General features: G+C 42.7%; 3 protein-coding genes across 7 annotated transcripts; all 3 read right to left on the reverse strand.

Moving 5' to 3' along the window:
* Positions 1-2,867: 2,867 nt before the first annotated feature.
* On the reverse strand, positions 2,868-17,313 carry Tmem14a (transmembrane protein 14A). Of its 3 annotated transcripts, none has more exons than XM_028868068.2 (5): positions 17,207-17,313; positions 10,158-10,243; positions 7,325-7,426; positions 6,691-6,778; positions 2,868-3,431 (listed from the first exon to the last, which is right to left on the reverse strand). In XM_028868068.2, exons 2-5 carry the CDS (start codon positions 10,225-10,227, stop codon positions 3,392-3,394), a joined length of 300 nt encoding a protein of 99 aa, XP_028723901.1. In that variant the 5' UTR covers positions 10,228-10,243; positions 17,207-17,313; the 3' UTR covers positions 2,868-3,391. The 3 variants fall into 3 exon arrangements, with proteins under 3 accessions (XP_028723901.1, XP_037055610.1, XP_028723900.1); XM_037199715.1 differs by having other exon boundaries at positions 17,161-17,247; XM_028868067.2 differs by lacking the exon at positions 17,207-17,313 and adding an exon at positions 17,095-17,183.
* A 6,905-nt stretch (positions 17,314-24,218) lies between these two features.
* Positions 24,219-49,580, reverse strand: LOC114692342 (glutathione S-transferase-like). 3 transcript variants are annotated; one of them, XM_028868069.2, is made up of 7 exons: positions 46,830-46,890; positions 46,417-46,515; positions 41,942-41,993; positions 33,434-33,566; positions 29,103-29,244; positions 26,430-26,561; positions 24,219-24,593 (listed from the first exon to the last, which is right to left on the reverse strand). In XM_028868069.2, exons 2-7 carry the CDS (start codon positions 46,501-46,503, stop codon positions 24,423-24,425), a joined length of 717 nt encoding a protein of 238 aa, XP_028723902.1. In that variant the 5' UTR covers positions 46,504-46,515; positions 46,830-46,890; the 3' UTR covers positions 24,219-24,422. The 3 variants fall into 3 exon arrangements, with proteins under 3 accessions (XP_028723902.1, XP_037055808.1, XP_037055807.1); XM_037199913.1 differs by lacking the exon at positions 46,830-46,890 and adding an exon at positions 49,560-49,580 and having other exon boundaries at positions 24,220-24,593; positions 46,417-46,556; XM_037199912.1 differs by having other exon boundaries at positions 24,220-24,593; positions 46,417-46,556; positions 46,830-46,856.
* Positions 49,581-53,688: 4,108 nt separating this feature from the next.
* LOC114692386 (spermidine synthase-like) lies at positions 53,689-54,920 on the reverse strand. Its single transcript, XM_037199884.1, has one exon. The coding sequence runs from the start codon at positions 54,898-54,900 to the stop codon at positions 53,992-53,994; it is 909 nt and encodes a 302-aa protein (XP_037055779.1). The 5' UTR covers positions 54,901-54,920; the 3' UTR covers positions 53,689-53,991.
* Between the last annotated feature and the right edge of the window lie 16,556 nt (positions 54,921-71,476).

Here is a 71,476-nt window from a genome sequence, read left to right on the forward strand (position 1 = left end):
ATGGAAACAGATGTAGAGACTCAAAGCCAAACATTAGACCAAGCTCAGGGAATCCTGCTGAAGAGAGGGAAGGATTGTATAAACCAGAGGGGTCAAGGACATTACAAGAAAAGCCACAAAATCAATTAACCTAGGCTCACAGGAGCTCAGAGTCTGAACCGACACCAATGGAGCCTGCATGAGACTGACCTAGGCCCTCTACATATGTGTTACAGTTATACTTATAGGAACCCTAACAATGGGAGCAGGGGGGGCTAGAGAGATGGGTCAGATGTTAAGAGCACTGCTTGCTCTTCCAAAGGTCCTGAGTTCAATTCCCAGCAACCACATGGTGGCTCACAACCATCTGTAAGGAGATCTGGCACCCTCTTCTGGCCTGCAGGGATATGTGCAGACAGAACATTGTGTTCATAATAAATAAATAATTCAAAAACAAACAAACAAACAAAAAAACAATGGGAGCAGGGGATCTCCCCAGTGTTTTGGATGGCTTCTGGGAACCTATTCCTCATAACCCTCATACCAGGTCACCTTACTCAAGCATTAATACAAGGGGAGATGCTTAGTCTTACCGAAACTTAAAATGCCATGCTTTGTTAGTATCCATGGGATGCTGGCCCTGTTCTGAACAGAAGCAGAGGAGGAATGGATTGGGGGTGTGGGGATGGGATAAAGGGGAGGTTGGAGGACAGAATGGGAAAAGAGGAAAGAGAAATATAAAATAAATCCGGAAACTGCAATCAGGATGTAAAATAAATAAATAAATAAATTTAAATAATTGTAAAAAATGAGATCAATTGGTTACAGTTTATGAATACTTTATTACTCATAAAAATGTTGGAACTTGCATTGTACAAGTGTAGTATCATTTGGCAATAACAGACAATGTAGGAAAATTCTATTATCCTTACCCTTTCTCACAGTGCAGAAAACAAATTTTGTTTCTTTTATAATTTGCACACTCACACACACTCACATATATACTTACATTCTCACACGATCTCACACAGATACATGCACACATACACACATAAACTTACATACTCTCATATACACATGTGTGCATGTGTGCAGGTCCTGAAGGAGGTCAGGAGAGGGTGGCAGATCCCCTGAGCAGAAGTTACAGGTGATTGTGAGCCAACTGATTGTGGTAACAGAGCCCAGCTCCTCTGGAAGAGTGGAAGCTTCCTTAACCACTAAACTATCTCCAGGATACAAATTTCACACATTTTTCTCATTTGTAAGGCCATACCTCCTTTGTATTTATTTTGCTACATTATTTTCTCATGGATTGGAGCCTTTTACGTTGTAGGACTTCAAGGTCAGAATCAGCCAAAACCCTACAGTTAACAGATTTCCCCACCCTGGAAGCCAGAGGAAGCCTCCATTGGATGATGAATCCATTGGGACTGTGAAGAACATATTCGAATTTGAACAAGGCATGTTTCTTAAAAACATGAGCACTACAGTAGCTGAATACTAACAGACACAGAGGCCCAAGTGACTCAGTAAACACTTCACACTGTGTTTGTATCAATAACCAGGAAAACATCCTTGAAGCCATGTCGGTAAAGAAATAATAAATGTACAAGGAAATAAACTACTGGAAACTTACCAATAAGTCAGAAAAGCTAATTCCTGTTTGAAATAAGATATGCTACCAAGAATGAGTCCAGGAAACCAAGTAGGGGTTCTCTGCATTCTGTAAGTGCTAGAACAGACTTGCATGTAGTGAGTGGAAGTCAAAGTGTCTTCATTACATTTATGTGTGTGTGTGTTTGTGTTTGTGTGTGTGTTTGTGTGTGTGTGTGTGTGTGTGTGTGTGTGTGTGTGTGTGTGTGTACATATGTACACCTGTGTTTGCCTTGGCACATGTGTGGAGGTCAGAGAGCAACTCTCTTTATACGCTGTAGGCTCTGGGGATTGAACTCAAATTATCAGTTTAGCTTTAAGCTACCTTGCTGACCCTCACAGATTTAATAATAATAATAATAATAATAATAATAATAATAATAGTAATAATAATAACAAAAACACACATCACCATCATTAACTTTCACTGCTTTTTGTCAATAATTCAGAATGTAGCATAGCATCAACTACCTTCTAAAACTTTCCATCATTTACTCTATCTTACACATGCAGTAAATATTTCTACAATCAGTCACACGTTTTGCCTTTATTTCAGTGTCAATCACAGGGTGAATAGAAGCCATTGTCCACTTTGGCTGTTGGCAAGGAAGCACCACCTGCCATTTCCAGCCCAGCATGTGGTAGCGATCTCTTTGGCATTACTGGGTCAGAGGGGATTCCTTTTTTCTATTTTAAAGGAAATCCTTTAAAGAGTACCAAAGAAGTATGTACAGGTTTTCTCTGTGGTTCACCTAGTGGGTTTGCTTTCTCCATCTCTCAATTCCTGATGGCTGAGAGTTTAACAACCTGCTTGTGAGTTCCCCTGCCTTCCAGCCTGGCAGCCAGAGCTCTCCACCCCTTCCCATTCCACCAAAGGCTACAGTCTGAAGGACTGAAACTTGGTGCCCTGGAGGGCATGCTACCATGCCTTATCCCTTAGGGATGAAACACTGAGTCCTCAGGGCATGACTGACTTCCCAGAGGCCACAGGAGCCAGTAGAAATGAGCAGGTGGTCCATCTGGTCCTTAAACTGCCTTGGACACTACCAGCTACAAATGTTCTTAAAATGGAGTGGTGATCTGACATGGAGGGGGGAAGAGAGGGAGATGCCCTGAGAAGGATGGAGAGAGGGTGTAAACAACATTCCCTTGACATCCTTTTTACTAATACTGAAACATGTAAATGTCAAAGATGATTGAGTTTCTAGAAAAGACACAAAAATGAATGAGGAGGCTTAAAATAAAATGCATTTTATTTGAATACTGAATACATTCTGTTAGGACACTGATGAGCTGAGAATGGAATTCCTTCAGTGCAAAAAAACTCCTGGCAACAATACAAACAAAATCCCTAATGTACCAAACTGACATACAACAACATTTCAACAGCCTGTGATTCACTCCGGGAATCCCATTACCTGATGAGTTGTAGTTTATTTTACTTGAGTCATAAGTGTTTGGAATTGTCAGAAGTAGAAAACAGCAAGCCCTCAAATTCCACATACAAAATGACACACAAATGAGTATATAACAACTCATTAAAGACCAGGATTAACAAATAGAAACAGCTAAAATTTGTGCTTTAAATAAAGGGGGCAAACAAATATTGCCAACTAGTTTTGAATATTAGGGTGACAACATCATTTTCATTTCAGTGTAAGACATTTACCACCTATTGAAATCGATCTTTTAAACACAAGAACCTGTTCTGCCAGGTCCAGTAGAATGATGGGAGTTTGGCTCTTGGCTCCTCTAGGTGCTAAAGCCATAGCAGGACCAGTCTCAGGATCATCATGAGGCTGAATAAACAGAAGAGAAAGAGAGGGTCACTCTAATGGACAGGAAGGTCATGTGCTCCCTGTCATGTTCCTGTGCTGTGGACTCTAAGGGTTCTATTAGCCCTCCTTAGAGCAGGGGGCAGGGCATTAAGTTTTCTTGTGTTCTGACTTCTCAGATGCAACTTACAAACATTCCCTGAACACATAAGAGAAATACAACCCAGCTGTTCTGAAAACCTTGGATAACAGATTAAGGGAGAAAGGTCAGGTGTGGTGATATATTGTGTTCCCCAAAATATTGTGCAGCCTAATAAATTTATCTGGGGTCAGAGAGCAGAACAGCCACTAGATATAGAGGCCAGAAAATGGTGGCACTCACACCTTTAATCTTAGCATTCCAGAGGCAGAGATTCGCCTGGATCTCTGTGAGTTCAAAGCTAGACTGGAAACAGCTAGGCATGGTAACAAGAGCCTTTAATCCCAGGAAGTGATGGCAGGAAGCAGAAAGGTATATAAGGCGTGAGGACCAGGAACTAGAGCCTGGTTAAGCTTTTGGCTGGTTAAGCTTTTAGGCTTTTGAGCAGCAGTTCAGCTGAGACCCATTCGGATGAGGATTCAGAGGCTTCCAGTCTAAGGAAACAAGATCGGCTGAGGAACTGGCAAGGTGAGGAAGCTGTAGCTTGTCCTGCTTCTCTGATCTTCCAGCATTCACCCTAATGCCTGGCCCTGGGTTTGATTTTATTAATAAGTCCTTTGAAGATTCATGCTACAGTCAGGAGAAATGTAAACTTCCAAAAGCTACCCAAGAAAAGCAACTGGAAAAAATAATCAAGGGTGCTGGAGCGATGGTTCAGCAGTTAAGAGCACTTGCTGCTCTTCCAGAGGACCAGAGTTCAGTTCCTGCATCCATGGCAGGTGCTCATAACAATAAATATGGATATGGATATGGAACTCCAGCTCCAAGGGCTCTGATGACCTCTTCTGGCCTCTGTAGGCACCTGCGCACTCAAGGCATATACACTCGTGTGTGTGCGCGTGTGTGTACACACACACACACACACACACACACACACAGAGAGAGAGAGAGAGAGAGAGAGAGAGAGAGAGAGAGAGAGAGAGAGAGAGAAATCTTTTTACAAAAGAAAAAGGTTCAAGGAATAATTCAGTGGGGCATTTTTTTAAGAGTACCAGGAACATTCCATCACTTGGGGTCCTTTCTTCATCACTGACCCCCACTTTTGATCTTTCCCAGCATCAAACACCATCTTCAGGTCAGGGGCACTAATTGGAAAGTTGTCTTTGGCACCTCCTCACCACAAATAAAAAACACCACACTAGATAAATCCAGAGCCACTCTAGAAAACTCTACAGCAACAAAAGACCCTCAAACTATTCAGGAGGCTTTAACTCAAGGCAAAATACTACTGATACACTGAAGTAGTTCCTTCTTATCTTGGTTCTTGCCACAGACATCTTTAAACACTGGGTCAAACTGTATCTGGTGTGTTTTCATCCTGTTTTTATATTTTATTATGACACTATTCATTTCCAATGATGCCAACTGGTTTTTCAAGGATGATGTGCAAATGCCTGTTTAATATTCCTTAAATGGATAAAATGTTTACATTTATTTTCCGGTGAATTTCTAGGCAGCTGTAATTTTTCTGGCTTATGTATTTTTTATTAGAAATACAGCCACAGTGAACATTAGGTCTTGCATACTTCTTTTTTGAAATAATTTCTAAAAAATGAAAATGTGTTCCAAAGGAAGGCAATATTTATGGCTTTCAACACTCAAGGGCAGCTTCCAGGAGAAATCAGAAACATTTTCTCTATATTTTACTTGGTAATATATTTAATTTCGTGACAATATATTTAATTTACAAGAGAATATATTTAATCGCAGGATCAGGGCTGGGGTGTAGCTCAGTGGTAGAGTGCTCACCTGGCATGTGCTAGGCCCTGGGTTCAGTCCTCAGCATTGCAAGATAACAGCTACTAAGTAACAACTAGCTGTGGGAATGAGAATTGTTCTCCAGGCTCGAGTGTGTGAACACTTAGTCTCCAGCTGGTGGCGCTGTTTGGGGAGGTGATGGCATCTTTAGGAGGTGGAGCCTGGATGGAGGAAGTGTGTCATAAAGCGGCGGGCTTTGAGGGTTTGTAGCCTGGCCCTCTTCCCTTTCTCTTGGTGTGGATAGAATGGGATCATTTGACTTCCAGTTTCCCAGGCTGTCTCACACAGTGCTGCTGTCCCTGACCTGACAGGATGGACAGCATCACCCCTGGAACATCCCCCTGGAATAAGCCCTCTCCTCCTCTGTTTATCAGGATAATCTGATACTGTAACAGAAAAGCAACTAATATATTAATCACCCAACCAAAAAAAAATGAGATGAAATGAATATACTTGATCAAATTAAGAGAAATTTAAGGTTATTTACTAAAAAAAAAATGATCTCTCTTTGAAATTCAATGACTCAGACTGCCACTAAACCAATTTACTGCTACAAGTGGAGGAATCTTGAGGAAAATGGAGGGGGACCTTGACTCTTTAGTCTGATCAAGATAAGCGTGTCCATCTGGTGGGACACTACAAAGTGGGTCAGAGAGGAATGTGGTCACTCCAAAGACCGACTGAATCATTCTGTCTGTTACAGTTAGACTTATCAGATAATTATTTGACCTTTCCAACAAAAATTAATTCTTCTAAAAATGTTTTTAAAGACTTATTCCATAGTGTGTGTGTGTGCGTGTGTGTGTGTGTGTCTGTCTGTCTGTCTGTCTGTGTCTATGTGTATGTGTGATTGCCTGCAAAGTCCAGAAGACATTGCCTGATCCCCTGGACCTAAAGTTTCAGGTGGTTGTAAGACACCTGATGTGCTTCCTGGAAACCAAATTCAGTTCCTGTGGGAAATCAGCAAGTGCTCATAACGACTGAGTCACTTCTCCAGCATGAAAATTAATTTGTTTTTTAAAACATTTATTTTTATTTTATGTGCAATAATGTTTTGCCTGCATGCACATGTATATGTGTGTGCTTGGTGAACATGGAGGCCAGAGAGTGTTGGATCCCTTGGAACTGGAGTTACAGATGGTCATCAACCAAACCTGGTCCTCTGCACCAGCAGTAAGTGAGCCACCTCCCCATCCCCATGAAAATTAATTCTTCACAAAAATTACCAGCACTTCAGCGAGACTGGGCATATTCAGGGTGGTATTGCTGTAGACTTTCACCACTCTGAAACACTGCCAGGAAAGCACAGATCAGAATGGTTCTTACCTTAAGCCTGCAATTAGACCAGCAGGCATTATTTTCTTGGACCTCTTGAATCTCACACCCATTATGGTGGCCAGGAAGAAAGCTGTAACTGAAACCCAAATACAATGAATTAGAATTTTAAGCATCAGCCATGTTTGCTAGTAAAAAGACTAAAACCAGATACCCTGGTGGTTAAACAATAGGCACTCTCTTGCTCAGCCCAGGCAAAAAGGATGCTATGAGAATGAGTAAAAGTACTGTTTTTTTAGATAGTCCTAAGGCACAGCTGTACATAAGGGCTATCTGTGCCCTAAACAGAATGACATAAGGTAGCACAAAGGCGTCTTCACAGCAACTTAAAAATCACATTAAATGTACACCTAAGAAAGCTAAAAGAAAATCTAGTCATAACTCCATGCTTTTTCTGATTCAACTTCCTGTAACATGTGTTATGGAAATGAGGTGGAAGGCTGTCAGTACTGTTATTTTTGATCAGTTCTCTCTGGAAAGCAGTAAGAACGATATTCAAGCTTGCCATGGACTCATAGACACTTAACTTTGATAGTTCATTTTCTAGTAAGCCTGGTACAAAGTGTCAAGGTGGGGGGAATCTTTCAGGTTGATCCTCTGTAGCTGGGGAAAACACGTCACTTACACAATGACACTTTGACATCCCGCTTGTCATTGGAGACGCGGTAGGCTCCGTAGCCAGCCAAAAGTCCAACAGAAAGACCAGCAATCAGAGACGGGACTCCACCTGTGGGAGGAGAGAGAGAAACAGAGAGGGGGATTTCATCAGCTAGATAGAGGGCTCGGCAGTTAATCGTGAGGCTGCTCTTGCAGGGCCTCCTTGGGCGCTTGCCCTCATGTGTACATACCCACACATATGCACAGTTAAAAATAATGAAAATAAGTATTCTTAAAATGAAGACGGGGAAAAGAGACCTGCAGCCAGGTGTGGTGACGCACGCCTTTAATCCCAGCACTCAGGAGGCAGAAGCAGGTGGATCTCTGGGAGGTTGGGGTCAGCCTGGTCTATGCAGTGTTCCAGGACAGCCAGGGCTATATAGAGAGACCCTGACTAAAAAAGAAAGAAAAAAAAGGCAAATACTAAAGAGAGAGAAAGTTGAAAAATGAAAGGAACTCATTCCATCATTTTAAGTCTAACTCATAAGTCTAACTTTCTTCTGTGGGCATTATACAGGGATTGTCTTAGTTAGGGTTTCTATTGATTTAAAGAGACACCGTGACCATGGTAACTTTTATAAAGGAAAACATTTCACTGGGGCTGGCTTACAGTTCAGAGATTCAGTCCATTATCATCATGGTGGGACATGGTGGTATAGAGTCAGACATGACGCTGGAGAAGTGGCTGACAGTTCTACATCTTGCAGTCAACAGGAAGTGGTCTGAGACACTGAGTGGTATCTTGAGCATATATGAGACCTTAAAACCCATCTCCACGGTGACACACTTCCTCCCACAAGGCCACACCCCACTCTGACAAAGCCACACCTCCTAACAGTGCCACTCCCTTTGGGGGCCATTTTCTTTTAAACCACTACAGGGAAGAAGGCAAACTAAGTATGGACCTCTTCACAGGTAGTTTCCTGCGAAATACTAAATGCAAGGCGGGAGAGCATGAACACGGCACTGCAGAGGTAGACATCCCGTGTAAGAGTAAGATAGCCTTCCTCAGTGGCTCCTCCTCTTCCATCACACCCCGCCCCCCACCCCAGTCTCCTTTTTACTAAAAAGTTGTGATAACAGGAAATGGGTTTCATAAATATTTTTATCTTACAAGGGTGAGGAGAGAAGTGCTGTGTAGGTTAAGCAATGGCTCTATCTTGAATAATCATCTTCTAGCCTCAAGGTACCAGCATTTAAACACAAAAGGAGACTACGTCCAGAGAGAAGAAGACACAGCCATCTGTGTCTAGTCAAGCCACCCACCTCAATGCACCATATAATTGCTAAGCACTTCCTACGCTCTGGACAGAGAGTTGCACACTGGAGACATTGCGAATAATTTGCTTGTAATCCTTGCTTTAGAGAATTCAACTAATTGGAAATCTTCTAGATTAGAACTCCTGGGTGGAAGTTGAAGCATCTCTCTGTTTTAAACACCCATAGGGAATTCAGCTATGCAGCTGGGTTCATAAACTGCAGCTGTCCATGCATGCATGTAGGCATAGACAGATAGATATAGGTAGGCTCCCAGACCTTAGCACAACTGACTCCATGATGGAAGTGCCATTCTAGCTGTAAAACTCAGCACACAGGCAGCACCACCTGCCAAAATGAAAACAAAGCCCTAACCCGTCAAAGTCCACAGTTCTAGGAAAGTCTCCAAATATAACTAATTTTGCTTTTTGGCTTCAGTAGTTCTGCTTCTGGCTAATTGTTCTTGTTAAGTGAGGTTGTCAACTCAGAACATAGTTTTTGTGCTTAAAAGCCCATCCTGAGAAAGGTTTGGAGCTGCACTGGGATCCTGAACACCCAGTGTAGTAGCTGGCCAGCTAATAAAGGCTTTCTATTGGTTTAAACCCATGTCCAAGCAGTCTTCTCTGGGGAATACCCTACAAAACAGACAGACAGACAGACAGACAGACAGACACACACACACACACACACACACACAGAGAGAGAGAGAGAGAGAGAGAGAGAGAGAGAGATTATATAAGAAAAAAAAATCTTATCTCAAAATAAGTAAATTCTGGGTGAGACAACAGGCTAGAAGCAGCCTCTGTGTTACTCACTGAAGGAGAGTTGGAACAGAAAATAAAAATAGTCTCTTTTCTAAAGAGAACCAAAGGAAGAACATTGCAAATTTGTAAAGATGGTGACAAGACACCAAAAAAAGTGCAGAGGAAAAGACCAGCACACTGAAGTAAGCCAGGCCCACACTGCTCTAGACACACGGTCCCAGGATGGCTGAAGGGAAACAGGACCTCATCCAGATCTAAGTCCCCACCCACCAACACACACACACACACACACACACACACACATACACACACACACACACACAATGTAGTCGAAAGTTTTCTCTGGTCCCGCCTGGCCCTGCGGTCCCACAGCTGCTTATAAAATAATCACTCAGAGGCTTAATATTATTTACAAACTGTATGGCCTATGGCAGGCCTCTTGCTAGCTAGCTCTTATATCTTAAATTAACCTATTTCTATTAATCTATGTTTTCCCACATATACAGCCACCAACTCCCACTACAGCCACCAACTCCCACTACAGCCACCAACTCCCACTACGGCCACCAACTCCTACCACAGTCACCAGCTCCCCACTAAGTTCCTTTGTTGAATTTGTGCAGGGCATGTGGTACCCACCTATCATCCCACCACTTGGCAGATCCGTAGTGAGTTTGAAGCCAGCCTGAGCTACATGAGACACTGTATTAGGAAGGGAGGCAGAGAGGGAGGAAGAGAGAGAGAAAAAGAAGGAGGGAAAGGAGGGAAGTTTTGGCTTACCTCTTCGCTTATATCCCAAAACACTTCCAATTGTCACCAGGGCTGCGTAACCAAAACCAACCAGGTCCATTGGTGAGGATGCAAGTCTAAAGAAAGGGTGAGGGGCATATTATATAGAGTTTTGGAGAACAAATGTATATACAAATGATAGGTATCCCACAAAACTATGGAATTTCTCTGGACCACCAGAGAATGGCAGTTGAATCCTTGACTCTTGCACCACCAGCTACTATCCTCCATCTTGTCACTCCAAACACACATGTGGGGTGGGAGACACCTCAGCTAATTCTGCATTGCCTGTCTTCAAGATCTGCTATACCCTCAGCTGTTTCATTTCTAAATGAGACTCCTGCTCCTGCTCAGGCTGACTAGACATTACAACTCATCCTCGATTCCAGGCCTGCAAGGCCCTCTTTCCCTCAACCTACGACACAGGCAACACCTTCCCCCCAGCCTCTGCTCTCAGTGACTTCTTCATCAACTCTAGATTTTGTCTATAGAGGGCTCTGCAGTGGGTGGCTTCTGTCTCCTCTAAATGAGGATTCACTTGGGACCATTTGCTTTGTTACTAACATCCCAGTGGTCAAGACATCCACTTGTAATCAACAGTTAATCACTGTGCATTATAATTGCCCTTCCCTAAAACTAATTGATTGTCCTGTGAGTCATAGGATGGGTAAATCATCTCCAGTGATGAGGACAGGAGCCATTGAAACCCTGCCTTCAATCACCCAAAATGCAACAGAAATAAAATACCCTCAGGGGATAAGGAACCAGCCTCTAACTAAGCGGTTCCCAATCTGTGGGTCATGACCCTTTTGCAGGTTGGATGATCCTTTCACAGAGTCCCCGAAACCATCTGCATATCAGATATATATATATATATATATATATATATATATATATATATGATTCATAACAGTAGCAACATTACAGTTATGGAATAGCAATGAAAATAATGTTATGGTTGGGGTCACCACAAGATAAGGAACTGTATTAAAGGGTCACAGCATTAGGAAGGTTGAGAACCACTGCACTAGCCTGTTGTGGATTCATAGGTCATGCCCCTTCATCTCCCCATGTCCCCCAAAGTGAGGGATGTAAACGAGATGTGATGTAGATCTTTAGCCTGCTAAATTCTATATTGACTATTGATTTTTTTTAACTCTCTCCTTTTCTTTTGTTTTTTTAGTTCTTTTTTTAAAGTTTATTTTATTTTATGTGCATTGGTGTGAAGGTGTCAGATCCCCTGAAACTAGAGTTACAAACAGTTGTGAGCTGCCATGTGGGTGCTGGCGATTGAACCAGGGTCCTCTTGAAGAGCAGCCAGAGCTCTTAACCACTGAGCCATCTCTCTAGCCCCAGACTACTAATTTTTTAAATAATATTTCATTAATTCTTTGAGAATTCCATAATGTATTTTTAATATACTCTCTCCTCCCCCGACTCCTCCCAGATCTACCCCCACTTCCCTACCCACCCAACTTTGTGTGCTTCCTCTCTTTCTCATTCCCATAAAGTCCAACTTGTGTGGCTAAAATACTCTACCAGGGTTATATCCTTAAAGAAAACAGACCCTCCCTCTCCCAGCACCAATCAAATGCTAATAGCTCCCCAGGTAGGGGTGGGACTTTGTGTCCATCTCCCCATCTCCACCCTGGGATTTTGTCTGGCTTGAGTTTGCACAGCACTTGTGTATGCTGTAAGGATCGAGGTGAGTTCACTGCGCCTAGTCATTTACAACCTCCTGCTCTTATAGTCTCTCCACCCCTTCTTCCTAGGTGATCCCTGAGCCTTGCAGGGAGGGGTATGACAGACATACCAGTTAGTGTTTATTTAGCATAAGTTGTGAGTCTGTGTTAATTACTGACCACTGCAAGAAGAGGTTTCTCTGATGAGGACTGATAAATGCAATAATCTATGGGTATAGCAATAAGGTATTAGGAGTCACTTTAATACTAGTTCCATTTGGGAGAATAATAGCAGTAGATTCTCCCCTAAGGCCTATGACCTATATAGCCACAGCATCTTGACATTTTTATATTTTACTGTTTTTTAATCTATTTTCCATAGGAAAAAATAAGTATGTTAGTAAACATGAAAAGAGTAATGGTATGTGAGGTTTCCTGTGCATCTGCCTGTGTGTGTGCATGTGTAAGAGCATGTGTGTGCAAGCAAGGGGTTTAATCCAGGTCTTGCACACACTCTGCAAGAGCTCTACCACTGAGCTGTATCCCTGGCTCTCCTGTGCATTCCTTTAATTTCCCCACTGCTCCTTCTTTAGACTCACCAGTCTCACGAGGCTGACTCAGAAGAGCATCGGTGCTCAACTTACCTCAGAGTCACTTAACGCTTACTGTAAACCCGGGGTGGTGGCTCATGCCTGTAATCTCAGCATGAAGGAGGCTGGGGCAGGAGGATTTCTGGGAGTTCAAGGCCAACCTCACTTCATAGTGAACTCCTGGCCAGTCAGGCTACAGTGTGAGACTCTGTCTGAAACACACACACACACACACACACACACACATACACACACACACCAGAGGGGCTGTCACAGAAAAAGAGACAACACTGAAGGGACCCTCACATTTGAAGTGGCACAAGGGGCATAACATGTAGGGAGGCGCTGAGTTCCAGAGCATTTGTTGACTGAAGTATAGACAAAGAAATAATAACAGGGGAGCTGGAGAGACAGCTCAGTGATGAAGAGCACAGGCTACTCTTTCAGAACACTGGGGTTCGATTCCCAGAACCTACAGGCAGCTCATGACTATCTGTAACTCCAGTCCCTGGGCATCGGGCGCCCTCTTCTGGTCTTGAAGGGCACCAGGATTCCCTTGGAGTGCAGACATGCATACAGGCAAAATACCCAAAAACATTAAAAAAACAAACCAAAAAAAAAAAAAACCAGAAAACTAGAGAAGAATCATGACGTGTGGGTGGGTGGGTGGGGGGAACACCCAAGAAATGTGTAAGCACAGTGCTGAAGCGCGCGCGCGCGCACACACACACACACACACACACACACACACACGGTACTGGCTGGGGCATAATGGTCCCTGCCTTAAATCCCAGGCAGGGTTGATGTGTGTTTGAAGCTAGCCTGGACTACGCCATGAGTTCCAGGCCACCCAGTGCTGCACAATGAGACCGCCACCGGTGGGTTAGGGAGTAAAGAACTAACTAAAATAAAACTTAAAAACTAAACAAATAAACAAATGGAAAAAGTTTAAGAAGAAACTGTCATGGGGTGATGAGAAAGACAGTTCTGAGACACCAGCACATGATTCTATCCCACCCGTCAATCACTGGGAAACTTTGCAGGGAAGTGCTATCAGGTACGTAATTCCCAGATGTGAAAACAGGAGCACAGAGAGGGCAAGCAACGTCCGAACCACACACAGCTAAGATTTCAGAATCAGGGAAGGCTCACTGCTGGAAACCAGGCAATTCCATCCCTGAGAACTGAGTTATTGGGCTGAACAAGGTGAATAGGCAGTGGGAAGGATGCTCTTCAGAGTTCTCCATCGTGGATTCTTCCCCTGCATGGCCCCATACCTTGTGACCACAGTGTATCATCCACCTGGTGACTCACACTCTTCTGCCCTATGGGCATCTCAGAGTAAGTCCTACATTATTACTACAAAGGGATAAATCATGTATCACCACAGACCTTGGCTTCAAGCTGATATCACGGCTTACTAGTTGTATAAAATCAGGTGCATTCCTCAACTGTCCTGCTATTACATTTCTCCATTTTTCACAAAAGGAAACTAGAAAATTCTAGCTCACATTGTTACTGTAAAATTCAATTAAAGCTCCAGAAGAGTACCTGGCACACACTGAGCATTCAACAAACATTAATTGCTCTAAGCACAGAAAGACAAATTCCATGTGTTCTCACTTACACATGGAAGCTAAAGAGTTACCAGCACCTGGAAATGGTGTGGGGAAGCAGAGGTTAAGGGGTACACAGTGTCCCTGTAAAGGAGGAACAATGTCTAATGTCCTTCAGCACAGCGGGATAGCTGAGGTTGGCAAAAACCAGATTCCTCAATAGCTAGTATATAGGATTATGGATGGTCCCAGCATAAAGAAATAATAAATGTCTGGGGTAATGGCTATGCCAATTGCCCTAATCTGTTGATTACACGTTAAATACATGATATTAAAATGCCACAGTCTATCACATAATTATATATAATTACTGTGTCAATTATATAAAAGTATATTTTAAAACAAGTATCTGTGCAGTAATAATATAGTAATGATATTATTTTATTGTTACTCCTATTTTAAGGCTATTACTGTTTCCCTACCAAGGGACCAACTGACAGAGAGTAAATCCATCATTTGGACATCCAATAAAGCATACTTAAACTCCCTTCCTCTCAACAAGTATTTATTGAGCATTATCTTTTTACAAGGCAGTAGGAAGCAGTTTCAGAAAGGTTGTGGACACAGGCTTGTCTACAGTACAACAGAGCAGGGAGAAGCAGATGGTGGAGAACCCCGAGAGGACAGGCATCTGATGGACACTGGAACCTAAGGGAGGATGTCCAGGGGAGGGAAGGTCCCAGCTGGGATCTTGGGAAAAGCAGGAATAAGTGCATGAGCAAGTGTTCCAGGCAAGTGAATGAACACGTGCAAAGGCTTCCAGGAGTTAGATAGAATGCAAGGCATATTTGCAAATAAAATGAAACGCAAAAGGGTAGAGGGAGGCTGGGGATCGCTTGGCAAAGAACCTGAGCTCTGTTTCCAGCACCCAAGTTGGGCAGCTTACAACTGCCTGTAACTCTAGGTCCAGGGGATCTGATGACCTCCTTTGAACTCCGAGGGCAAGTACACTCATGTGCACAAACCCACACAGAGACACACATAATTAACAAATAATAAGGACAAATCTTAAAACTGAAACAAATGGGCTGTGAAAAGAGCACCTGGTCAGAAATATCACCCTGCACTCAGCAGCCCCGCAAAGGGAGTGTGTGGCTCCTGTCCCAAGGCCAGTGAAGGGTTAAATAGCAAGCCTTACAATCTGACTTCAAGTCTACTCAATGTTCCCTAGCTGTGGTAGGGGAACATCAGGAAGGCAGGGCATAAACTGGGGGCTGACTGCAGGAACCTCATTGGTTGAGGAGCGTAATCCACCCCAGAGAAAGGACAATGAAGGAGAAGGAGGTGGATGAATTTGAGGGATTCAGTGTTTAGAATCCACAGCCTGGAGCTGGGCACAGAAAGGCAGGGAACTTGCCAGCATGACTCTTACAGGTCTCTGGCTTGGACCTCTAGGAGATGTGGGGGAGGGTAGTGGTGATGCTTTTCCCTGAGTCAGAGCCCTGGGGCAGTCAGGAGCAAGTATGTGTGTGTGTGTGGGGGGGGGTGTTAATATTCTGACCCTCCCTTGGTAAAAGTCTCATTTTAAGGAAAACTCCTCCCCTTCTTCTCTCTCTTCTGCTTTTCCTCCCAGGAGCTAGCGCTCTCTCTCTCTCTCTCTCTCTCTCTCTCTCTCTCTCTCTCTCTCTCTCTCTCTCTCTCTCTCTCCTTCTCTTCTCCCTCTCCTTCCTATCTTTCTTTTCATCTCTCTATTACAATAAACTCTCCTGGTGAATGCAACGCCTGGGTGTGAATGACTTTCCACGCCCCCTCCCATCTGTCCATCAGGTTTTCCCTCAGGCATGGGATAGCCTGGCTTGGCCAGCTGGGGGTTTTCCACTCGTGCAAATTCATAACAGGAGGGGCATTTGGAATATAGACTGAACAGCCAGGAAGATACTCTTACTAGGAATCCAAAGCTAGAAAGACAGATCATTCATCATTGGATAGTAATTTGGGGCCTTATATTTTCTTCTAAGCTAACCCAAAGTGTGAAAAGTAGATTGACCTTCTTCCCAAAACCCCCAAACGGCTTCTGTGACCCTTTCTTAGAAATAAATTCCTTCAATTTGGCGTAAAACTGCTTGTGGTGTGTTGCCTGTCTGAATCTCTTTTCTTGGCCAGTCAAGCTCATTGAGGGCAAAGCCACAGTTGCGTCCATTGCTGATCTGCACACAGCACCAAGCTCACTGCCCTGAGTGACTGGGTGACGGTGGTTCACATAAACAACCTGCTGAAATTATCCCCTCCAATGCCCCACCACCCCTGCCTATAATGTCGGGAACCCAACAGTTCCTTCATCTCCACAGAGAACTGAGTGTTGTTCTAAAGAAGGCGAAAGGAAATCCATTTCCAACCCTTGCACGCTGAGAAAATCCACACAAGTCAATCGTATTTCTTGCTTCTCCATGGCAGAGGCCAGTTTCCAGACCACAACCAAGCATTAAGGGAAGAGGCTGTAAGAACATGAAAGGAATGGGGTGTGGCTGGAAGAGAGGGGAACATTCATTGAATGTTCCTGCAAAAGACAGAAAGCTTGATACACACACAAGGCCAGAAAGCATCCTGGACGCAATGCAGCAAAAATGATTTACTGCTCGGCACACAAAACTGAAGGGCAAATCCCTGCCTTCTCCTTTCCCAAAACCTCGAAGGTCTGGTCCACTCACTAAGAGATCTATAGACAAATATACACAGAGCGTTTTTCACACAAAAATGAAACAACTGCCTACGTCTGAGCTAAGCAGGGATGAAAGCCATTTTTTAAGGAAGCCGGGTTGAACCTTACCGATCACCACACCCCCCTTATGGCAAGGTAGAAGGTAAAATATGTGCGATATTTAGGGCCCCGGGAAGGCAGAAATTCAGGAAATTCCCAGCATCAGGACAGGAAAGAGCTCTGGGAGGGCAGCCTCCATCCCTCCTTCCCCAGGTCCTCTGAATTTTTTTCTTGATGTGGAGATTGAGAGATTGAAGGAGAGGGCGCATGCTCAGCAAAGACCCGTTTATTTTCATGCCATTGCAAGGAAAGTTTCCTTGATGGGATGGGTGCACAGCTCACCTGCAGCCCTGAGCCCTTGCTGCAGCTGAAGAGGAAAAGTGGGGATGCGCAAGCGCAGTACCTCACCCCGGAAGCAGTTTCCGAGCCAGCGCTCTGCCGCACCGGGTCCCACCTTAGCAGGGAGGACAGCGTCCTCTTCGGAGCCGCTTCGTGGGACGCGGCGTCCCTGATCCCACGTCCTTCTGCTTTCGGAGGACCGGAAGCGGGGTGCAGCTCTGGATCTGCGGGAGACTTGCTGGTCCGTGCGGGCTTCCTCGGTCCCGGGAGCGCAGGGCTGGAGTCGGCTGCCCCCTTCCGGCCGGACCGACGCGTGCAGCAACTCCTTCCTTTAGCTAGGATCTCCAAATGAAGGAAGTTTTGGGTTTTTGTTGTTGTTTTTTAGGAAGCCAAGCAATGTACATACAGGCTGTCTACAAATTGTTTATGTTTTCAATGGAGGGAACTGACGTTCTAAAAGATAAAGTAGGATCTCCAAAGAATTCATGTTGATCTGGTTTACAGCCCGACTTCTCTTACAGCTTACTGTCTCTAGGATCAGACAGATGTAGGTAGGTGTGACATCAAGATACGGCTTTCATGCTGTTGAGACCAGGGCTACTAGCCTTAGACATCTGGGAGGAATGGTACAGAATGCCAGAGTTGGAAAGCGTTTTGAATCTTGCGAATCCAGGGAAATCAGTTCCCAGAAAAGAACTGTAAGTTGGCATGAAGTCGTGCCTCTTGGTAAATTCTCACGCCGCTCCAGTTTTGCTCTCCAGACTAAAAATAGTAACCAGGACGAACCCTCTGCTCTCTGTTACACAGCAGCAGCCCAGGTATTGAGGAAGGCTCCAGGATGCTGTGGTGTGGGGAATAACAGAATTCCCCAGAATACACAAACTAATCTAACATCATGTACGTCAAATCTTGTAACATTCATTTGCTGGACCTATTCCTTCCACAGTGAAGGTATTTGGGAAGTAATGTCAATGTATCTTGAGAATTGGGAAGTCTAAACTGGTCCTAGGGGATTCACCAATCCCTGGAAGAGTCACAGGAGCACCGGCAGCGCGTCACAGGGATTAGAGGCAGTGGCATCCAGATGTTTGCCTCTGAGTTCTCCTGGCTCTCCTTCCCACCCTGCCATGTCCACTCTCACCCCAGCCTTCTCTCTCCCCTCAGACTCACAGAACACTTTCCCTACCCCAAATAAAATGAGAACCTTCTTAGAATCCCTCAACAACATGATCTGAATAAATACCTTCCCCTCTGGGAGAGTAATTTTCCGGTGTTACTGCTCACTCTCTTCAGCTGGGTCAGCTAACCAGATGCTTCGGATGCATGCCCCATTGCCTGAACCCCTTCCCGTCTCTAACATCCCAGCCTTCCTGGGCCCTGACAACGACATTCTAGTTCCAGCAGGAAGTATTTACAGAAGAGTGTGTCATCCCTTGTCCTCAACGAAAGGCTGGAATGTTGGGTCCAAGGAAACTCCCCGGTAAAGGGGACAAAATGGCTACCTCCAGTGCCTACTGGCGTACCAGGAAAGGTACCTGTTAAAACCAAATAGACCCAACCCCACAAAACAATAAGGATATAAAATACTTAATTAGTTTTTCAGTTATGCATATTTAAACTTTCTGGACTTCATAGTCAAACTTTCGTTGTGTTACAGGCAGATTATTTTTTTTATATTTATTTTGTTGTATTTGCTTTTTAGAAATGGTCTCACTATGTAGCCCTGAATGGCCTGAAATTTACTATGTAGAACAGGCTGACCTTGAACTCATATTGATCTGCCTGTCTGTGCCTCCTGAGACATGGGATTAAAAGAGTATGCCACCATACCCAGTCTAAAAAATAAGAGCATTAAAAAGATTAATTATAGGCAGGTATAGTTAGCTTATGGAGTATTTTGGAGATGGCACTGTAAGCTATAACGAAGAATGTGTGTTTTGCAGTGTAGGACAGGATATTCTGAGTTTCTTTGTAAATCCATTTGATCTGTGGTGAGGTTTAAATCTGAAGTGTCTTGGTTCAATTTGGAGCTGGATGACGCATCTAAAGATGAGATTGGGCTGTTAAAGGCAACCACAGCTATTGTATCCAGATCTGCCTGCTCTTCTATGCTCACTAATATTTGCTTTATGCAGTTGCTAACTCAAATTTTGGTATGTATAATATTTATAATTGCTATGTCTTCTTCATGAATTGTTCTCTTATTATTATTAGTGACCTTCTTTATATTTTCTAATTTTTGTTTAAGGTCAATTTTGTTCACTATCAAAATAATACACCAGCTTATTTTGGGCTTTTGTTTGCTTAATTTAATTTTGATATTTGACTCTCCTTTTGTGAGTGTCTTCACCAGTGAGATGTGTTTCTTTCTTTTTCGGCATGGTCTCTCTTTGTAGCCTTAGCTGTCCCAGAGCTCACTATATTGACCAGGCTGACCTCAAACTCACAGAGATCCTCCTACCTCTGTCTCCTGATTGCTGGGATTAAAGGTATGCACCATCGCACCTGACCTAATTCTTATAAATTTGTGGTTGTTTTCTGATGGTTGTCTATTCTCTTCTGTCCCCCTGATAGTACCAGGGAGCTTGCTGTGTGCTGTTGGACATGATAGACTCCTTCCTGGTTCTCCTCTGTTCCCGTCTTCCCATCATGAAGCTGGTCCTTTGCTGTCCTTGTGACCAGGTCACCCTCTTCCTCCTCTGTCCTGTAACTGGCAGACCCTGTCTCTAGACTGCCTCTGAAGACAGCACCTGCTCACTGGCCTCCAGGTCACAGAAGGACGGACTCGGGTTCCTCTCTACGGCTGCCTGTGGTGTCTTCAGCTGTGACAGAAGAATCAGTGTCCACCAGGACCTACACCTGGGTTTGAGACTTGTGAGGACACTGGGCTTTTCCCAGGGCTGCAGGGCTTAGGTCTGGAAGAGGTTCTGTTTTCTTTCAGCTGTCCTGGGACCGTGCGTCTAGAGCAGTGTGGGCCTGGCTTACTTCAGTGTATGCTGGTCTTTTCCTCTGCACTTTTTGGGTGTCTTGTCACCATCTTTACAAATTTATAATGTTCTTCCTCTGGTTCTCTTTAGAAAAGAGACTATTTTTATTTTCTGTTCCAATTCTTCTCCTTCAATGAGTCATACAGAGGAGGCTTCTAGTCTGTTATCTTACCCAGAATTTACTTACTTTGAGATAATATTTTTTTGCTTATAGAAAATTATGTATAAAACTCAATTATGATGATATTATGTGTTTCAAAGGTAACATTCTCATTCATATTCTCCCTCCCTCCCTCCCTCTGTCTCTCTCTGTCTCTGTCTCTCTGTCTCTCTCTCTGTCTCTCTCTCTGTCTCTCTCTCTCTCTCTCTCTCTCTCTCTCTCTCTCTCTCTCTCTCTCTCTCCTTCTTGACTACTACCAGCTAAGAAGCCTTCTAGCTCACATGATCCCATTCCTAACACCCTGTCTCAGCTCATGCCCAAAGCAATACAGCTACCCAACCTGGAGTTGAAATATATGAAAACAAACCAAAGTAAATCTTCTTTCCTTTAGATGGATTTTTAAGTAATTAAGCTCACACCTTAGTCACATACTTCCTCCATCCAGGCTCCACCTCCTAAAGATGCCATCATCTCCCCAAACAGCGTCACCAGCTGGAGACTAAGTGTTCACACACTCGAGCCTGGAGGAACAAGTCTCATTCCCACAGCTAGTTACTAGTTAGTAACTGTTGTCTTGCAATGCTGAGGACTGAACCCAGGGCCTTGCACATGCCAGGCAAGCACTCTGACACTGAGCTACACCCCCAGCCCTGATCCTACGATTAAATATATTCTATTGTAAAGTAAATATATTATCACGAAATTAAATATATTACCAAGTAAAATATAGAGAAAATGTTTCTGATTTCTCCTGGAAGCTGCCCTTGAGTGTTAAAAGCCATAAACATTGCCTTCCTTTGGGACACATTTTGATTTTTCAGAAATTATTTCAAAGAAGTACACAAGGCCTAATGCTCACAGTGGCTGTATTTCTAGTAGAAAATACATAAGGCAGAAAATTAAAGGTGCCCAGAAAATAAATGTAAATATTTTATCTATTTAAAAGATATTAAACAGGCATTTGCATATCATGCTGGAAAAACCAGCTGGTGTCATTGGAAATTAATAATTTCATAATAAAATTTGAAAACACATCAAATACAGTTTGACCCAATGTTTAAAGATGTCTGTGGCAAAAACCAAGATAAGAAGGAACTACTTCAAGGTATCAGTAGTATGTTTGCCATGAGTTAAAGCCTCCTCAATAGTTTGGTGGTTTTTTTGTTGCTGTAGAATTTCTGTTGCACCCACATTTGTGTACATGCCTCGAGTGTGCAGGTGCCTACAGATGGCAGAAGACATCATCAGACCACTTGGAGCTGGAGTTCCATATCATTTATTGTTATGAGCACCTGCCATGGATTCAGGAACTGAGCTCTGGTCCCCTGAAAGAGCAGCAAGTGCTCTTAACTGCTGAACCATCTCTCCAGCACCCTTGATTATTTTTTCCAGTTGCTTTTCTTGGGTAGCTTATGGAAGTTTATATTTCTCCTGATCTGTCTCCCTTAATCCATTATCCAAGGTTTTCAGAACAGCTGGGTTGTATTTCTCTTATCTGTTCAGGGAATGTTTGTAAGTTGCATCTGAGAAGTCAGAACACAAGAAAACTTAATGCCCTGCCCCCTGCTCTATGGAGGGCTAAAAGAGCCCTCAGAGGCCACAGCACAGGAACATGACAGGGAGCACATGACCTTCCTGTCCATCAGAGTGATCCCCCCTTTCTCTTCTGTTTATTCAGCCTCATGATGATCCTGAGACTGGTCCTGCTGTGGCTTTAGCACCTAGAGGAGCCAAGAGCCAAACTCCCATCATTCTACTGGACCTGGCAGAACAGGTTCTTGTGTTTAAAAGATCGATTTCAATAGGTGGTAAATGTCGTACACTGAAATGAAAATGATGTTGTCACCCTAATATTCAAAACTAGTTGGCAATATTTGTTTGCCCCCTTTATTTAAAGCACAAATTTTAGCTGTTTCTATTTGTTAATCCTGGTCTTTAATGAGTAGTTATATACTCATTTGTGTGTCATTTTGTGTGTGGAATTTGGGGGCTTGCTGTTTTCTGCTTTTGACAATTCCAAACACTTATGGCTCAAGTAAGTTAAACTACAACCCGTCAGGTAATGGGATTCCCGGAGTGAACCACAGGCTGTTGAAATGTTGTTGTATGTCAGTTTAGTACATTAGGAATTTTGTTTGTATTATTGCCAGGAGTTTTTTCATTGAAAGACTTTCATTCTGAGCTCATCAGTGTCCTAACAGAATGTATTCAGTATTCAAATAAAATGCATTTTATTTTAAGCCTCCTCATTCATTTTTGTGTCTTTTCTAGAAACTCAATCAATCATCTTTGACATTTACATGTTTCAGTATTAGTAAAAAGGATGTCAAGGGAATGTTGTTTACACCCTCTCTCCATCCTTCTCAGGGCATGTCCCTCTCTTCCCCCCTCCATGTCAGATCACCACTCCATTTTAAGAACATTTGTAGCTGGTAGTGTCCAAGGCAGTTTAAGGACCAGATGGACCACCTGCTCATTTCCACTGGCTCCTGTGGCCTCTGGGAAGTCAGTCATGCCCTGAGGACTCAGAGTCTTATCCCTAAGGGATAAGGCATGGTAGCATGCCCTCCAGGGCACCAAGACTCACAGTTTCAGTCCTTCAGACTGTGGCCTTTGGTGAAATGGGAAGGGGTGGAGAGCTCTGGCTGCCAGGCTGGAAGGCAGGGGAACTCACAAGCAGGTTGTTAAACTCTCAGCCATCAGGAATTGAGAGATGGAGAAAGCAAACCCACTAGGTGAACCACAGAGGAAACCTGTACATACTTCTTTGGTACACTTTAAAGGATCTCCTTTAAAACAGAAAAAAGCGCCGGGCGGTGGTGGCGCACGCCTTTAATCCCAGCACTCAGGAGGCAGAGCCAGGAGGATCTCTGTGAGTTCGAGGCCAGCCTGGGCTACCAAGTGAGCTCCAGGAAAGGCGCAAAGCTACGCAGAGAAACCCTGCTTCGAAAAACCAAAATAAATAAATAAATAAATAAATAAATAAATAAATAAATAATAAAACAGAAAAAAGGAATCCCCTCTGACTCAGTAATGCCAAAGAGATTGCTACCACACACTTGGCTGGGAATGGCAGGTGGTGCTTCCTTGCCAACAGCCTAAGTGGACAATGGCTTCTAAGCACACTGTGATTGACACTGAAATAAAGGCAAATCATGTGACTGATTGTAGAAATACTTACTGTATGTGTAAGATAGAGTAAATGATGGAAAGTTTTAGAAGGTAGTTGAAGCTATGCTGCATTCTGAATTATTGACAAAAAGCAGTGAAAATGGATGATGGTGATGTGTGTGTTTTTGTTATTATTGTGTTTTGTTTTTTAATCTTTTAGCGTCAGCAAGGTTGCTTGCAAATAAACTTAATAATCTGATGTCTTAGGATTTCTGTTGCTGTGAAGAGACACCATGACCACAGCAACTCTTATAAAGAAATACATTTCACTGGGGTGGCTTACGGTTCAGAGGTTTAGTCCATTATCATCATGGCGGGGCATGCTAGTGTGCAGGCAGATATGGTGTTGGAGAAGGAGCTGAGAGTCCCATATCTTGATCCATGGGAAATAGGAAATGAACTGTCTCACTGGGTGTAGCTTAAGCATATATGAGACCTCAAAGTCCACCCCCACAGTGACATACTTTTTCCAACAAGGCCATACTCCAACAAAATCACACCTCCTAATAGTGCTTATTAGGAGCACCCATGAGCTTATGGGAGCCAATTTCAAACTACCATACCTGGGTCCAATCCCCAGAGCCTACAGGGTATAAAGAGAGTTGTTCTCTAACCTCCACACATGTGCCAGGGCAAACACAGGTGTACGTATGTACACACACAGACACAGACACAGACACAGACACAGACACACACACACACACACACACACACACACACACACACACACATAAATGTAATGAGGACACTCTGACTTCCACTCACTACATACAAGTCTGTTCTAGCACTTACAGAATGCAGAAAACCTATACTTGGTTTCCTGGACTCATTCTTGGTAGCATGTCTTATTTCAAACAGGAGTTAGCTTTTCTGACTTATTGGTAAGTTTCCAGTAGTTTATTTCCTTGTACATTTATTATTTCTTTACCAACATGGCTTCAAGGATGTTTTCCTGGTTATTGATACAAACACAGTGTGAAGTGTTTACTGAGTCACTTGGGCCTCTGTGTCTGTTAGTATTCAGCTACTATAGTGCTCATGTTTTTAAGAAACATGCCTTGTTCAAATTTGAATATGTTCTTCGCAGTCTCAATAGATTCATCATCCAACGGAGGCTTCCTCTGGCTTCCAGGTTGAAGAAATCTATTAATTGTAGGGAGTTGGCTGGTTCTAACCTTGAATTCCTAGAATGTAAAAAGGCCACAATCCATGAGAAAAAAATGTGTGAAATTTGTATTCCCTAGAGAGATGGTTTAGTGGTTAAGAGCTTCCCACTCTCCCAGAGGAGCGGTGCTCTGTTACCACCACCAGGTGGCTCAAAGTCACCTGTAACTCCTGCTCCAGGGGATCTGACACTCTCTCCTGACATCCTCCAGCATTTGCTGTGTGTGTGTGTGTGTGTGTGTGTGTGTGTGTGTGTGTGTGAGAGAGAGAGAGAGAGAGAGAGAGAGAGAGAGAGAGAGAGAGAGAGAGAGAGAGTATATAGGTGTGTGTGAGTGTGTGCAAATTTTAAAAGAAGCAAATAAAATTTGTGTTCTGCACTGTGGGAAAGGATAAGGATAATGGAATTTTTCTACATTGTCTATCATTGCCAAATGACACTGCCCTTGTACAATGCAAGTTGCAATATTTTTATGAGTAACAAAAATATTCATAAGCTGTAACCAACTGATCTCATTTTAAGAATTCTATCCTAATGTCTTAAATGTGAAAATGCCCATACGTGTAATGATACTATTGACATATTACCCATAAGAGCAACATCAGAGCATCACAGTGAGGCCCACAGTTAGGGGAGTCCTCACTTTCTTAGGCCATCAGTGGTTTTCATGCTGTTATATGATCTTTTCAACAACTTTGGTGGCTTCATAAACTTCTACAATGGATGCTTTCTTATTTGTGTAGCTCTCTCTCACATAGTAGGTGCTTCTGACTTTCACTAATTAAGATAATGAATGGAGCTGTATATGATCAGGAAATGTTCAGAAATATAAAATAGGCAACATTGAAAAGATAGGAAGTGAACCAGATAGCTATTCCAAATAAGTTTTCACTAATATGAAGTGGGAAAAAATGAGGCTTCAGAATTGTAGTAAGTCTCAAATATTTCAAGTTTAGTTTTAAAATGACAAACTGGGATTTATCTATCTGATAATTGTGTAATCAGATTAAAATTTGAGTCCCAGTCCTTTTACCAACTCACAATGTAGAGGTTTCCTAACCTCTAAGTCCTGTCTCTTTACGCTGAGGATGCACTAAATGAGTGAGTGAAAGTGTGTTTGGTTCTTGGGACAGTGGAGGAAAGATGAGCTTCCTCTGTGGTCACTGTTGCTGTTAAGAAATGACTGCATTACATGACATCGTCTTACCTGCCCCGCCCCCTGTCCCCAGAGGAAGGGACTGTTTGTTCTTGAGAAAGGGATCTTGCTTAGCATCCCAGGCTGACTTGGAGCTTGAGATTCCCCTGCCTCAGCCTCTGCAGTGCTACAGCCCCAAGTGTGAACCACTGCACCAGCTTAGGAAGCACCTTTATTAAGGTTCTACCACATGCCAGGAAAGACACGGAGATTCACTTCCTGCAGAAGCCTCCCCCAGGTCCCTGAGATGGTCGAGCTGGCCTTACCTGCTTCCCCGTGTTTTTAACTGAGCACATTGGGTGGAAGGTACCTGACTGTGTGCTTGTTTTCTGGACCAGATGTGTCTAATGATGGCATCTTTATATTTCTAGCACAGGATGTAGCATCAAGATGAAAGTGAATTTTTTTTTTTCCCCGAGACAGGGTTTCTCTGTGTAGCTTTGCGCCTTTCCTGGAACTCACTTGGTAGCCCAGGCTGGCCTCGAACTCACAGAGATCCACCTGCCTCTGCCTCCTGAGTGCTGGGATTAAAGGCGTGCACCACCACCGCCCGGCTAAAAGTGAATTCTTCAAGGATAATGGATGAGTGAGTGAAGGAACAAAGCAATAACCCCCACCCGTTCATTCTCTCTGGAGTCCTTAGGAACTGTTAGATAGCGTTACCTGCAGCAGAGGGAAGCCTGCCAGAGCATTGGCTTTGCACTCTTCAACCATTAAGATGACTTCCAGGAGCTGCACATCCGCCCAGCTCAGCCGATTGCCCACAAGAAAATCTTGCCGGTGGTCTCTGAGGGCCTGCAGGGTGGTTGGGGTGGAGGAGGCAGAAGAGGAAGGCCACTCTCAAAAATTTAAGTGCTCTTAGTATGGCAGAAGAGTTTTGAGAAGTTAGACCTATCTGTTGATCTGTTTTTGTCCCCGGCTAACAACGAGAGCTTAAGCCTCATCCCAAACTTAAGCCTTATCCCAGATCTCTTTGGGTTCATCTTAGTTTAAACCCTCCGGTCAATTGAACCCAGGAAACACTTTATATTCATCCCTCTTTGCTCCCTTCTCATCCCATCTCCCTGCGACTACCCTGTGAGTTATCCAGCACCCTACTCTGGTGGCTTTTCTGGGTATGTGGCAACAGTCTATCCTCACCCCATCTCTAAGTAGTTTCCTTGAATGTGCTGCTCTTTAGAAGGTTCCCTGTGTACAGGGAAAATGTCTCCCTCTAGGGACATAAACCTAAATCTTGTTAGTAAGTGCTCTTCCAACATATCTATACATTTCGTGTCATGTTGGTTTAAAATTGATTGAATATAAAAATGAAAAAATGGAATCAGTGTCACTAAAATATCTTCTAGCCCAAAAGTTTATGTTCTTATTATAGACTTGGACGTGTGATACTTATTTATAGAGTTGTGAATGTAAGTATTGACTTTTATCAGTTGTATGACATTGGTCAAGTTATTCTAAGTTCTGACTTCCTCGTCTATAAGGGAAGTGATAATAATGCCTCTTTCTTGAAAATAATTCGAGTATTAAAAGGCAGCGCTTGCAAAATGTGTATGGCCCCATCCTTGGCCTTCAGAAGACGTGAATAATCATTGCTACTAGCTTTGTTGTTAGAAATGTTTATACTTTTACCACTTTTATCCACGAGTGTTACCTCTGTGCTTCATGGTATTATAGAGGGAAAGAAATTGAAATAGCAGTGTTTGTGGATAAAGCCTTGCATGCATGAAGGTTTTTATCGTAGGTCTTATCTCTAGCAGAACCACAAAATGAAAAATAAGAAGGAGAAATAGTGGTGTTGACTATCTGTGCTTTTGACACTATTTTTAAAATATCTTATTAAATAGAAGACAAAATGTCTTAAATTATGTGCTAATTGCAGATGGATATACTTTAAATACCTTGGAAAGAAATTTGTATTGAGAAAGTCTGAAGTATATAGTATTTATAGTTTGATACATTTTGGATCAAAAGGACTGAAAATTTACTAAATATATTAAGAGAAAATTATAACTTAGGAAGGTAGGGTACCTGCAATTTGTGGCAAAGGAACAGTAATAAATAATATGCATGACATGATATGTTCATGATCAATACATGTAAATGTATGTGCTAATCATTCAGTTCTAAGCATGTCACGCAACTCAGAAAAGATAATGAAATCAGTATTGCAAGTAAGTTCAGAACATTCATCTGGCTTTTTTTTTTTAAAGCAAGAGTCAAGTTTTCATCATCCTTCCTCCACATCTGTACCTAAGATGCACCTGGAAGAAAGAGCATGCGTACTGAAGACCCATTCAGCCCGGAGTCAGGGATGCCACTTTAAATGTGTGTGTAAGGCACAGGCTTTTCAGGAATCATTTTGCAGGTGTGGAAAATGTGAAACAAAACACAGTGTTACTTTTTAAGCCATCATGTAACTCATGGAGTCTTGCTAACCTTTTAAACTTCATAAAGCTCTGGTGCTGACCAGAGCATTTGAGAAATCACATTCCTCCTCACTCCCCCAATGTGAGGATCTTGTGTAGAATGTATGTTGTTACTTCAGACTTAAATAAGACCATTGGAATTCTATCAGCACTAGAACCACAAACAGTACTGGAGCTATGGATAAAATCCTTAAAAACAAACCAGAATCCAGAAGACTTCCATAGGGACTGCAGAGATGACTCAGAGGTTAAGAGTGCTTCCTCTTGAAGGCTGGAGTTGGGATCCCAGCACCCACAATAAGTGAGAGCTCCTGGCACCAAAGCTGTGAACTCAGCTTTGACGTGAGTAGAGACAGAAAATCACTGAGGCTTGCTGGCTTCCAGTCTAACTAAAAACAAGAGCTCTGGGTTCAGGGATGACCCCATCTCAAAGGAGAGCTAAGTGCAGAGTGATAAAGGAAGACACCTGATGTCCTTTTCTGGCCTCTGTATGCATGCATAGGTGTGCACATCTGTACACTCATACAGACACATACACACATGAGCACATACAATATGCACACACACAAAATGGGAATGAAGGAAGGAAGGGAGAGAGGGACGAAGGGAGGGAAGGAGAGAGGGAAGGAGAGAGGGACGAAGGGAGGGAAGGAGAGAGGGAGGGAGGGAAGGAGGGAGGGAGGGAGGGAGGGAAGGAGGGAGGGAAGGGAAGGAAGAGAGGGAGGGAAAAGGATCCAGTAAGGAGGAAACTGCAGTGGAAAAAAGAAGTTTCATACAAGTGTGGGAAGAGTGCCAAGTTTTCACAGAAGGTTTGCAGTCTTTCATCCACCAAGGAAATTCTGTTTTCAATTTTATTTGATTTTTCTTCTCTTTAATGCGAGCTATAAAACAGTCAAAGTTTGTTGCTCACCTTCTCATAAACAGGGAAAAATCTTGTCGTGGCTCGTTGGAGGATGTATTCAAGATTTATCTCCTTCTCTTCCGGCAGAGAGAGTGGAAAGAACATAATCATGTCACTCAGGTCCCTCAAGCCTTCTACATACATATCAATCCTAGAGAAAGGGAGATCATTTATAGAAGAGTTGCCAATACAAGGAAGAACACTTTATGGATCAGTGACACATTTTATATAGTATCTGTCTCACCTGCCTAGTGACTGGGGGTCTACTTTTCTGTTTCATGAACTCCAGTCAAGTATTTATACCAGCAAGTGGTTCCTTGAGGATATTAACTTAGCTCAACCTGACATCAGGGGCAGTGGTACAAGCCTGGAATCCTAGTAGGGGAGGGTCCTGAGCTATGTAGCAAAACTCTGCCTACCAAATTAATCTGGGAAACAAGAGGAATTACAGCACCAAAGTGACTGAGCAATTACATGTATGTTCACATTAATTATGCAGCACCACTATTAATAAAACACAATGTGCTCACACAACATATTAAAGTAACAATAAAGTAATGCATTGAGTAAATATGGTGTTTACGGCATTTGTCTGTTTAAATACAGTATACATCTAGAAGAAGAGGGATCTAGGGACCTCTGTCCTGTCCAAACCTCTCCATGAGGACCCCAGATTCTCAGTTACTCAAAACAGCATTTTAAAGGGCACAGAGTTTGCTCCACAAGTCTCTACTTGATGCTACCCACAACTGTTGGGCGTCCCTGTTGGTGAGAGGCTGCAGTCTGTCACAGCCTGGCAGCTCTCTCTGAGCTCAGCCACATGGAGGACTTCCTCTCCCTGGCAGGGGGCTTTCTGCTCTCTACCGTACCCTATCTGGAGAATGTCTCTAGGCCTAGATGCCTGTCTTATCTCTAGTATGACCCTTGACACAGTCTCCCACAGAAGCTTCCCCCTGCTGCCCATATGGTAATTAGACATTGGGCGAGGAGCCTCAAGATAGGAACAGTGCTGTTTAATGCAAATTAGGTGATGCCCCAGCCTCTGTCTCCATCCTTTATCTCTCCCCTCATTCTGGAATAGAGTTGAGTTGTTTAACTGAAGCTGTTTCCTTGAAGACTATTTCCACCATGTTCACAGGTCAAAGAAAGATCTCTGTCTCCACTTTGTCCTTATGGACTGGGGGCCAATGGGCCACTAGGGAAAAGGGGACACAACACACTACTTTGCCAGAATGAATGGAAAAAAATGGACTCTGAAGCACAGTGAAGAGATCCCTGGGGTTCCATGATATGTCTCTATCCCAATCTAAGGTGAATCTCTGGTCTTTCTCAACTTCTGGTCCTGTAGCTTTGCCCTAAGATAGCACCAAGTGTCTTGAAGATGGTCTTAAATTCTTGTTACTTCTGCCTTACATTGCAATGGGTCTCAGAGACTGCAATGAACAGTAAAAACCAAGGACTGAAGTCTTGCAGTCGCTACCACATTATCATTTTACATTTGCTTTAAGGGCAGCTAGCTTCATTATAAGAAGTCCACATGGAGAATCTCAGAATTTAAGGAGGCCTCATCCAGCCCCATGGAGAAAGAAAGAAATGCCTGGCCATGCCCACGTGTTCAGATCTCCCAGCTCAGGGCCCAAACTTAAGAAAGTCTGAGAACTACCAAGCTGAGACATCAGCTCACAGATCTGAGAAAGTGACTCTCCTGTAATAGATTACTCAGAGTGTCAGGACCATTGTGGGAGTATGTAGGTGTAAGAGTTGAAAATATACTATAGCACATACAAGGCCTTATCATAGTGATGTACCAATGGAATCACTATGAATAAATTACAAACTCACCTTCAATTTATACACATTAGTTCTATGGCATATCTACTTTAAAGCCATTTTGTGTTAAAATTAACAGCTGCTCCTCAGAGAAATGACTGAGTCCATATCTGGAACAAGAGATGCCCAGGGATGATCTGGACCATCAGGTAAACATATGGAGGAGTTATCAGGGGCCATTATGGTAATGTAAAATATTCTTAAGAGTCACTCAGTCAACGTCCACAGAAATCCACAAAGATACCTCCACAAAAGACTACTGGCAATCGTCGAGAAAAAGCCCGAACTGCCCCACTCTGGTGATAAGATGGCCAAACACCCTAATTGTCATGCTAGAAACTTCATCCAATGACTGAGGGAACCGGATGCAGAGATCCATGGCCAGGCCCCAGGTGGAGCTCCAGGAGTCCAATTGGTGAGAAAGAGGAGGGTTTATATGAGCGAGAATTGTTAAGACCAAGATTGGAAAAGGCACAGGGACAATTAGCCAAAAGAATGGAAACACATGAACTATGAACCAATAGCTGAGGAGCCCCCAATTGGATCAGGCCCTCTGGATAAGCGAGACAGCTGATTAGCTTGATCTGTTTAGGAGGCATCCAGGCACTGGGACTGGGACCTGTCCTCAGTGCATGAGCTGGCTGTTTAGAACCTGGGGCTTATGCAAGGACACTTTGCTCAGCCCGGGAGGAGGGGACTGGACCTGCCTGGACTGAATCTATCAGGTTGAACTTAATCCCCAGGGGAGTCTTTGCCCTGGAGGAGATGGGAATGGGGGGGGGGGCTGAGGGGAAGGCAGGGAGGGAGAACAAGAGAATCTGTGGCTGATATGTAAAATTAAATTAAATTATAAAATTAAAAAAAAGAGTCACTCAGTCCCATTGGCCAAAAGTAGGACGTTTTAAACATAAGCGAGAACAACAACTGAAATGAGATTAAATATATCAAAAAATGCTTAAAGGGATGGGGGCATAGCAACACTAAAATGATAAATACATAGAATAATAAAATAAAAATTTGTCACTGTTACAGAACACAGGTGAACCAGCTCATTTTGTGGAAAACAAGTAAACAAAAGACCTACCTACCACCAATGCTCTTTTTAATAGGAAACTATGCCTCCATGTACTAAAGAGTAAATGATGGAAAGCCTTTTTATTTTTTGTTTTTTGTTTTTTGTTTTGGTTTTTCGAGACAGGGTTTCTCTGTATAGCTTTGCGCCTTTCCTGGAGCTCACTTGGTAGCCCAGGCTGGCCTCGAACTCACAGAGATCCACCTGGCTCTGCCTCCCGAGTGCTGGGATTAAAGGCGTGCGCCACCAACGCCCGGCGCCTTTTTAAATATAATTATTCTAAATACTAAATGTGGAACGAACAATAGCATTGAGCACCAATAGCTACAAATATCATTAAAGATGGATACACAGACGTTTCTTCTACTTCTTCGTAGAGGGACAGCAGTAATAGTCTAGCAACACACCCTAGACCCTGAATCTGGTAATCTCTCCCAATGCACAAAAATACAAAGACAGAGGAACACAATAAACTGCACCCCAGCAAAACAGAAGTAATTTAACAAAGACTGTTGGGAAAAGGGCAGTGCTTACAATAAATATTTAATGTTAGAACACTCTATAAAAATTGGCTCTGCGTCAGTTTTCTTGGACATTTCTTTAAATGCTATTTGAAATAAAACAATGTCACGACCGATTCGACTGATTCATTTAAAATACACCTCATCGAGTATTAAGGGACTGTTTCCCCCCGGCCCCCCAACAGTGTTTATCAAATACACATAATAATTTTCAACTTAGAGTTGCTTCTTTAACTTCTAGATAAGAGACGAGCTTGGAGTTTAGAGGCAGGATTGCCAATCATAGACGGCCTAATGCAAGCTTGAAAGATTAGATTGTGTCTAGGAGGCCAGGGGCGGGGCGGGACTGGGGGCGGGACAAGGTTGGGGGCGGGGCCGGGGGCGGAGCAGCTGATGTAAGCAGAGATCTGAAGAGGTGGTTTCCTATAACCACTTCCAGTCTTGGCTTTACAGGGTTAAGTGAGCCCTGCCCCCGAAATAAATGTATGAGTCAGTGTGCTTGTGATATATTCCTGTGTACCACTCCTACATGATAGAGGCAAACATGGATTCATGAGATCATAGCTCACTCCCTCTACTAATGAAAGCTAAACAAAGCACTGGAAAAAAATTAAAACCATAGTAATGACCCAAATTAATTATTGTTGAAGGTAAATGTTGTGGAATGGGGCCTATCATGACATTCTTTCTCTTTGGAACTTGTTATAACATATTCTTCCAGTCAAGAGCAAAAGCAAAAGCAGGCTTTGTATCAGTCTATCACACTATGAAGCAAAAGTAGGCTTTGTATCAGTCTATCAAGATCTACACTATGAATATGGCTTCTAATGATGCTAAATGTTAGCGCTCTGGTTGTGAATGGGGTTTGTTGTTGTTTTTCTTTGGCTCTTGCTCTAAGTAACAAACGGTCTTTGTACCAGGCCTGTTCTTGCAGGTTTCTTCCATACAAGTCGTACTTTGCAGCTATGTATCTTAAGATGGCTCTCGTTTGCACCAAATTCATTCCATCGATTTCAACCATGGGCACTTGTTCATACATCAGGGATCCACCTTAAAATACACAATGGAAAGCTAGATTATTTATTGGTCTTCAGAGTGGTAACTACATTTCCTTTTATTCTAAAGACTCTATGAAATAGGACCATATAATCCATTTACCAAAGTGCTTTCTAGAAACTAAGACGAGAAATATGTATTCTTTTTGTTTGTTTGTTTTTGTTTTTTGAGACAGGGTTTCTCCTTGTAGCTTTGCGCCTTTCCTGGAACTCACTCTATAGACCAAGCTGGCCTCGAACTCACAGAGATCCACCAGGCTCTGCCTCCTGAGTGCTGGGATTAAAGGCATGCGCCACCACCACCCAACAAAATATGTATTCTTTAACCAAATATTATATTGAGTATAAAACATGATATTTGACATTTTGGGTCAATTTTTGGATATATGGGGACATTTTTGGATACACGTGGATAAAAAGCATTCCTTTGGACCCATGTTCCCTCTAGTTCCGTAGTCTCTTTCCCTATGGCCAGGACACTCATTTAGACACTGTTTGCCTTTGAATTCTGACTGCACCCTCTGTTGTAATTCTGAGTTCAACCTTCTTTTTTTTTTTTTTTTTTTTTTTTTTTTTTTTTTTTTTGGTTTTTCGAGACAGGGTTTCTCTGTGTAGCTTTGCGTCTCTCCTGGAACTCACTTGTTAGCCCAGGCTGGCCTCAAACTCACAGAGATCCACCTGGCTCTGCCTCCCAAGTGCTGGGATTAAAGGCGTGCGCCACCACCGCCCGGCGAGTTCAGCCTTCTTACCCACCCCTCCTCCGTATCTGTTTGCTTCCTGAAGTCGTATGCTATACCACTGATGAAATCTATCACTCACCATTGCTTTTCAGAGAACACACGTAAATACTGACCCTCGCTCTAAATTCAAAGTCTTTCTTGAAATTTGCTCTTATTGAAAATGCTCTTACCTTCTGTTAGCATTCAGACCCACCCCTTGGGGACCTAATAGGGTGCATCATCCCTGCGCGCATGCGCTCGACAGGGCATAGGTGGTACCTTGGCCTGCTCAGGGTCCGGGCAGCATCATGCGCTCATTGCTACTGTGGTCTCTCTGTGCATGTGCTGCGCCCCCTCATAAAAGGCGGGGTCCTGCCTGCTTCCTCTCTCTTCCTTTTCTTTTCCCACAAGGTCGAATCTGCACCTCCTCTCTTTCCTGTTTCCTGTCTCTTCTCTTTCTTCTTCTCTCCTCATCTTCTGCTTGCTTCCGCCTTCCCCCCATACCTCCAACCAATAAAACTCCCGCTGCTCCCACCGGCAGTGACTGCTGCCTGCTGTTTTTAAAACACAACACCTTCTACAAGTGAGCTCCCATCTGGGTGATGTTATTTACGTTGGACTTATTTCTTCAACTTTCCCAAGATGCTTTGTAGCAAAACCAACCAACCAAGAAATCACAACTAGATAAGGAATGTAAGCTGATAATGGTTCTTTGATTAGAAAGAATTCTGTCTCTGTCTCTGCCTCACCCGCTCTGCGCTCCCCACCCACCCACCCAGTAAGGGCAACTGTAAGGCTTGTTCTGCATTTTTCCATTTATAATCTTTGAAGTTGGGTGGGTTGGGCTAGTCTCCTCTCATCATTTAGGATCTAACAGGCAGGCTGAACCACACAATTTACTTTAGCAGAGAGAATTTAATATAAAGGTATTAGCTGTGTGTGGTGGCGTTCGTCTGTCATCCCAGCACTCAGGAGATGAAGAATCAGGGTTCAAGGTCATGCTCAGCTACATAATGAGTTCGTGTAGCCTAGGTTACATAAGACCTTGTTTGAAAGAGCCAAAAAAAAAAGAAAAAAAAATCTTAAAAATAAAGAAAGAAAGAAGTTAGCCTATATCCTGGAAAGTTGAAAAGTAATAGCAGGGCAATGTCATGAAGCAACGGCAGAAAGCATCTTCTCAAATTAGGGGGAAGGGTGAGAGTCATAATTATCGCAATTTAGTGTGGGCGCCATGGGCCCTGGCCCCCGGCCCCCGGCCCCCGACTGGGAGTGGCTGTAGCCTTGTTTGCTTGACCTTGATCAGATGTCCTCCCTATTCGGATTCCCTACCGGTATCCACCCTTCTGAATGCTTAAGGGAAGTTCCTTGTGTCCTCCCTATTCGGATTCCCTGCCGGTATCCACCCTTCTGAATGCTTAAGGGAAGTTCCTTGTTGTGTATCCTGCATTTTGGGCGTTAACTACTTAGATGCAATAATATAGAACATTGGGTCTGGAATGTGGACCATTGACAGCGAACTTCTGCCCTCCGGGGGTTCCTCCATTTGTGCTGTAAGCCTGTACGTATTTAAGGTTTCTTCCCTCTTTCAATAAACGGCATTCGACATCCAATCGTAGGAATGACCCGCTGTCTTTTGTCTCTATTTTTTAATCCGCAGCCCTTCGCTCAGGCAAGGTGAACGGTTATCGGTAACGCGGGCGTTACCACAACAAATGGAGGTTCCTACCGAGGTCTGAGTAAGGAGAACCAGCTGACGGACACTCTTGGAAGGCCGGCCGGCATTTTAAGGTAAGAGTGGATTGGAATGGGGGCCGCTAGCTCACAGTCACTCCTCGAGGAACAGTTAATTGGACTGTTGAGGCGGCAAGGCACTATTATTAAGAGCAAGACGGCTAAAGATTTTGTTCAAATCCTCCAGAATGCTAGTCCTTGGTTTCTGGTCTCCGGAGGATTTAATATACCAGATTGGGAACAGGTCAAGGTTGACTTACAAAAATATATGCATAAAGAAGGGCCTGATTCCATATCCTTAGCCACTTTTTCTTTGTGGCGCTTGGTTAAGGATGCATTGCTTAGTGATGATATTGAAGTCCAAGAACACTTAAATGAAGCTAAAACTGTGTTGGAGGAGTCTCAGATAGAGGAGGCTCTCAGAACCCTTAAAACTTCTGATGTTTCTGATTCGGCAGAGTCGTCTTCCGATTCTGCAGAGTCATCTTCAGAGGGTGATGATGCAGAAATCAGATCAAAAAAGGATGCTAGATGCCTAAGAGGGAAATCACAAATTTCTCGCAAGGATAGACCACCAGCCCATAACCTTGACTTTTGCAACACGGAGGTCCTTCCTTCCGCACCCATGGAGGGATTGACGGGGGAGTTGCTTACCCGGTCATAGAGACTCAAAATGCTCAAGGGCAGAGACAAAGGGAGCACAATCCTCTAGATTTTAAAAGCATCAAACAGCTCAAGGAAGCTGTGATGTCATATGGGCCCCATGCTCCTTTTACCATCGCTATACTTGAATCTTTTTCTGCCTTAAATTGCACCCCTAGCGATTGGATGCAGCTGTGTCGCGCTGCTCTCTCTGGGGGGGATTATTTAATTTGGAGGAGTGAGTTTCAAGAACATTGTCAAACTACAGCTAATAGAAATGCTGCTGCAGGCTTCCCGGCTCGTAATCTTGAAATGCTCACGGGTGCAGGGCAGTATGCCACTTTACAAGCACAGATTTTGTATGATCCTGCAGTTTATGCACAGATTAGTGTGGCCACTACCAGAGCGTGGAAAGGGCTACCTAATAAAGCTGCTGGTAAACAACTATCTAAAGTCATTCAAGGGCCGTCAGAACCATTTGCAGAATTTGTAGATCGCCTGCTTCAACTAGCAGGGAGAGTGTTTGGGGATGTTGATCAAGCCATGCCCATAGTAAAGCAACTGGCCTTTGAAAATGCCAATAAATATTACAAGGAGGCCATTAGGCCTCATAAAAATAAGAGCTTGAATGATTATCTTAAACTATGTAGAGATATAGATGGACATCACATCATGGGACAGGTAATGGCCTCAGCCATGAGGGGGATTAATTCTGGAGGAAACCGCCCAAAAACCTGTTTTGGATGCGGCAAGCAAGGTCATATTAAGAATAATTGTCCTGGAGCCCAAACAACGGCAAAGACACCGGGACTTTGCCCGCGATGTAAAAAGGGACATCACTGGAGTAATGAGTGCCGATCTAAGGTTTATGCTCAGGGAAATATGTTACCACCGTCGGGAAACGGGCAGCGGGGTCCGCTCCGGACCCCCCGAAGCCAGGTGTACGGAGCCCTGGATACACCTGCCCCATCCCCAGTTTCCCACCATCCCATCCAGTTTGTTCCTCGAAGGAACCCCTTTTTGTCCAAGACCTTATCAGAGGCACCCCTGGAAGCGCAGGATTGGACCTCTGTTCCTCCACCAGAACAGTATTAACACCTCAGATGGGTCCCCAGGCTCTCGGTACTGGAGTTATGGGTCCACTACCTGCAGGGTCTTTAGGACTGATTCTGGGCAGGAGTAGTGCTCTTATGCAAGGGATTAGAGTAATTCCAGGAGTGATAGATGAAGACTCTGAAGGGGAAATTAGAATTATGGTTGAGGCTGGTAAAGGGATGACAATTATTCCCCAGGGTGCTCGCATAGCACAACTGCTTTTGATGCCCCGCTTTCATACTAATAATCCTTTTCTTAAACCACACAGAGGTGAGGATGGATTTGGCTCTACGGGCCCTCTAGCATGCTGGGTTTCCACCTTAGAACAAAGACCCATGCTAAATTTAAAAGTTAATGATCACAGTTTTCGGGGTCTTTTAGATACTGGCGCTGACACTTCAGTTATTTCTTTAAAACATTGGCCCGAAGCTTGGCCCCTTAAAGATTCTACCTCTCACCTACAAGGTATCGGCACAGCCCAGACGCCATTACAGAACAAGCTACTTTTAAATTAGAAGGATGAAGAAGGTCATGCAGGAACTTTTCAACCCTTTGTGCTACCTGACATTCCAGTAAACTTGTGGGGACGGGATGTGTTGGATGGCATTGGAGCGGTGCTTACTACACAGCCTGTACAACAGATGCTAAAGAGTCAGGGCTACTGCCCGGACAAAGGCTTAGGGAAAATGTTGCAAGGAGACCCGCTCCCTGTGACAGACAAAAACTATGTCACTAGGGGTCCTGGCGATACTAGAGGATTAGGATCTTTTCCATAGGGGTCACTGCACAGCAGCCTTCAATAATACAACCGATAAAAATCACTTAAAAGAGTGATGACCCTGTATGGGTGGAGCAGTGGCCCCTTGCTAAGAAAAAATTGGAGGCTGCGTATGCATTGGTTAAGGAGCAGTTAGATGCTGGACATATCATTCCTTCCACTTCACCTTGGAACTCACCTATATTTGTTATTAAAAAAAAATCAGGAAAATGGAGGCTGTTACAGGATCTTAGAGCTGTAAATAAAACCATGCTTCTCATGGGAACAACACAGCCTGGCTTGCCTGCCCCTGTGGCAATTCCTAAACATTGGCACTTAATTGTGGTTGACTTGAGGGATTGTTTCTTCACCATTCCTTTGCATCCCGAGGACAGTCCTCGCTTTGCTTTCAATGTTCCTTCAGAAAATCTTAAGGAACCTTATCAGAGATATCAGTGGGTGGTATTGCCTCAAGGAATGGCCAACAGCCCTACTATATGTCAAATTTATGTGTCTTTGGCCCTAGCTCCAGTTCGAAAAGCTTTTCCAGATGTTTATATAATTCACTATATGGATGATATATTAATGGCTGCTAAAGATAAAAAATTTGTTTTTGATGCCTTTTCTTATTTACAAGAGGTTCTTAGCTTGGCTAACTTACAAATAGCCCCAAAAAAGGTACAGGTATCTTTTCCCTATCATTATTTAGGTCATGAATTGTTACGCACGGGCATACGCCCACAAAAGATTACTCTGCGTATGGATCAGCTACACACACTTAATGATTTCCAAACCTTTCTGGGAGATATTCAATGGCTTCGGCCCACTTTAAAAATTCCAACAGGTCAGCTTCGCCCCTTGTATGATGTCTTAAAGGGCGACCCTGACCCTTCATCTCCCTGTAAATTAACAGCTGAAGGACGTGTAGCCCTACAACGTGTACAAGAGGCCCTGGAACAGGCTCACGTACAGTATATAGATCTTAATTCTCCCTTACTGTATTTATGTAAAGAATCATTGTTTTCATGCTTTTGCTTACATGGGAGTGCCAAAATACATAAAAACTGATAATGGTCCCGCCTACAGTAGTACGGGATTTTCAAAATTCTGCCAAGATTTTTCTATTGTTAATAAGACTGGTATTCCTTATAATCCTCAAGGGCAGGCTATAGTAGAACGCTGCCATCGTACCTTAAAAACTTATATTGCTAAAGTAAAAAGGGGGGAGTTAGGGGCTCATCTTTCTTCTCCACATTCTATTCTTTCCCTTGTTTTATATATTTTAAATTTTTTATCGGTGGATTCTGCTGGAATATCTGCTGCAGATAAGCACTGGAGGGCTCCTGTTACAAATCATCCTCTGGTGCAATGGAAAGATCTTTCTACTGGCACTTAGAGGGGACCCGATCCGGTGTTGGTGTGGGCCCGGGGATCTGTTTGTGTCTTTCCACAGGACAATGAAGTTCCTCTGTGGGTTCCTGAACGCTGTGTGCGCCCTGTGGCTGCTGCTGAATCCCAACATGACAGAGACCTATTGGGCCTTCGTAAAAAACTCTCCCCTTCTGATGCCAATGGGGATTGAGAGCCCAATACGGCCAGCCTTGGCAAACATTATTCTAAGCCTAGGAACTGTAGCCATGTGGTTGGATTCCTCAGAAGGTAATGTATGGTAACTTTTTTCAAAAAACATTGAGAATGTACCACACCTTGGAGATTAAGGATAACTCTGAAGGTCAATGAACTTCAGTTGTAAACAGTAACATACCAGCTAAGCCTTTTTCGCATTTTGCAACCCCCCTCAAGCTGGTGTAGTACCTACTTTTCAGGAATGGCTCTGTGCAACATTTATTTGCCTCCTGAAATTCATCTAGCCTTTTTAAAGATACCTCAAAATTTGTGAGCCTGAATGTGGCCATTATTGAGGCCATTAGTTCTGCTCCTTGTTTGCTGTTTTTATTTTCTGTTTTCTTTTTGTTTCTCAGTTGTTCTCTTGCAGACCTGCCAGCCTAAGTAGTGCTGGGATCAAAAAAAATGGGCCTTGGTGGTTCGTGTTCCTGGAGCCGTGTCCATGCCAATGGACCGTGGCAGCTAGACACAGATGATGCTCGCACGCTCCAAAAGAGACTCTGACATCGCTGTTGCCGTTGTTGCTGTTATAGCAGTGGTGGCCACTGCTGCTATTGTTTCTGGGATTGCTATTTCTTATTTGGTTACTACAGCTAGCACAATGGAGACCCTGGCAACAAAAGTAGCTACCACAGTTAGTTAATCTTTCTTCTTATTGGGCATGACAAATTTAATTCCACTTTTATACATTATAATTGACTTTGAAAGTTATAAATTTATTAAAACTCAAGTTCCATTTGCTTATGGGATACCACCTTACAAGGACTCCAATTTGCAGTAAGGCTCGTTTAAGAAGGGAATGGTTCAATTGCCTTTAGCCTCCTGGCTATGGATGGGTTCGGACTTCTGTTGGTCTTTTCTGTGTCGCACAGATTGCAAGCCCAGTGCCACTTTGAAATCTTTGGCAGCAGTCACTCTACAGCTCACATGGTTGAGTCTGTATAATAATAAGTATTCAGAGACGGGTAATGCTTGGGGGGCTGCCACCAACCTAAGACAGAGCACTTGTGTGGCCTGGGCAGGTGTCTCTATGACGGGTAAGGTGGTCTGCTGGTCCCACGCAACCTAAGTCAAAAGCTCATTTAATAAAAAGGGGGGAACTGTGGGCGCCATGGGCCCTGGCCCCCGGCCCCCGGCCCCCGACTGGGAGTGGCTGCAGCCTTGCTTGCTTGACCTTGATCAGATGTCCTCCCTATTCGGATTCCCTACCGGTATCCACCCTTCTGAATGCTTAAGGGAAGTTCCTTGTGTCCTCCCTATTCGGATTCCCTGCCGGTATCCACCCTTCTGAATGCTTAAGGGAAGTTCCTTGTTGTGTATCCTGCATTTTGGGCGTTAACTACTTAGATGCAATAATATAGAACATTGGGTCTGGAATGTGGACCATTGACAGCGAACTTCTGCCCTCCGGGGGTTCCTCCATTTGTGCTGTAAGCCTGTACGTATTTAAGGTTTCTTCCCTCTTTCAATAAACGGCATTCGACATCCAATCGTAGGAATGACCCGCTGTCTTTTGTCTCTATTTTTTAATCCGCAGCCCTTCGCTCAGGCAAGGTGAACGGTTATCGGTAACGCGGGCGTTACCACAACAATTTAGAAAGTTGGGGGTGCGCTCCTCCTACTTGAAAGGTCCAGGTGGCGCCTTCCTTACATAGAAATAGGATCCTGGTAGTTACTGTCCACATGACTTCCTCTGCTCTCTTGGAATGCTAGAGAGAAGAGCAGAGGGGGCCTTTCACAAGAGCAGATGACCATCAATGGCCTCTGGCAACACTGGGAGCGAAAACAGTTCTCTCTCACCTTGGATTAATTTCTCAAATTCTTCACGAGTTTCAAAAAGTTGTTCTTCAAACTAGAGAAGGAGACAAAGAACAAAGAACATAAGAATTTGTTGTTTATGGTTATATGAGTGGCATGGGAAAGTTAAATAGGATTAAATGGCCTAGTCTCCTGTTTGACTAGGACCTTAATTAAGTATACCAGGACAGGATTCCTTGCTCAGCATTCCTCAACACTTAGAGGGTGTTAAACTGGTGTGAGCTTGCCTTTATTTCTGATTCCTGAAGACAAGTTTGACTTGAACTCTGAAATCCAACAGCTGGATTACAGGTTCCAGGAAATCTTACCACTTTTTTTTTTTTTGGTGTTTTGAGGCAGGGTTTCTCTGTGTAGTTTTGGTGCCTGTCCTGGATCTGGCTCTGTAGACCAGGCTGGCCTTGAACTCACAGAGATCCGCCTGGCTCCACCTCCAGAGTGCTGGGATTAAAGGCGTGCGCCGCTATCACTCGGCTTTTTTTTTTTCCTTTTCCTTACCACCTTTTAAAATGAAGACAGATACAAAAATCTACCCTCTCATTCTCTTAAAATATTAACAAAACTTTTATACAAGTTATAGAATGTTGTATAGAAAAACTATATTTAAAAATATTTATTGCTCCCTAAAATAGAGTGTTTTTGATGGATAAGTATTGAGTTCACTTTATCTCTATGCATGTCTTATATAACTTCATATTCTAAAGAAAGAATCCACAAAACTAAGATTAAAAGCTATTATTAAAGTATTATTAGCCCATCTCTCTCTTACACACAGACAGGCACTCCATATCTCTTTCTTCATCTATCATCTATTCAAGTCTACATGGCTAAATATCAAAAAACATAATATTGAGTGAGTATAAGAAGAAAAAGATAGAATGAAATAGCAAGGAGTCATTTACATGAATTATTCCCAGAGGCATATAAGAGCAGGTTGGGAATCTACATAAATGTGTAAAACTATAAAGGCTGGACTAACAAGACAGATTTATGCTAACTGAGCTGGAGGTGACAGTCCTACTGAATTTTGGCTTTATTATTAACTTTCCTTTTTAAGAGAAGGTTTTATTTTGCTCTACAGTCTTCCGTGGTGGGGAAGGTGTGGCAGAGTTAATAACAGAGAAAGTGGGGACTGTCTTCCTAGATCAGGAGGAAGAATAGGAAATGTTGGCACTTAGCTGGCTTTATTATTTTATATTCAGTCTAGAACCCCAGTCCACATTTGCTGCGCACATTCTGGGCAAGTCTCACTCCCTCAATTATCCTTCTCTGAAAATGCTGGAGGAAAAAGCAAGGAGTATGTTGGTAAGATTTCTCAGTGGATGGGCACTTGGTGGCATACTTGATAACCTGAACCCAATACCCATATCCCACATAACAGGAAGGAACCAACTCCCAAGAGTTGTTCTCTAACAACACATGACACTATGGCATGCACACTCCTGCACACATGCACACACACACACACACACACACACACACACACACACATACTCACAATTTTTAAAAAGACATCTCCATTTCTAGAGAACAAGAACCCTGGTTCCCTCTGTTAAGGCTGAGACAAAAGATACATTCTCCAGGAATGCATGCTGTTTTTAATGTTAAAACACTCTGGAACTGGCCATAAATTTAAAGAAAGCTCTCTGGTCATTCACCTTTGGAGATAAGACAGTATGTTTGAAGTTACAGGCACAATAGGGCTTTCAGAATTAGACTCCAGTAGCAATTAGAAATAAGACCTAAATCAACCAATGGGATCTCATGCAATGAAAAGACTTCTGTAAATCAAAACACATGTAAGCAAGTGAAGAGGCAGCCCACAGAATCGGAGACCATCATCTCCAGTTCCTCATCTGGCAGATGATTCGTGTCTAGGGTACACAAAGAACTAGAAAAATTAAACATTAAAATAATAACCTCATTAAAGATGAGCTATAAAACTGAATAGAGAAGCATTAAGTGCTGGTGTGGGCAGGGGAATAGGGAAATGAATGAGTAATGGACTAACCAAAACTAAGGATACACGAGAAAACCTTATGAAGATTTACTAACTAGTAAGGTAACTTCAAACTATAACATTCAAAGAGTAAATAAATTCGAAATGGAATTACCCTGTATTGGTGGGCAATGTGCACCAAGAAGACATGGATTGTTAAAGGAAAATCATATTGCAAGATACGGGACCCCTCCCTACAAGTTACTGGTTGAGAGGCCTCAGAGGTCTCTAAAACAACACAGGCTATCATCTTTGCTCTTGGTTAAACACCATAACTATATGGTAAAACCCCACTGCTGAGGACATGGCACGCTTGTTTGCAGAGTATAGAGAAATCAATTTCAAACCCACTTGTAAACTTCTTCCCTGATAGCTAGCTTTTGTAGTCCCAGAACATGGCATATAGACCTCTGGGGAAGAAAGACATCAATGATCTTACCCAGTGCTGAGTTCTACATGCTGTAGTACCAATGTGCCAGGCAAGAGATTCTACTAGTCCAATAGCACTAGTCCAATAGTGGCATGACTGTTATTGGGGTGACTAATTGTATTCTGATTGTATCTGAGGCCTGCCTGCTCTACAGGAATGTATCTCAGGCCTGGAAGTATAATCCCAGGCAAAAGCACATGACTGGGAAGGTCATAGGCCCTGGGGTAGAACCTGAAATTGTTATTTTGCTAGACGGCCATGCTATCAAATTGCCTTTTGAAAATACACGTTTATACCCACATACTCAGGGCCACTTTCAACCTTGGTCAGAGAAACCTCTAGTGCTCTGCCCTGTATGAGACATCTTCATCAACCCCACCTCCCATCAAGGCTCTGGGAACATCACAGAAGAGGAGGTAGAATGTAAGAGCCAGAGGATGGGAGGTTGGGGAGAAATACTGTGAAAGGCTGTCCTCTGGATGTTAAAGTGGCCCTCACACTCCTGAACCAACAGCGGCTGTGTTCACCTTTATAGTAGCCACACAAGGTTGAGTCAGACAAAATTCCAGCACAGACCGAGGCACTGCTCTCCAGGCCCTGCCCTTTCCTGAGGAGCTATTGGCAACTGGTGGCTGCTGGCAGAGGGAGAATCATTCTTTTACAAAGTATAGCGACTGGTGGTTTTCCCTGTGCTCCAGTGGGTGGCCCCATAACCATGCATGTATAGGCACTAACTGGACTTAATGGGTTGCAAAAAAATAAATAAAAAAGAAGGAGGGAAGGAAAGAAGGAAGGAGGGAGGGAGGGAAGGAGGGAGGGAGGGAGGGAGGGAGGGAAAAATAAAAATGAAAACATGAAGTTGGGAGGGAGGCATGTTTAAGAAGAGGGGTGTTGGGGGAGGGAATGATCACTTTTCATCATATACATGTATGAAATTCTGAAGAATCAAGAAAGGTTATTAATTTTTAAAGAGGGAGAAATGAAGACAGGCTACATGGAGAAACCTTGTCTCAAAAAATAAGCAATAAACAAAATATGTTGAAAACACAATTTTTAGTAATTTTAAATTCCATTAAAGTATAAGACAGTTACAATCATAGTCGAAAACTATATGTTCTTACATCAGGCTATTCTGCTCACTTGCTTGTTTTTTGAGACAGGTCTTATGTAGGCTAGGTTGGCTTTGAGCTTGCAGTGTAAGAGAGGATGACCTTAAACTCTTGATCCTCTTGTCTCCACGTCCCAAGTGCAGAGTTTACAGGTGTGCACTGCTCTACCTGTTTCTATGAGATGTTCTACACTTTTGAATCCAACTATCAGAAGGCCAGCGAGGTGGCTCTGTGAGTAAAGGTGCTTGCTTCCAAACCTGACAACCTGGGTTTGAGCTCCAGATCTGCTGGAAGAAGGAAGCCAAACTCCCACAAGTTGTCCTCTGCCCTTGAGATATGTGTGTTATATGCTTCCCCCACACAAATAATAATAATAATAATAATAATAATAATAATAATAATAATAAGTGTTTAAAAATTAAGTTTCTTAGTGATCTTCAGACAAATGTAATTAGATGATGGTCTCACTGGGCTGATAAGAATAAACTGAGAGCCGGGCGGTGGTGGCGCATGCCTTTAACCCCAGCACTTGGGAGGCAGAGGCAGGTGAGATCCAGGAAAGGCACAAAGCCACACAGAGAAACCCTGTCTCAAAAAAAATAAATAAATAAACTGAGAGAAGCTGAGATACAACACGAAGTCTTCCCTTCCTTCGCATCCTTCCTTCTTACCTTTCTTTTTCTGTAAATAGTAGAACACTATTTACACTATCTTGAATGAGCATAATATCTATAATTGGTCTCCACAGGATTTGAGCATCTATTTCATAAAACTAACTCACTGACAGCCCAACATTTAAAGAGTATTTGTCAAAAGCTACCTTTTGTTTGAAAAGAGCATAAAGTTTTCTATGACTTTTAACCAAGTAAGTGCTCAGTGTAGGACCTGGAAACAGAACTAAGCGTTCTATTGGGCATCTTACCTCCACTCCAGCTGCAGCCAGGAGCCACCGAACGGACTCCATCCTGCCTCTTCCATTGAAGTAGTGAAGCACGGGCTTCCCAGTCATGCCGAAAGATTCCTGACAAATGAGAGAGAGACAGACAGACAGAGAAACAGAGACTGGCAGAGACAAAGAAAGAGAGTCTCAGGGAATGAGTTTATAGAGCAGAAGCACAAGGCTTAAGCAAGCTTTCACTCAAAATTTTGCCCCCTAATAAACCAAGCTGCCCTCTGCCCCAAGACTGCCTGTACCCTGTTCCTCCCTACCAATGAAGTATACCTCTACAGAATGATTTCCAAACGCTTTTCCAAAAAACCAAGTTAACTGATATAAAGGAGGCAAGTCTGTGCAAGCCAACAGATAGAAAGAAATCAAGAGCGGGGCAGACCTACCCCTCTTCCCCTAGGCAGGTGGTGAAGGTCAAGTGTTCTGATCGTTCCTCTGTCTCTTTTTATGTATGGATCCCGCTCCTCCCTCCCACAAAGACAAGCCTAGACTGGAGAACCAGTGTGAATGGGAGGGTGGGATTGCTGGTGTTTATTGCTTTCCAAATTAATCTTCATAGTTTAATCATAGTGTTCTCTGAAGCCAAAAGCAGATTCGTGGGGATTTTAATAAAAAAGAAATACACTTAAGCAAAGGGCCCCCTTTTTATATTATCTTTTTGCTTGGAAAACAAAATTTTCTTTCAGAGACATAACCAATGTTCATTTTGAAGAGGTTGAAATAATAAACAAATCTAGATGTCAAAAAGCCCATCTCCATGTCCCAAGATAAACTATGAGATTTATGGGCTCTGAGAGACAAGATTGACCAGGTCATAGATCCTGGACATTCAATGGTATCTTGAGGTATCTGGACAAAGGGTGCCAGAAATCAGAAGAGCTGCAAGGGGAAGAGGAGGGGGGATGGTGTCTTTATAAGTAAGATGGTCTTCTTGGTATAAGTGGGAACTGATTTATTTTATAGTATATTAACTGGCTCACCTTCAAATCCCAAATCTCTATACACAAAAAGCCCAATGAAACAAATGTAGAGAAAAAGATAGCTTGTGGAAAACCACTGTTCTAAAATTCAGAATTAAAATAATAGTAATAAAATAAGAGGTGGTTCAATCTAATGATTATTCAGTCCTATGGCTTCATATTAGAATTGCCTGAGGGGCTTAAGATACAAACCAGTTTCTTCATCAGCAAAATGGGAGTGGTCACATCAATATTATATAGGTTACTGAGATTTGCAGTCGGCATTCACATAACTACATCTTTAAAACTAAGACATGTAGTCGAAAGTTTTCTCCAGTCCCGCCCATCCCCCCGATCCTGCAGCTGCTTATCAAATAATCACTCAGAGGCTTAATATTATTCACAAACTGCATGGCCTATGGCAGGCCTCTTGCTACCTAGCTCTTATATCTTAAATTAACCCATTTCTACTAATCTATTTTTTGTCACATGGCCGTGGTGTTAGCAGTCTGCTGGAATCTTGCTTTTCCTCCCGCACATCTCTCTAGACTCCACCTTTCTCTTTTCTCTCTCTCTCTCCTTGGATTTCCTGCTTGCCTCTAAGCTGCCATAGGCCAAAGCAGTTTATTTATTAACCAATGGGAACAACATATATTCACAGCATACAGAGAGAGTACAGGGAGGAGAGGTGGAAGATAGGGAGAGGTAGAATGATTTGTCAGCTGGGAAGAGAGGTGGATGCAGAGAGCTGAGGGAAAGGCTGATGTGAATGGCTGATCTGAGGGGCCTGTACTGCCACCCGGGGCTGCGGTGGTATCTGAGCTTCTGCTGAGGGCCATGTCTGGGTTCATGGTCCCGCTGCATCTGGGGTCTGTGGTGATGTCCATGGCCGGTGTTAGCACAGGGGTCATTGGAGCCACGCTGTGCTAAACCAGCCCAGCACTTCACTGGCCCAGGGATGGCTGGTCCTGCTCCTTGCTGGATATTGCAAGGCCCTACACCTCAGGGAAGAACTCATCCTGCACTTGAGAAAGATAGTCCCACTCCTCACCATAGGTGTGTACCTCACCTGGGAAGCACACTGGAGCTGACCCAGTGTTTGGGGGACACAGGTGAGCTGACCCTGAGGGCATGAGAGCAGGAGAGCTGGTCCTGTACCCTCTTCGTCTGCCATGTGGTGGCATGGGTGAAGGAAAGATACCCTCCCCACTCACAGATTACCACCTGTGGCGCGTGAGAGAGCCGGCCCTGGGGTCACCAGAGTAGGAGAGCTAGCCCTAACCCTCACTGGCTGCAGTGCATAAGAAAACAGCCTCTGTTTCCTCTCTGGGCAGCACACTAGAGCTAACTGTTGTTAGGGATGCAGGTGAGCCAGCCCTGAAGGTATGAGAGCAACAGAGCTGACACACCCCCTTGTCTGCTATGTGGATGGTGAGGGTGAGGGAAAGATGCCTTCCCCCTCTGCCTCTTGTTAGCTGTGGTAGGTGGAGAAGCTGGTGAAGGGCAGGGCTAGTTCTCTCAAGGGAGTGAGAGAACTAGCCCTGCCCTTCACCAGCTACAGCACACAGGAGAGGGGACCCTGCACCCTACCTAGGCAGCACATCAGAGTTCACCCTGTTGTGGGTCACAGGTGAGCCAGCCTGAGGACATGACAGCAAGAGAGCTGATCTGCCCCACCCCCATCCCCATATGCCTCCTACAACAATCGGGAGAGAGGGCCCTGCTAATGAGGTTGCAGGGGTAGAGAGCAGATGTGAGGGGACAGGGAGATAATTGGGAACAGAACACATGATGTGAAAATCCACAAAGAATCAATAACAGTTTAAAAAAATGTAAAATATGCACACCATCTGGATTGATTTACCCAATCATTCTGAATTGTTGCAAACTGGCATGCCTCAAGTCCCAAGCCTATGTAAATTATGACTATTACATTGTTTTTCATACGAGTCCTTTGTCTTTCTTCTCTTTCAATAACCAAAATTCATTCTTCCTTAAAGATACAGAACTAGTTCATGCCTGTATAACATGTCATTCATTTGAGTGGGATAATGTTTAGTGTCATGTAGGTGTATCCAACAGTCTTATTAAATAAGAAACACAGAAATAATGTAAAAGAGAAAGTCGAGAGGTCAGAGCTCAGAGCTAAAATCTCACCCTTCCTCCTGTGGTGTCCCAGCTTCCTGAAAGAGAGCTATTTCCTTGTTTGTCAATCATTTCCATAGTCATTCTGCCTTCTCATTGGTTGTAAACCCAAACACGTGACTGCCTCGTCACTGTCTGAATGTACAGCCCCCTAGGTCTTAAAGGCATATGTCTCTAATGCTGGCTGTATCCCTGAACACACAGAGATCTATGGGATTAAAGGCGTGTGCCACCACCGCCACACTCTGTCTATGGCTCTAATAGCTCTGACACCCGGGCAACTTTATTTATTAACATACAATCAAAATCACATTTCAGTACAATTAGAATACCACCACATTTCCCCTTTTCTATTTTAATAAAAAGAAAAAAAACAAAAGGTTATAACTAACAAAAGAAAAACTATATACAAAAGTACAATAACTATATACAATATATACAAGTAATAAATACCTAAACAGGTATTTGAAAAATCAGAGAAAATAATTCCATCATCTATCCTATTTTGGTAAATCCAAGATGTATCTAATGCACTTTCTATCCTAATTAATTTTCAACTATAACTAACTAATCTTCAACCATTACTAACTAATCTTCAACTCCCTCAGAGACCCAAGAAGGGAATAATATTAGCTAACAAAAATAAAAACAGGAAGTGCATGCAAGCAACTTCCAAAAAATTTGTGAGTTGACAGAAACAGTCAGCTGCCTGGGCAGTCATCTGAGGTTTCTCCACAGTGTTGGGCATCATCTTCAGCCTATAGGCTTAGTGTATCTGACAGACTCATTTGTGAAGTAGGATGTACACAAGGTCAACAGTTCAACCTCACATTGGGTGAGAGCAGTTCATGTACCAGAAACACCTGAATTCCACTAGTGTCCTGTCATGATTCAGGATTTTAAATTCTGGAAATTGTTGACAGTTTTTGAATTCAGCTGTCCATTCTTCTTGGCTGTGTATATATGGCTTCATCTCAACATCCCCTTCTTCTCCACATCCCTCTATTAAATGCCAGTCTACTATCGAGAGGTGTGAGCTTTCAGCTGCTGTTCCATTACACAACAGAAGCCATCGGCCCTCTGCCTGTTAAGCTGCCTTCAAGGAAAAGGGCACCGTACCTTTTCCGGATGCGAAGGCCACTTCAGGGATGGGGCCATATTGTCCTGGCCTCAGAAGATGCCTTTTGATAAAGCCATAACCACACTTGTTTTGGCAAGAATCAGTAGTCCCTTGTTTCGTGTTCTGTCTGTCCATTTTGTCCTGTTGATTCGAGGATTCTTTGTTGTCCAGTGGCTAACTTTTGCCACAATGAAAGTTGACTCCATATGCAGTTTCTACAATGCCTGTATTTTCTCTGAAGTAGATTGGTACTGCCAGGAGCCGACACGTCTCAAAAAAGAAAAATTTTCTAAGTTATTAAAACATTTTAAATGCCATATTCTGTAGATCTCTGAAGGGTTTGAAGATGACCTGTCTAAAACGTCTCTGCTCAATTTTTAAAACATATCTAACAAGTTCTATTGTAATGTCTAACTACTAACTTTCATTTCTTTATATCCTAATAGTTGGTAATAATAACATTCAAGGATCAGAAATTTGCATTACATTGTTAAATGAATGGTATGAATACAATTAGAAATATACATATAGCATTTTCTAACAATATCAATTTCAAATTTGTATACAATATAAAACAATCCAATCCAATGTAAAGTATTTAAAACTAGTAATTGTCTTTCTCTTTCCTTTCTTTCTTTCTTTCTTTCTTTCTTTCTTTCTTTCTTTCTTTCTTTCTTTTTAAACAAGAACCTTAAATCTAATCTCCTTTGCTAAGCCTTATTCCTAACTCTTGACAACAACTTGTAACCAACCCCCCTAAACACTGAAAATTATCCCAGAACCAAAACCCATTAAAAAGACCAAAAAACCACCTGCCCCACACCACCTCTTTGGGAATGTGGGCGTTGTATTCTTAAAATTGCTTCCTGCTGGGTAAGGGCGAAGTTATCTTTATCCTGAAAGAAAATTTTTAGGTTAATTGTCAAATTCTAGGAAAGGTAACTATATCCTTCATTATCCGGCCTGTGTATAATGCCAAAGTTCACGTTTATCTCAAGTCCTTATTCAAGTAGTCTTTGAGACTGGATCATCTGAGCTAGTCATCTCAAAATTGCTCTGAGCACCTTGTAGTTCAAAGCTGATCTGTGGATGATGTTTGTCAGCTTAATGATATTATTATTGTCCATGTGGAATTGTTGTTGTTGTGGGGCTCCATCTTCTTTCTGGAGACTTCAGTTGATGTTAGGGCTGGCCGTGATTTCCTGCAGAAAACTGATAAGAGACTCGAACACAAAGACATATATATGCAGCTAATTGAAGCCTTTTTTCTAGAATTAGTTAGTACTCTATATGACCATTCATATCTTAACAAAGTTTAAAATGTATATATATGTTAATCTTGTAAATTTTGATATAAAATTCATACTTTAAGAAAAGTTTAAAGAATTAGAATAGAATCAAAGAGTTGAGATTAGTAATAGAATAGTCCCTTAATTAATTTTGCTTTTGTCCTGTACCATAGCAGAAGATGGCTCTTTTATTCTGGCATGATACAGGGAGTTTGCATTTTCCTTTTAACAACATGCTTGAGTTTAAAGAAGGAGAGAGCCATTCTCCAACTCCAAAGTCAGCTTTAAATTTTAATTGAACTGGGACTATTAGGAGACCAATAGTATTAAATCTTTAGAGAAAAGCAGAAACAAACATTTAGGAAGACATAAAATTTTTTAGATATTATATACACATACACCGTTTCACTCTGTTTCTTGGGATAGATGATTTGTCCCTTTTCTTCAGTTGTCTGATTTGTTCAGTGTTCTTCAGATTCCTTAACCTTCATTCTCCTAAAAGACAAAAACAAAAACCTTTCCCCAAGACTCATTTTGGGGATGTTTCCTTTTGGCAAGTTATTATCTGATTAAATGAAAAGGCATGTGTTACTGGTACAAGTTAGTTTAAATTGGATGTTCATGCTGGTTGATGAACTATCACCTCCTCTAATTAAGAGGTCTCTCTTGTTCAAATCGAACCTTTATCAATTTTGATGGTACCCACAGCTTACCTTCTCCTGTAGAAACAAAAGCAAAACCTCGTCCCCAATGTAATACATACCCAGGTTGCCATTCTGAGGTCAGCACATCCTTAAAGTATATAGGCTGATTTAATTCTGTAGTTTTTTCTATTATCCAATGTCTCTCTGCAGCTGTTGTTCCTTTCTCATTGGCATTCAGAAAATTCAAAGTTAGAAGAGCATTATGCAGTCCATTTCTGGGTTTTTTTGTTACCCATTTCTGTTTATTTAGCATATCCTTTAGAGTTCTGTTTGATCTTTCTATAACTGCTTGACCTGTAGGATTATGTGGTATGCCTGTAATATGCTTTATATTGTAATAAGCAAAAAACTGTTTCATTTTAACAGAGACATATGATGGAGCATTGTCAGTTTTGATTTGTGCAGGTATACCCATGATGGCCATAACTTCTAGCAAATGAGTGATTACAGAATCATCTTTCTCAGAACTCAAAGCAGTTGCCCATTGAAATCCTGAATAAGTATTGATGGTGTGGTGTACATATTTCAATTTTCCAAATTCTGCAAAGTGAAACACGTCCATCTGCCAGATTTCATTTCTCTGAGTACCCTTTGGGTTACATCCTGCTGGTAATGGCGTCTGATTGTAGAAGGAACAAGTAGGACATTTCTTTACTATTTCTTTGGCTTGTTGCCAGATTATGGAAAAATCCTTTTTTAAGCCTTTACTATTGACATGATGTTTTTTTATGAAATTCTGAGGCCTCCAGCACATTTCCTATCAATAATTTATCAATCTCATCATTGCCTTGTGCTAGAGGGCCTGGCAGACCAGTATGGGATCGAATGTGAGTTATATATAAAGGATGATTCCTTTTCCTGATTGTATCTTGTAATTGAATAAATAGTAAAGTTAATTCTGAAGCATCAGGGATAAATTCTGCAGTCTCAATATGTAACACCACTCTTTCAGCATACTGAGAGTCAGTTACTATGTTGAGAGGTTCTGAAAAATCCATTAATACCAACAGAATAGCATACAGTTCTGATTTTTTTTTTTTTTTTGTTATAAATACACGTTTTTTGTTGGGTGATGGAGGGCATAGATGGTGCTGTACAGAGCTGGTATAGGCTTGGGGCTGAACGCCACAGAGATAGACAGACAGACAGACACAGAGACTGAGTCCACCCAGCTGGGCAGGCCAGGCAGCATTCTGGGGACTGTAACACTTGGTTGGTGGGCAAGAGTCATCTGGGAGTCTGGTCCAGGGCTGGTAGGGCCCCAGACACCGTGGAAGCTCCTTGGTCCAGTCCAACTGAGGTCTCGGGTGATGTTGCAGTGGCACCTAGGCTCAGCTTATGTCATTCAGGGCCTTGCGGGTGAACTCGGGCAGCACAAAGGCCGCCCGGTGCATGTCGGAGTTATAGTATTTCAGCTGCATCTGCTCCACCTGGGCCTGTGTCAGCTGCTGCACTGGCTCCCGGAAGTTGGTGCTCGGGTTTTTGCTACACAGCATGAAGCCGATCTGGCCACTTGGATAGGTGGGGATGGTACAGTAGGCATAGCCCACCACCGGGAAGAGAGATTTGCAGAAGTGCCTCATCTCCTTGATGAGGTCCAGATGCAGCCACTGGCACTCACCCTGGCAGCAAAGGATGCCATCTTCCTTGAGTGCGGTCTTCATGAGCTGGTAGTAGGACTCCTTGAAGAGGCTCTCAGCAGGACCCATGGGGTCTGAGGAGTCGGTGATGATGACGTCGAAGGCATCTTGGTTCTGTTTCATGAACTCAAAGCCATCGCCCACATGGAGGGTTAGCTTTGAGCTGGAGTAGCCGATGGCCATGCCAGGCAGGAACTTCTTAGAGACTTCAATGACATCCTCATCGATCTCGCACTGGACCACAGACTCCACAGAGGGGTGCTTCACCACTTCCCGTAGGACGCCCCCATCTCCACCCCCGATGATCAGCACCTTCCGCGGGTTGGCTTGGCTGCAGAGCGGCAGGTTGGCGATCATCTCCTGGTAGGAGAACTCGTCCCTCTCAGTACACTGGATGACGCCATCCAGAACCAGCACGTTGCCGTAGGTTTTACTGCGGAAGACGAGGATGTCTTGGTACCGCAATCGCCGGTGGTGCAGCAGCTGCTCCACCTGCAGCGACAGGGCCTGGCCAGGCCACAGGCTGCAGGTCTCTCGGAACCAGCCCTCGCGGATGGCGGCGGGGCCGGGCGCGGCTGTGCCGTCTGGGCCTGGCTCCATGGCAGGCGGCGCGCGTCGCGGGCCCGGGACTGCAGGCCGCGTGGAGCCGCAGCACAACGGGACCCCAGTTCTGATTTTTGAACTGAATTATACGGACTTTGAACCACTTTACTTAAATTTTCTGATTTGTAACCTGCCTTTCCTTGTTTGTTGGCATCTGTATAAAATGTACAAACTCCAGATATGGGTTTTTGCCGTACAATTCGAGGCAAGATCCAATCAACTCTCTTTATAAGATCAATTCTATCGCTTTTGGGATATTTGCTGTTAATTTCTCCCAAAAAATTACTGCAAGCTCTATGCCAAGGTTCACTTTCTGTCCATAATTTTTCAATGTCCTCCTTAGTTAATGGTACGACAATTTCTGCTGGGTCTATGCCTGCTAATTGACGAAGTTTCAATTTTCCTTTGTAAATCAAGTCAGAGATTTTTTCCACATAAGTTTTTAATTTTTTATTTGGTTTATTTGGTAAAAATATCCATTCCAATATAATATCTTCCCTCTGCATTAATATTCCAGTAGGAGAACGCCTAGAAGGTAAAATAACCAAAATGCAATCCAGCTTTGGATCAATACGATCCACGTGTCCTTCATGCACTTTCTTTTCTACCAAGGCCAATTCTTTCTCAGCTTCAGGTGATAATTCTCTTGGACTATTTAAGTCCTTGTCACCTTCTAAGGTTTTGAACAAATTAGTCAGTTCATCATTTTTTACCCCAACAATAGTTCGTAGATGAGAAATGTCTCCAAATAATCTTTGAAAGTCATTAAGAGTCTGTAGTCTATCTCTCCTAATTTGCACCTTTTGGGGTCTAATTTTTTGTAGCTCTATTTTATATCCTAAATAATTAATAGAATCTCCTCTTTGTACTTTTCTGGAGCAATTTGTAATCCCCAGCAAGGCAAAATTTTCTTTACTTCTTCAAACATTCTTTCTAAAGTATCTGCATTTGAGTCAGCTAGTAAAATATCATCCATATAATGATAAATTATAGATTTAGGAAATTTTTTACCTATCACTTCCAATGGCTGTTGTACAAAATATTGACACAGAGTTGGGCTATTCAACATTCCCTGTGGGAGGACCTTCCATTGAAATCTTTTTTTTTTTTTTTTTTTTTTTACTTATAAACTGTATGGCCGTGGCAGGCTTCTTGCTAACTGTTCCTTTATCTTAAATTAACCCATTTTTATAAATCTATACCTTGCCACATGGCTGGTGGCTTACCGGCATCTTTACATGTTGCTTGTCCTGGCGGTGGCTGCAGTGTCTCTCCCCCTTCTTCCTGTTTCCCCAATTCTCCTCTCTCCTTGTCCCGCCTATACTTCCTGTCTGGTCACTGGCCATCAGTGTTTTATTTATATAGAACGATATCCACAGCACTTCCCCTTTTCTTCTTTTTTTAAAAAGGAAGGTTTTAACTTTAACATGGTAAAATTACATATAACAAAACAATTATCGAGCAAGAATTGCAGTTACAATATTAAAGATGTCCTATCTATCTTATATTTGTGAGTTTAAGGTTTTATATCTAACTTATCTTTTATCATAACTGAGGAAATTACAACTATCTAGTCTTCAACCACATCAAAGACCTGAGAAGGAACATAATGGTACCTGAGAAATGGTAGATGGATGCAAGCAACTTTCAGGAATCTTGCAAGAGTAGACCAAGACAGCTGGCAGCCTGGACAGTCACCTAATGTTTCTCAGCATTGTTGGTGCATTCAAAGTGGCTACAGGCCTAGAGTATATGACAGACCATTTTTAGAAGCAGGAATTCTGAAAGACCATCTTACCCTGTCTTGGCAGAGTACAGTGGTCGCTTTCCTTGTGTCCCGCTTGTCCAGAAAGGACAGCATTGTATTTGTACTGTCAGCCGTCAAGGCAAGGGCACTTCTTTGCCCAGTAGGCCATTTTGTGCCAAAAAGACACACTTCCAAATGGAAATGTCTTAGAAGCCCAACATTCTCTCGGGATCAAATTGGTGCAGCCAGGAGCAATTGTGTCTCATGTCAACAGAATTCTAAGTTATTTAAATGCCATATTCTCTAGGTCTATGAAGTATTTGCAGATTACCTATCTATCTGAAATATATCTATGTATACCTAGAAGACTTAACTAACATGGCTACAAATATGATTATCATAGACGACTAATTATTAACCTATTTTTTAATTATCCATTACAATTTTAAATGAGTTACAAAAACATAATATGTCACACAAGAATAGAAATATATATATATACAGTATAACAAAATTAAGTTTAAATTTGTATCAATAAACTAAAATCTATAGCAATATAAAACATTTTAAATAAGTTGTTACTCTTTAAAAGTAGGTTTATTAATCTACCCTTTCATCCTATCATATCTAAACTATCCCCTTTTTTTCTTTAGAAAGAGATTATATTTATAATCAACCTGTTTTAAATAAAAATATTGGTTTTTCTCTGTCCTACACCAGAGGGCTCTTCTGATTTGGGACATAAGAATCTCTTAACCATTTTTATAAATCTATACCTTGCCACATGGCTGGTGGCTTACCGGCATCTTTACATGTTGCTTGTCCTGGCAGTGGCTCCCATTGAAATCTTTTAACCGGTTGAGAATTATTATAAGTAGGTACTGTAAAAGCAAATCTTTCTCTGTCTTTTTCTTGTAAGGGTATTGAAAAGAAACAGTCTTTTAAATCAGTAACTATGAGAGGCCATCCTTTTGGTAATAGAGTAGGCAAAGGCATCCCAGATTGTAGAGAGCCCATTGGCTGAATTACTTTGTTAATTGCTCTAAGGTCTGTTACCATTCTCCATTTACCAGATTTCTTTTTAATAACAAATACAGGAGAATTCCAAGGGCTGGTTGATTCTTCAATATGCTGAGCATTTAACTGTTCTTCTACCAGCTCTTCTAAAGCCTGGAGTTTCTCTGTTGTTAAAGGCCATTGCTGGACCCATACAGGCTTGTCTGTTAACCATTTTAAAGGTAGAGCTGTTGGTGTCTTTGGAAGATCATCAGTTATTGTGCCCTGTTCTTGTATAATATGGATGGCTGGTGACCACTCATTAGAACAATATCTTCTAATATTTCTCTCAGTAACATGTGCTAGTTTATGATTTGTTTCTGAGATTGGAGGGATGTTAATCTGAGTATTCCATTGTTGCAACAAGTCTCGACCCCACAGGTTCATAGTTATGTTAGCCACATATGGTTTTGATTTTCCTCTCTGTCCTTCTGGACCTATACATTCGAGCCATCTTGCACTCTGTTTTACCCGAGATAATGTCCCAATTCCTAACAGTTGAATGTTTACCTCCTGAAGAGACCAAGTTGGATGCCAAAATTCTGGTGCAATTATGGTAATGTCCGCACCTGTGTCTACCAGACCAGACAACAAAACACCATTTATTTTTATCGTTAATTTTGGTCTTTGTTCATTAATAGAAGTTTGCCAAAAATTTTCTTTATGTTTTCTCCTGAATTTTCTATTCTCTCTGTTTCATCATCCTGACCAGCATGATTTATTCCAATAGGCATTTGGTTATTTAATCGCTCAGAGCAGGGATTTCCTCTATGGCTGCAGGAAAGGTTTGAACTGGATTTGCAACGGGGGCCTGTGTGAGGCCCCTCTGGGAGTTTCCCAAAGACTGAGGCAAAGGATTACCCTGTCTGTCCTTTGTTGATCTACATTCGTTGGTCCAGTGTTTTCCTTTACCACACCTTCTGCATATTCCAGAAGGAAGGGGAATTCTGTTGCCATTGTTCCGTGAAGAAACATTGTTTCTCGGAATGACCTGTCTACAGTCCCTTTTCAAATGTCCTTGCTTTCCACATCAAAAACATCTAACACTCCTCAAACCTTTTGAAATTACTTCTCCTACCCACGTATCATCATGCTCATCAGCCTCAACATTGTGTCTCTAATCCAATCTTCCAGAGGTGCAGATCTTGCCCTTAATGGCCTGATTATTCTTTTGCATGCTGCATTCGCATTCTCAAAGGCCAAAGATTCAATTATTGCCTTACTAGCTTCTAAATCCGAGACCATTCTCTTTACTGCTGAAGCCAGTCTTTGTAAAAAATCTGTAAAAGATTCTTTTGGGCTTGCATCACCTTTGTAAATGACTCAGATTTTTTTCCTGGTTCCTCAACTCTGTCCCATGCATTCAAGTCTGTCATTCGACATAAAATTAGGGTTTGGACATCATATAAACATTGTGTTTGTACTGAAGCATATTGGCCTTCTCCAATAAGCTGATCCTGGCAAACTTGTATTCCTTTATCCCTCCATTGTCTTTCTGTGTTTTTAGCCTCATCCTTAAACCAGGTCAGAAATTGAAGTCTCTGGCTGGGTTCCAGAACACCTTGTGCAAGGTCCCGCCAGTCCTGTGGTACAATCCTATTATATGTTGACCAAGAGTTTAACATTTGCTTTACATATGGGGAATGCATGCCATAAGATACTATTGCCTCCTTAAACCTTTTTAAATCCAACATTTCAATTGGAGCCCAAATATTTTGTGTAGCCATTTGATCAGGCATCTGCTGTATGGTTACAGGATAAATTAAGGGTGACTGTGTGAAAACAGGCTTTCTTTCTATAACCTTATGATCCAAACTTGAAACAACTTCGTTCGTTGTTAATTTCTTCTGTCTGAATTTTTACAGGTTTAACAAGGTTTTCTAAAGCTGTTATCCTGGCACTTAAATTGACTATCTTTTTAAATATTAAAATGAGGATTAGCATAGTGATAAACTGCATAATTCCACCAATACTAATCTTCTCATATAGTTGTTCCATTGTCAGACTGCCTAAAATTTCGAACAAAACCCAATTTTCTTCCAATGTACACATAAAACCCTTTTTTTTTTAATGTGGAAAAAATTCTCTTTTAAATAGTTTCCTTTAAAATATCTGATATGTTGTGACTTACCAAATCTGCGTAGAACAGTAGAAATCCGAGGAGATTTTCAAAACAGCCACCTAGTGTCCAAGGTGTAAATCCAAAGAGAAAGAGAGAGAGAGAGAGAGAGAGAGAGAGAGAGAGAGAGAGAGAGAACGCACAAGAAAGCGTAGCCGGCTAAAGCTTAAATCCAGCCACGTGTTCCCTTTCCCTCTTGTGCAGAGTCAAGGCTTGGGTCTGGCTTCCTTAAGCTCCGACCACGTGCGTTGGCTTTACAGGCAGGGTCCTGTTCGGCAGGGCGGGTCTGAGTTGTTTGTAGCACCGGCTTTAAGCAAGCAGCTCACAGATAGTCCAGCCTGAGGTCAAGCAGACCTAGACCCAGGCTAGGAAGCCTCCGCTCGGACTAGGAAGCCAACCGCTCGGCCTGCCGCCCTTGCGGGAAAGTGGACCTGCTGCCAAGCCAAGCGGTTTTTAATGGATTCTTGTCACGTTGGGTGCCAGATGTAGATGTATCCAACAGTCTTATTAAATAAGAAACACAGAAACAATGTAAAAGAGAAAGCTGAGAGGTCAGAGCTCAGAGCTAAAATCTCACCCTTCCTCCTGCGGTGTCCCAGCTTCCCAAAAGAGAGCTATTTCCTTGTGTGTCAGTTGTTTCCATAGTCATTCTGCCTTCTCATTGGTTGTAAACCCAAACACGTGAATGCCTCGTCACTATCTGTATGTACCGCCCCCTAGTCTTAAAGGCATATGTCTCCAATGCTGGCTGTATCCCTGAACACACAGAGATCTATGGGATTAAAGGTGTGTGCCACCACCGCCACAATCTGTCTATGGCTCTAATAGCTCTGACCCCCGGGCAACTTTATTTATTAACATACAATCAAAATCACATTTCAGTACAATTAGAATACCACCACAGTGTCATCTAAGGGCTCACACAGTATACCTAAACATCTTGCATCATGGACCTCCTGTTTCTCCCAGTCAATGCTTAATTCATTGAGTACCTGAGAAGCAAAGACACTAAGTCCTTGGAGTTGCATTTTGAACTCATAAATACATAAATTCCATGTTCTAATCTGTTGGCACATTACCAGCCATCTCAAAATTTAGCAGTGAGAACAGCATTTAATTTTGTCATTTGGGAACAGAATAGGGATCAGCTAAGTGCCTTGCATCCTGCCCCTGTCAGTCATATGTGTGCTTGAACAGGAAGAGTTAACTAGAGGCCTGAACGGGCTGTCCTCATACAGTGGGCAACTGCTGCTACCGACTGACATCAACTTGGGCTTCTTCACTGTGGGGAATTCTGGTTTCTATTTCTTGTTGCCCTCTGCTCAAAGATCATAGCTTAAGTATAGCCAAAGATGAACCTATAATTTCTATAGCCCAGAAAGACCCAATATTCCTCCCGGACAAAGACCAAATGAGTCCTGTTCATCTGCATTAGTATGGAGTTTACAAACAGAAAAACAATAAGAAATTAATGAAAGAGGAAGAAAATATAGCTTAATACATTTTCCATGAAGACTAAGATAGTGTAGATTTCTGGTCATCCTTATCATTTCATTTCACATTGACAATACTCTTGTACAAGGCAAGGAAGAAGCATGCTCCTTTCAGAGAGCTAATGGAGAAAAGTCTCCATTAGGGGAATTGAATATATGGGAGGAATGAGTTGGAACTGAAGACAGAAAATAGTAAAAGCTGACTAAGAGCCAATCAGCCACTTCCCTGCTGAGATACAGAGGTGGGGGTTTGGGGAGAACAGGGAAGGCTATGCAGTGGAAACTAGGTCTGCAGGTAGAAGCCTGAGTGCAGAGAAGGAGATCAGATGGGGAAAACCAGCTAAGACTGACTCAGACAACAAGACACGTCAGGGGTAAGAGAATCCCATAGATGTCAGGAACAGAGCCTGCATGGACTACAGAGGCCAAGAAGAGCGGCCCTGGGCCAGGGTCACGCTCACAATAAACACAATTAGCCTCCTTAAGACAATCCACCACAGATGGTTTTTGTTTGTTTGTTTTTGTTGTTGTTGTTGCTTTGGTTTGTTTGTTTGTTTGTTTTTTCCAGAACAAAATTCTTTCACTGCCCTGGAGGAAAGGTCTGGGAGCTCATTGGAGGCCCTGGGTTGGGGTGCTCAGACCTGGGAGCACTCAACTCATGTCTCTAAGTACTGGATTGACAAGAGGGGATGTGGGCTGCTGCACTAAACATGAGATAGAACAGTTCTCCAGAAGGACATTGATCACAGTCCTGGAACCCACGTGACAGGGAAGTCCAACCAGGTGAAGGGCAGCTTTGCTCACTCTCCTGCCAGCAAGGCTGTCTTGTCCACTCCCCTTAACACACACCTATAGACTTTAAAGTCACACTATGAAACAAAGTCAGATGGGGACCCTGCTTTTACCTGTGGCTCTCAGAAAGACTCTCTTCAGTCCACTGTCTTCTTGGGCAGGTGGAGAGCTCCGTACCTTTCTCCAGTCCCTGGTTCATGAAGCAGAGTGAGAAGAGGGATCTTCTCTTGTATTATTCCAACCCAGGTGACCCGTCCGTTCTCACCCCACAGCCCTGTGGTGTTTCCCTTCCCTCCTGCAACCCTTTGCTTCCATTCGTGGCCAGGGTCACTCCTACTGAGCCATGTTTCTTTACCCTAAGAGGGAACAGCCCTGAAATTTCAAGACATCCCCTCTCCCCTCTGTTCTTTCTCTCCAGTCTCCCCCTGGTAATGTCTCCACCTTCAAGGCAGTTCCTTTCACCCAGGAGCAGAGCATTTATTGTCTACATGTGTCTTCTCTGCCCTCCTCTCTTATTTCTCTTACAGATCTCTGAAATCAATGTGGATTGAATGAGACGTACCATCTCCTTCGGAGCATTATCTCTGACTCCACACTTATACCACAGTGTTATATATGTTGAAGTGCTGGAGGTGAGCAGCGCCGATACTTTGAAACACTGGGAAAAGAATGCAATTGATTAATGGAGAGAGGAGTGAAGTGATGGACACATAGGATAAGACATTTAATTATGAGGCATAGGTGGCAGAATATGTATTTACTTTTCAGGATATATGAAATTTTTATTAAAAATTAAGGCAATATGGACTATTTGCTAAAATTCCAAGAAATAAAGAAACAGTAAAGAGTAAGGGCAAAATGTAGGGCATAACCAACTAGAGGTAATATTTGGAAAAAAACATTGATAGTATGTTTGAAGAGGGTTTTATGAATAATTACTTGGTGCAAGAATGTAACATCAAATGATCTATGGTAACATACAGTATTCATTCATATTCAGGGACGACCAAACTGTAATTGTGGAGGCTAGTACCATCATGAGAGACACCCTAAATCACAGGTCTGTAAGATGAATCGGAGAATCTTTGGACCTAACACAGAAACAATTGACATTTGTTAAATAGATGAATAAAACGATGATGGGGCGCAGGCTAGCTAGCCAGCTCATCCGGTAAAGGTATGTTAACGCCAAGCCTGAGGACTCCCAGAACCTGTGTGGGGGAAGGAGAGAACCAACTTCCATTAATTGTACTCTGACCTCCACTCATAACCTGTGGCATGCTTGTGTGAGAACATACACACACACAGACACACACACACACACCAAAAAAATAGACAATATAATATAAAAATATTTTAATGATGTAATTATGTATAAAATGAAAGTATAGCCTTTAAATTGTAAGTCCCCTGAATATCTTACATATCTCACAAACTTTTACTTTTTTTTTTGTTTTGCTTGAGGTAGCCCACACTGGCCTGGAACTCACTATTTAGCCCAGCTAGCTCAAATTTGTGGCAACCCATCTGTTTTAGCCTCGTGAGTGCTGTTGTTACAGACATGAGCCATATGGATGGCTTCCTTTGCGGGGAGGGGTCCATGATTTTATTCAGTTGTGATCTGAAATTTTCTCCTTTCTCCTCAAAGATAGGCATGGATGTTTTGCCCAGATTGTGGGGACCCCCCAGAAGACCACCAAGGAGATTGAATCCCATATGTAAAAGCAAAGAGCCTTTAATTTCAAGCTCAGGGCTTGGTCTCTCTGTCTGTCCCATGCAGCGGGTGAGAACAGAGAGCCCAGAGCCCAGGCAGGGTGGGGTTTCTATCATAGCAGAGGTTAGGGTGAGGCAATCTCCAGGATTCAGGACCCTGATGGGATGACATTTGTCTAAGGGTATAGGGAATGTTTGGAATGTCAGGTATTTCCTCTTAGATGCAGGTTCTCCCTGGGTAGTATCAGCCTATGGCTTTTCCTGGGTCCAGGTGTTGCCTGCCAGAAGTTGTGTCTGGGCTTCTAAGCCTCTCATGGCAGCTGTGTGGTCAAGTTATTTTGCCCCCTACACACAATGGACAGCTAGTATCATTTTTTTTTTAAAGATTTATGTATGTGTATGAGTGTTTGCCGGCATATATGTATGTGCACCAGTGAGTGCCTGGTGCCTGTAGAGGCCAGAAGAGGGCACAGTATCCCCCGGAACTGTAGTCACACGGGGTTGTGAGCCACTGTGTGAGTGCTGGGATCCAAACCTGGGTCCTCTGCAAGAACAGTCATTATTCTTGGTCTCTGAGCCTTCTCTCCAGCTCTACGTGTGTATTTCTGATGCACCATTTTTCATCCTGTTGCTGTTTTAAGAGAAGGTTGTGTTCCACATCATTTAATCCAGACTCTACTACAGCTCAGAACTCTCCACAAAGCTTCTCAAATTCTAATTATGAATATTAAATTAACAGAGATTGAAACTATGACTTTTGTCCCAGTAAAATGCAATCTTCTGATAAAAACAATATTGGTATTGCTAATACAATGTGTCTTGTCTGTCTTTAAACAGTTTTTTGAGTGTCAGGGTGCTACATTAATATTAACCAGACTTTTTGAAAGTGAAGGTCTTGGGAAGACCCAGGCATTGTTGTTCTATCATCTTTTTGGGTGGATTAAATGGCAATGTTTTACCAATATTGATGTGTAATGATCCTAATCTTCAGTGTGATGGTCTTAGGAGGAAGGACTTTGAAAGGTAATTAGAACTCAAGGAGAGCACATTCTGAAGAGTGTGAGTGTTCTCCTAAAAGGGATTTCAGAGGGCCTGATAACTATGTATAAAGGGATTTCAGGGGGCCTGATAACTATGTGGTGACGCAACCAGGTGTCAGGCAGAAGAACAAAGAAGTGGCCCCTATCCAGACAGAATCTGTCAATGCCTCGGTATTGAGCTTCCAGCCTTCAGAATCGAGAAATAAACCTCTGCTTTATGAGCAATATTGTTAGTGGTATGTTTGTAATTCCAGCCCTCACTGCTAAGATGCCCTATTCAGACTAAAGCCTCCTCTAAATTCTTAAAACTTTTGGAAATGAAGCTGTCGCCACTTAACTTTTTCAAAGGCAGGAAGATCACGGCTCCTGGCTTTCTCTCTGATCTGGTGAAAGGTAGCATCTTTCTCCTAAGGTGAAAGGAATGCATGGGCAAGAACCATTTCTTTATAATCTGCCACATCTCCTACATGCATATCAGACCCAAGAAAATGAAAGTGAACAGAACTGCACTTAGCAACAAACTAATTCAACTCTGGGAAGACCTTTCTTCAGGTACAATACTCAGATTTTTATTCATACACTGACATTTATTTAAGTACAATTTGAGGGGTTAAAAAAATATCTAAAAATGTGTGTGTGTGTGTGTGTGTGTGTGTGTGTTCTCTGTGTGTACATACACATGTGTTGAAGCAGGCCAGAGGTCCATGTTGAGTATCATCCTCGGTCATTTTCTGGTTTTGTTTTTTTGTTTTGAGGCAGGGTCTCTCACTGAACTTGTTGCTCACTGACTCTCCTAGACTAGCTTGACAGCAAGCTCTGGGGACACACCACTCTCCACCCAGCCTCCCCCAACCGTGCTGAAATTGCAGCCACTTCCCCCTAGTTTTTATAAGGTTGCTGGGGGTTCAAACTCTTCTTGTGCTTACACAGCAAGCATGGTGCTGACCGAGCCTAGCTCCCTCTCTAAAAACCCTTGACCCTGTAACCCAGCGCAGTTACAATGAGCATCCACCACCAACCCCAGCAGCAGTCATGTGAGAATTGCCAGAATCACCTCCACGTGACCACGGAATCCACAAATGGACTTTGTTCTCTCTACTGTTTGTCCGGAACACAAGCATGATGTGATTGCTATTGCTAAATGCCACAGTCCCCAGTCCACTTCTTAGATACAGTCTTCTCTGTTTCCTGTCCTCTTACATGGCCTGAAGTCATTTTTGTATACAATATGAGAAGTCCTCCCAAAGGACGTCCCATAGAACATAGTTTCACAACACTGTCTGCATGTTGAGATCAGCCCTGGTCATGTTTGCATTCCTTTTGTGTGTTTGACACTGGGTCTCACTGTGTAGCCCTCACTGGCCTGGAACTCACTATGTAGACCAGGTTGGTCTCCAACTCACAGAGATCTACCTGGCTCTCATCTTCCTTCTTTAAATTGGGGACTCCTTTAATCTTTTTTTTTTTTTTAATTTCTTTTTACTTAATTTTTTTTCTTACAGTGTATTTTGATCATACTCTTTCCCCTCCCCCAACTCCTCCCAGATCCTCCCCATATCCCTACCCACCCAAATTCATGTCCCTCACCTATGGGGGTGGGGAGAAAAACAAAATCAAAAAGTAAAAATCAAAACAGACAAATAAGCTAAGCATGAAAATGAACAAGACAAAAACCATCAAAACAAAACAAAAAGCACAGAAAAAATTATGGAGTCCATTTTGTGTTGGCCAACTACTCCAAAGCATGGTACCTGGCCTGCAGTGTGGTTGACGGACCCACTTCACTGAGGAACACTGATTCTCCCTCTCCCAGCAGGCATCAATTGTAGATAGCTCTTGGCTGGGGTGGGACTTTGTGTCCACTTCTCCTTCTGAGGGATGGGATTTTGTTCGGATTGAACCTGTGCAGGCCTTTTGCAAGCTGCCACCTGCTCTGTGAGTTCATACAAGTACCAATCCTCTTGGTCTGGAAGATGCTCTTTCCCTGGAGACCCTGGCCGACTCTGGCCCTCCCGTTCTTTCTGCCTTCTCTTCCACATAGATCCCTGAGCCTTGAGAGGAGGGTTTGATGATGACATCCCATATTAGGCTGGGTGTGCCAAAGTTTCTTACTCCTTGCACACTGGCCAGTCATGGATCTCTTTGTTAATTACCATCTAGTCTAAGAAGCTAGTAAGAGTTTAGCCACGCTGTCATCTACGGGTATACTATTATGTCATTAGAAGTCATTTTATTTCTATGCCCCTTTAGCAGAATAATAATAGTAGGTTTTCCCCTAGGCCAAACACTCATCTGATCTCAATTCTTTGCCACTTTAGTATTGGCAGGTATAGGTTCCATCTCATGTCGTGAGCCTTAAATCCCATCCAATAGTGGGTTGCCCCCGTAATACTTGTCTGCACCAGTACATCTTGCAGGCAGGTCACTGCTGTAGGTTGCAGTGTTCATGTCTAGGTGATATTGATGGTTACTTTCTCCTCCTGTAATGGGAAAAGTGCCTTCCAGCACCATGAATGCTAGTCAGTAGGAGTGAACCTTCTAGTTGAGAACCAGCTTGATTTCTCCATGTTCAATAACATAAGGAAGTTGTGTCTTTAACAAGAAGATCTTATTCTCAGGTTATGGAGAATAACCAAGAGTCTTGGCAATAGCCTGTAATGTCTGTTGGGGAAGGCCTCTGGGACCCCTTTGGACAAAGACTTGACAAGATGTGGCCCATCCTTAAACCTGGAGGCTTGACATGGTGGCATAAGACATCCAGTTGGGGAACTATCTCTCTCATTATATGGTGATGCCATATAAATTTTTTTTTATATATGCACATGTTTTAGGGAACTTCTACAGTTAGTAGGTTTCCTAATGGCTTTTCAAAGGGTTTTTAATGTTAGTTGTCTCTCTCTATATGCCCTTCTTTACCCTGCCCTCTAACCCTCCTTCCCATTTAATCTTCCCATTCTAGTTTCTGCTCTATCTCTTCATAACATTATACTCTACTTCCGTTTCCTCTTCCTTTGAAGACCCATGTTTACATTTCTTGAGGCCCTGACCAAAACTATCTCCTTGCCAGAACAATTCTTTATACTGTTACAGCTGTGTACATAGCTAACTTCCATCTCTTTTCTTGTCCAGATGGTCTTTCAAAGTGCTTTTAAAGTAGCACCCTTTCTGACACACCTCACAGACTAGAGTTGTCATCCCACTAACAGATCCCATTCAGTGGTTTGACACATCTGTAAAATTCTGCAACTATGGACCCTCTGGTTCTAGAACATCTTGTTCACTTCAAAAGGGATGACAACGACAAAATCTGCCTGCATGCTTTGTGGCCACTCTCCTCTCAACCCCTTCAGCCGCAGCCAACACTAATGTTCTCACTGCTTGGTGGAATTTAAATGGTGTTGATGCCTCACATAGGTGAATCATGCAGTGTAGGCACTTCTGGACTTATTTCTTTTGTGCAACAGGGATTTTCAATGTTAATCCGTGTGGCATACTCCCTTGTATCGCTATGGAACATTCTCACATCTGTTCATCTGCTAATGGATATTTGGCTTATTTCCCAGTTTTGAATATGGTGAATGATGCTGATATAAGCAATTTTAAACAAGTATTAGAGAGGGTGCATTTTCTTTTATCTTGGATATTTTCAGTAGTGACTTTTCTGGGTCATCGGTAGTTCTATTCAATTTATTGAAGAACTTCCCAGAATTTTATGCATCTTATTATCAATCAAGGAAGAAGACTACACGCTCTGACATTATGGGAGCACTCTAGATGCATTAGTCTGAGAAGAAATTCTCCAGACAAACCCTGAGTCTTGCTTCAGCCTGTAAGAAACATTGTCAACTTGAGCAGTCCATACATTTGTGGTCCTCATTTTTGAGATGTCTGGAAACTGAAACTCAAACTCTTGTAATCTTTCTCTTCCCCTGTTTTGGTCTCTAGACAATCACTTTGTTCCTTGATCAAAGCTTTTTGCCAGATCCTAGCCTCTCAAGGCTGAGCCCCTGCAATTCCAGTCTCCCTGTTATTCCCATTGGTGAGTCTGGGGAAAACTCTGTCACTGTGCTACATTCATGAACTGCATCTAGTTCAATACAGACATTCATTTGGATTGACTTTGAGTGCAATCTTCTCTTGTGTCCACTGGGAAGTCCCATATTGGTCATGCCAATGTATATGCCCAACACCCAACTGATATCACTCATGGTCCCTTATGACTGTCCAACTCACTCAGGGTGGGACCTAAGCCCTTGCTGTGATACCCATTGAGGTAAGAACAGAAAATGTACCAGCCAAGGTTCTTCCCTTGTCTTCCCACAGTAATTATGTTTGGCAGCAATGAGTTGAGCACTGCTCTGAACCAGCTTCACCCCATCAGAGCCTACCATGACTGTTCACTGGAGCACCAAACTCATTTTTTGAAAGAAAGAAAGAAAGAAAGAAAGAAAGAAAGAAAGAAAGAAAGAAAGAAAGAAAGAAAGAAAGAAAAGAAAAGAAAAGAAAAGAAAGGAAAAGAAAGGAAAAGAAAAGAAAAAAGAATAAAATGTCTATAGGCCCCATGCTTTCAAGATGGAGGAAAAATGCTTGATGAAATGACCGACTAGCAAAAGACAATTACCTGGTAATCTCACCAGTTTGTGTAAAAATATAAATAGGGACAGAGCATTTTGTCATCCTGTTTTCATCCCTTTTCTTGCCAATATTCTTTTCTTTTAGCCTATTAGTTCATTAATGTTTAACACCCCATCCTGATATGTTGTGAGTTCCTTATTTCTTTGTGGTTTTAGTTCATTTTCGTATTTGAGGGTTTTGTTTAATTGCTTGTTTGAGACAGAGCTCATGTAGCCCAGGCTGGCCACACACTCAATATATAACCAGGACTAGCCTTGAGCTCCTGGTCTTCCTGCCTCTACCTCCCCAGTGTTGAGATTACAGATGTGCACCACAATGGTAATTTACTACAAACTAAAAAGTCAGGTTTCACTTGATTTAAAGGAGTATCTGTGGTTTAAATGACTATTAACTGTAGCATCCAAGGAGGTCGTGATGAAGATTTAGTGGATTCTGTGTCGGCATGATTTGATTCTAATCTTGGTTCTGTCTCATATAAGCTCTATCGTGCAGATAGAACCCAACCTTAGTTTCTTCTTCTGTAAAATGGAGTGGAATCCTATTGTGTTTTTGTTTGTTTGTTTGTTCATTTGTTTTAGCATGTTCTGTGGAATAGTTTAACATTCCTACGTGGATGTACGTAGCTAGGAAGAGCAGGGTCTGTCTGGGTCTGTGACTTACTTACACACCAGGTAAGCAAACAGAGCACAGACAGCCCTGAAGGTAATACTTGCAGGCTCTGACCCTTCTTCATGCCCAGCCATGGGGCTGGCCCAGGGACAATGAACCATAGCAAGTTTGCTTTTACAGCCACTGTACTTGTGCTGTGGATACACACACAGCAGTTCCCAGGTTCTGCCACAAACCCCTTCCCAGATCTTAGAATCCAGAGGCCTGAAACAGAAACCACATAGACTCACAGTAAGTACACAAGGTTTGGAGAGCCTGGCAGCCACCCTCACATGTTAGCTCAGAGCCAAGTCAAGCAACCGTCAAAAGTATTGCAAGGAGCAGCAGGATTTTTACATCAAAGTGTCTGTCAGAGCCCACACAACCTGCGAGATGAGCAAATCCAAGCAAAGATGCTGATAATTGTAAAAAAGTATTCACTTTACCAATAATTTTAAAAACTAGCTTTATTTACTAGGGGCTCATTAAGTCACACAAAATGTTGTTTGGATTAATTATTAAGTATAATTTTAAGATGGTTATTTTATTGTATTGTATGTCAGTGGAACAAAGTCTTATGTTTTGTAGGCCTGACTTGCCTATTTGGTATGTGTGTCTCACTTGCCTAGAATTTGGTATGTAGACCAGTCTAGCTTCAAACTCACAGAGATCCTTTGCCTCTGCAACAGGGTAGGGGAACTAAAGGTGTGTGCCACCACACCATTTGATTTTTATTTTCTTAGTGCCTAATTCATCTAAGTAAATTAAAAAGTTATGAATTTATTATAAAACACACATATACATAGACACAAATTCATAGACAGAACCAGGTTTTATGCTGTTGTCTATAAAACTTACAGTAATATCTCAGGTCCCATAATTCAAAATTTAATACTTGAGTTTGGCAAATGAGACAAATTATGCTAACAAAGGTACCTTAAGATGTTCTTCGCTCAGATTTCAAAGAGTCAGTGAGTATATCAAGGGGGATTTTTAATTTTAGATTTGCTTCTGGTTTTGAGCATTTGGTTCATTTTAGCTCTGTCCATAAAGCAGGTAACATACAAACAGAAACAAAGCAGAGGTGTTGCCCACCCTTCTGGAGCCAATGAAGTTGACCTCGAACTCAGCCTGCCTCCTCTGTCTTTGGGTTGGAATCAAAGTTGTGAGCCACCACCGCCCAGCTCAAAGCCATCTTCTAAGGAAAGGAATTTAGAGACTGTCTGAATTTCCAGGTATTTGCTTTATTTTTATTTCTTACAGTGCTGGGATGGAGCCCAGTCGTTTGCACATGGTAGGCAAGCACTGTGCCGCTGAGCTTGGTCCCCAT

The sequence above is a fragment of the Peromyscus leucopus genome, chromosome 16_21 (assembly GCF_004664715.2).
Source record: "Peromyscus leucopus breed LL Stock chromosome 16_21, UCI_PerLeu_2.1, whole genome shotgun sequence".
NCBI lineage: Eukaryota > Metazoa > Chordata > Mammalia > Rodentia > Cricetidae > Peromyscus > Peromyscus leucopus.

Bases quoted from the DNA above. Each gene is read 5' to 3' on its own strand.
- Tmem14a (XM_028868068.2), bottom strand. From the start codon at position 10,227: ATGGACCTGGTTGGTTTTGGTTACGCAGCCCTGGTGACAATTGGAAGT. The intron at 7,427-10,157 runs GTAAGCCAAAAC...CTCCTCCCACAG, and splicing joins TTTGGGATATAAGCGAAGAG to GTGGAGTCCCGTCTCTGATT. The intron at 6,779-7,324 runs GTAAGTGACGTG...TTTGGGTTTCAG, and splicing joins GGATGTCAAAGTGTCATTGT to TTACAGCTTTCTTCCTGGCC.
- LOC114692342 (XM_028868069.2), bottom strand. From the start codon at position 46,503: ATGACTGGGAAGCCCGTGCTTCACTACTTCAATGGAAGAGGCAGGATG. The intron at 41,994-46,416 runs GTAAGATGCCCA...CTCCTTCTCTAG, and splicing joins TGGCTGCAGCTGGAGTGGAG to TTTGAAGAACAACTTTTTGA. The intron at 29,245-33,433 runs GTACAAAGACCG...CCCTTTCTCTAG, and splicing joins AACCTGCAAGAACAGGCCTG to GATTGATATGTATGTAGAAG.
- LOC114692386 (XM_037199884.1), bottom strand. From the start codon at position 54,900: ATGGAGCCAGGCCCAGACGGCACAGCCGCGCCCGGCCCCGCCGCCATC.